The sequence below is a fragment of the Clarias gariepinus genome, chromosome 2 (assembly GCF_024256425.1).
Source record: "Clarias gariepinus isolate MV-2021 ecotype Netherlands chromosome 2, CGAR_prim_01v2, whole genome shotgun sequence".
In the NCBI taxonomy this organism is placed as follows: Eukaryota; Metazoa; Chordata; class Actinopteri; order Siluriformes; family Clariidae; genus Clarias; species Clarias gariepinus.
The window spans coordinates 30,556,752-30,628,840 of record NC_071101.1 but is presented as its reverse complement, the minus strand read 5'-3'; the positions used below and the strand labels follow the sequence as shown (position 1 = coordinate 30,628,840).

General features: G+C 37.6%; 2 protein-coding genes across 2 annotated transcripts; one reads left to right on the top strand and one right to left on the bottom strand.

The window, feature by feature from the left end:
- Positions 1-1,834: 1,834 nt before the first annotated feature.
- saal1 (serum amyloid A-like 1) lies at positions 1,835-20,408 on the bottom strand. The gene is given in 13 exon segments (XM_053510818.1): positions 1,835-1,948; positions 2,036-2,128; positions 11,119-11,306; positions 11,385-11,555; positions 12,700-12,782; positions 13,237-13,399; positions 13,516-13,631; positions 15,684-15,743; positions 15,880-15,959; positions 17,752-17,835; positions 18,504-18,605; positions 18,715-18,848; positions 20,288-20,408. Coding segments are annotated over 13 exon segments (1,392 nt in total). The 5' UTR covers positions 20,292-20,408.
- Positions 20,409-33,297: 12,889 nt separating this feature from the next.
- Positions 33,298-63,119, top strand: LOC128517098 (mucin-2-like). Its single transcript, XM_053490885.1, has 43 exons — positions 33,298-33,403; positions 34,233-34,494; positions 34,653-34,767; positions 35,476-35,566; positions 37,095-37,219; positions 37,536-37,758; positions 37,936-38,061; positions 38,150-38,264; positions 38,409-38,547; positions 38,714-38,827; positions 39,028-39,094; positions 39,407-39,544; positions 39,790-39,954; positions 40,094-40,188; positions 40,274-40,400; positions 40,983-41,238; positions 41,330-41,382; positions 41,557-41,657; positions 42,639-42,790; positions 42,974-43,112; positions 43,311-43,415; positions 45,220-45,393; positions 45,513-45,752; positions 45,857-46,013; positions 46,410-46,538; positions 46,787-53,094; positions 53,814-53,988; positions 54,253-54,500; positions 54,620-54,803; positions 55,099-55,288; positions 55,583-55,758; positions 56,427-56,496; positions 56,771-56,871; positions 57,356-57,387; positions 57,715-57,892; positions 58,157-58,261; positions 58,363-58,403; positions 58,511-58,633; positions 59,502-59,600; positions 61,168-61,296; positions 61,948-61,987; positions 62,103-62,226; positions 62,708-63,119. The coding sequence occupies exons 1-43, from the start codon at positions 33,328-33,330 to the stop codon at positions 62,922-62,924; spliced, it is 12,024 nt and encodes a 4,007-aa protein (XP_053346860.1). The 5' UTR covers positions 33,298-33,327; the 3' UTR covers positions 62,925-63,119.
- The last annotated feature ends 8,970 nt before the right edge of the window (positions 63,120-72,089 follow it).

Genomic DNA, 72,089 nt, shown 5'->3' with positions numbered 1-72,089 from the left:
GTACGTGCCAGGCAACATACATTTGTACACACAGAGAGCTTTGTATTGTCAACGTTCATGTATTTTTAATCACTGTTTTGTTAGTCTTTTGAAACAGTTCCCTGGTAGCCCTAGATATTCATGTCTGTTCATTTCAGTGAGTTCCAGGTAGCAGCCATAGGTGTGCTGCAAAATATAAGTTCAGTTGTTGCACATTTATATGACCATAGTTTTTGTCCTTAAAAAGAAAAAGTGTAGTAAAAATTTTATTTTGGATCTGATGTCTGTGCCTGTATTATTTTCGGATCAGCTGAAGCTTTAGGGTTATTTTTTTTAATGATGTCTGGACACCAGTCACTTCTCATGCACCTCCAAACCTTAAAGAATCTCCTGCAGACATGAGCAGATTCACACTTAACTGGTAATGCACTCAAGCCAAGTACATAAGCCATGAAGTAATTGCAATTTGACCGCTTAAGCAAATGCTAAAAATAAAAAGTAATGCACACTAGATCAGTTTTAAGTTGATATTAGCAGTTGATAAGGATCATCACTGCAGTTCTGCTAAAATTCACCCTGCACACATCCACCAGGTTTTCCTCCTACACTCTGTATTTCCATGATAATCAAGCCATTTGCTGCTCTGCATATCAATCCCAAGCATTAATTAAAAAGCTGTTATATTCTTGCTGGCGTCACTGTCTAGATCTGGTGTGCAGTGGCTCCCTGTGCAGACGGGGTACATGATGTCAAAATATGCATTACAGGGCATTCAGGGTGGGCTACTTCCTGTAGGTGAGACAACTTTAGAATAAAATGTTTTAAGGATTCGTGAAGTAAAGCTGAATGAAGTGACCAATTCTCAACTACTTTATATTTATCCAAAAGGGAAAAAAAAATACTAAACTGAAAGACTGGTCCAATAATCTGCATATGAAATAAGTCTTATAAAACAATATGAATGGATAATATTTTGCACATAATTGATCAAGCAAACCTATGGATTGCGATTTTCTGCCTTGGTTTAGGCTTTGCTGGTGATAGAAACCCTATTTACAACATAACGTACAACTGATATTAAATAATAAAAAAATATATATTTAGCAACTCCTGTATGCCTTGCTGAAGAGAAAGGTCAGAGGAGATTGATCAGAAATTACAGAAAGTCTATCATACCTCACCAGGGTGCTCAGAAAAGCATCTCGGAATGCGAAACATGTCAAAGCTTGAGGCAGAAAACTAATACAACAGTAAAAAACAAAAAACTAATTCAATTTCTGTCCGCCAGGTGGTGCTGTCCCTCATCAATAAAAATCCAGTTTAGATGAAGCTGTGCACACTAAAAGCCTAGATTCCTCCATGTGAACATTGCCTGATGCACTGGACCTATATCTACATAATATTATGGTGCACAATATTGACTGATTGGATGACTTCATGACAGCTGTTAAAATATAAGAAAAAATAATGAGTTTATCAGGTATATGGTATATAAAGTTCCAAAGTATTGCAGTAAGATATCTATCTTCAACAGGTTTCAAGAAAAAGCAAGTAATTATTTTGTCATACAACAAATCTATAAATCAGTAAATTAAGAAATATTTGTTTATTAAATAGGCCGACTATTACAAAAACACACACACATGAAAGACAGCATATACAACACTTTATACAAATACTTGTTTCAGTCCGTAACAAAATGGGACACATGTTCATCCTGTTCTGTGCTGCATGTTTAAAGGATGTATGTGCAGGATCTTTCCTCACCACAAAGAGCTCCACCAGGCTTACTGGCTCTCCTTATATGCAGTAGAATAGTCAAACTGGCATGCCTTATGCTGTTATGCTTATGTGTTTATGTGGTTCGTGGTTTAGGTTAATTTGATTCTGATGTGATGGAGCACTCCTTCTTTATGACGTCTGCTAGCTTGGGCTCCACCTTGGTCAGTGTGTTAATGAAGCACAGCACCTATCCATAGAGAAAGACAGTATGTGTTTTAAATAACAGACAGAGATAAATCGAAAGATGGCTGGATGAGTGAGATGCAGGACTTACAGATTTGTTGTGCTGTGCCAAAAGTGTCCTGAATGCCGATACCCAGATCTTCTCTGTAAGATGATCTATTTTTAGCAACTCTGGCACAACCTCCTATGAAATTAAACATTTTCTCTGTCAGAATAAAATTGGATTTTGAAATAAATTTATTAATGGCAATCTAATATGCAAGGGTTTTTAGTTGTCTAGCGCAAATGTACATGTACAGTAATTGCAAGCATTCTTTTTTCTAATTAAATATTAACACAAACCTATTTAATAAAAATAAAACTATTTGCACCCCAATAGTTTCTAACAGCTTCCTAGAGCATATAGTGTGCCTAAGTAGACATTATAAAATGTATGTTCAATAATTAGATTTTATATTCTATACAGTCCTCTATTTCATGGATGTTGTGTATTTTAGAAAATGTAAAACATATCCAAGAACAGCATGATCACTGCTGATAATTATAAATAGATTATTGGATATTGTAAGGTTTATTATAAAACTAGAAGACTTTTCGGCGACTCTGTTATCAATGTTCCTTTTGTCTATATTGGGATAAAATTATTTCAGACGTATTAAACAAATTTAAATACCTAAATTAGTTATTCACTGATTTATCAGCCATACATAGTTATTAGTTTTTTTTTTTGATGTGTGGAATCAATACCCAGCTCCAGTCTTGGGAAAGATTCAATCGGTGGTGCTATAATACCCCTGTAATAGAGCTGACACACTCGGGTGGAGTCTGGTTTCAAGGTAATGTCAGTTTATAGGGGTATTTGTATTGTATAGGATTGTTTTTCGGAAAGCTTTTTTTTTTAAAATAAAATTGTATATATACTCAGCAAAAAAAGAAACATCCTCTGACTTTCAACTGTTTTTACTCTTAGTAAACTTAATGTGTAAATATTTGTATGAACACTAAGAGTGTCAACACCATAAACTAAAAATGTATCACAATGTGTCCCTGAATGAAGGGAGGCTCAAAATCAAAAGTACCGCTCAGTATCTGGTGTGGCCACCAGCTGCTTGAAGTACTGCAGTGCATCTCCTCCTCATGGACTGCCTATTGCGGACAGTCTGAGCACTGATGGAGGGATTGTGTGTTTCTGGTGTGACTCGGGCAGTTGTTGTGGCCGACCTGTACCTACCTGTCACGCAGGTGTGATATTCGGATGTACCGATCCTGTGCAGGTGTTGTTACACGTGGTCTTCCACTGCGAGGATGATCAGCTATCCTTTCTGTCTCCCTGCAGCGCTGTATTAGGCGTCTCACAGTGCGGACATGGCAATTTATTGCCCTAGCCACATCAGCAGTCTTTATCACGCAGATGAGCAGGGACCCTGGGCATCTTTCTTTGGGTGTTTTTCACAGTCGGTAGACAAGTCTCTTTAGTGTCCTGCGTTTTTAGAACTGTGACCTTAAATGCCTACTTTCTGTAAGCTGTTAAGGTCTTAACGACCATTGCACAGGTGCATGTTAATTAATTAATTATGGTTAATTAAACATGCATGGAAAACATTGTTTAAACCCTTTACAATGAAGATCTGTAAAGTTATTTGGATTTTTACAACATTATTGTTGAAATACACAGTCCTGAAAAAGGGGCGTTTCTTTTTTTGCTGAGTATATATATTTTGGTGGGCTATTTAAGTACTTACTTCTTCCAATTGTGTATGTAGCTGTTTAAGAAACAAAAAAAGCTTCTGAAAAAGTTAACCTGACTAACAATAACAGGTTAAAGGTCATTTTATAAATTTGTGTGATTAAATCTTTGCTCATTCAGTAATAGTGTAAGGCTTAAACATAAAAGGTTTGGTTGATTACTTTCACAAAAGGGAAATGTATAACAAAAACAAACGATTCAGTATAGCACTGGTATAAGCCACAATATTATTTTAAGCATCTGTTTTGGTTTGCAATTTTGCAATCAGTGCATCTCTAGTGTGAATTCATTCAATATTTAATGTTTTAGTTATCTAAATGTAGGCATTTGGCAGACGCTCTGATCCAGAGCGACTTACATCTGAGCAGTTGAGAGTTAAGGGCCTTGCTCAAGGGCCCAAGAGGGACAACTTAATGGTCGTGGGTTTTGAACCTGGGACCTTTCGGACAACAGGCCAATGCCTTTACCATTAGAGCTACCCCTGACCCAGTTACAGTGTATCCGGAAAGTAGTCACAGCGCATCACTTTTTCCACAATTTATGTCATATCACAGCCTTACTCTAAAATGGATTAAATTCCTTTTTTTCTCAGAATTCTACACACAACACCCCATAATGACAACATAAAAAAGGTTTACCTGAGATTTTTGCAAATGCAAACCCTCATGCGTTGTCTTTATTATGTAAACCCTACATATTAATAATAAAGAATGCCGGCAGCCATTCATTGTCATTATTACGTTAAAACCCTACATATATTATGGTGGAGAATGCGGGCATTGTTTGGCTTAAAAATTCATAAAACCAAGACCGTTCACTGTATCTCTTCTATTGTTCAGAAATAGATTAGAGGCAGAGAAACAGATTTTTGCTATACTGTATACGTACTTGTCTTGCGGCACACCACTGAGCGAATAAAGGAAATGCAACGCGATTTCGTGATTGGATGGTTCAAAACCACCTTTAGTATTGTACTTTAACAGCCGCTATTTGTCTGACATTTAGTCATGGTTAATGGTTAAAGTAAACTTGTAAAGATGAAGAAATCTCTTTACATTTAAATATTATAAAGATGTTGAAACAAAGAAATCTTCCGTCACCGCGATAAAGATTGATTGAAGCGATGTTCCTCCCATCATCTTTTAAAGGCCTTATATTATCAGAGAAACAGCGAAGAAACCCTGTGTTTAATTGTAAGTGTGTAGGCAGCGAAGAAACCCTGCCACGCATCTTTGTGCAGCTAATTTGCACAAACCCTAAAGTCAAATTAGTGGGTAAAAAACAGTGAAGAAACCTTGTTTGTAATTTTTAGTGTGTAGGCAGCGAAGAAACCCTGCCACACACACCTTTGTGCAGCTAATTTGTCTCAATAGTGAATCTGCCTGTGCGATGTTCCACTTGCAAACTCACTCAAGTAAAATGTGCAGTTAAAAGCCACGTTTGTTTTTGTGTTTAATGTTTCCGCCGAGATCTCAGCAATGTTGTTGTGTTAAATGTAGTAACAACTAATTTGTGTGCCCTATTAGTGGAGTTGACGTCGTTCAGCTATAAAGAGCTAACTAGCGTTGTTCGGGTTGTTCATTGTTAAATGCGCTGCCATTTTCACTGACCACCCATAACTGTTGAACTAGCACGCTCGTTTAAGTGTACGTAACCATAGTGACGACTGTGACCCGGAAACTCTAAACAATTTTTTTCCGGGATAACTTTTAAATGTGCAAGCGCAGTCCGCCAGCGCTGTCTAAAATCAGTCGTAAACAAAGCCTAGCATGAACAAAGTTAGTTAGCAAACCTAGCGCGTTTACATTTTAGCCTGTGTGCATGTAGCATCTATGCTAGTAGCATCGAAGGCTAGCGGTTAGCACGTAACATCTTTTAGTTATAAATGCACTGTTCAAAAGTGACCTAACCTCTTTACACCCAACTTTAACTCACACCAATGGGTCCTTTTCCCTTTTCTCTTCTGACCCCCTCTTGATTACTTTACTTATACTTAATGGATTAAGCAAAACTACTTTTATTGATTTTGATGTGGATTTCATTCTGGAATGTTGATCATTGTCTAATTGTTTTAAGCTAAAACTTGAATTCAATTTCATAAATTATTACAGTTTCGGTGTTCATCGTACACTGTAACTACTTGTATAATTTTGATGATAAACATCTTTCAAAATTGATCATCATCTATCAAAATTAGTTTAAAATTCTTTAAAATTCATTAAGCTATAAATTAGAAGTTGGGTCTCTAATTTAATGATAGACGATCAATAGAGTTAATAACAAATTGCTCCTACCAATTTCAGTGCTATTTAATGCTAAATAATTAGCTATAATTCATAATTTAAAATTCAAATTTGAAAGTTTTCTCATTATCCACCAGGTCTTTTCCCACCCAGTTTGAACTAACTTGGTCAACCATGTTAAGTGTCCTAACATTAGGAGAAAACCCATACTTTCTTTTTCTCTCTTTCTCAGCTTCCTCTTCTGGTTTGATTAGCGTACTGTTCTGGGTTTGTACCTGTGAAAGTCACAAGAGCAGAGGACCGTAGAAACGTTACATATTGTTGAAGCATGAATTCTTAGGTTCAAAGGCGCCCGACTCTCACTGTACCTTCCCTTTTCGTGCTGGGATCCTACCTAGCCAAGGTTAAAGCAGGTCAACTAGGAAACCGTCCATAAAATTTTAAAGATGCGTTTAAAAGCGTTTCAATCTGTGTATGGTTGTCAACCCTAATGCTGAGTTAACCAAAACTGTCACTGTTATTGTTTCTTTCACCTAGAGGAAATTTTAAATAACAATCACATACTGAGAAATCCCCATCTTGAAACCCCTTTACTTAGGAGCACCCTTCCAAATCAAACTTAATAAAACAGAAAGGGGGAGGGAAAAACAAAATTTGGTACCGAACTTATTCTGCCACGGAAATGCGGTTTCTGTTTGTTTTTCCTTAGCTTAACATTAGTTCTAACCTTACCTTACACAAAAAAGGGAACCTCCTCTTATAGGTAAGTAGAAAATTACCATTACTACTCTATCCCTTGCTCTGTGTTGTTGTTCTTTTCTGCATCTGTTCTCTAGCCATGCTAACTGTGTGTTTACTAGCTGTTCCCACTCCCAGTTAGTAGCACGCCCACAAAAAGACCACAGTCACAGAGAACCACACATTTACATTTAGGTATTTGGCAGACACTCTTATCCAGAGCGACTTACATTTTTATCTCATTATACATCTGAGCAGTTGAGGGTTAAGGGCCTTGCTCCAGGGCCCAACAGTGGCAACTTGGTGGTTGTGGGGTTTGAACCTGGCATCTTCCGAACCGTAGTCCAATGCCTTAACCACTGAGCTACCCCAAGCCCTTACACTCAGCAGTAGCCCACATTTGCACATCTGTTTGCTGTGTTAGTTTGTTTTTTCTCTTTTGTTTCTTTCTCTCACATCTGTGTCAGTCGTGGTTCTAGAAACCCATCAAAACATGTCTCGCACCACAGACCTGTCAGTCGCTGAAAAGATCTGAAGATATGGCCAAGTGTTGCAACCGACAGCCTTCTACCTAAGGCTGCCGAAACCCTAAAGTACCAGACACTGGACCAGCTGGACGACAACTTAACGAGCCGTATGAGACAAGACCCAAGTCAGTGCTATAGTCCCAATGAACTGTCCAACATCACCGGCTCCTTACGTCACACACTCATTGCCGCCCTCAATCTGAACAACAGGCACGCTGCCTAACTACAGCAGGAGCTGTACTACAGCGTGCGCAACAACGCATCAAGCACCTGGAACTGGAAGCTCAGGAGCGACGGAAAGGGGGTGACCAGGTAGAGCAGGACAAAGTGGAAATCACCGTGCTGCAAGAAATTCTGGCAACTACTACACGTGAAGCAAGGCAAACTACGCTGATCTCTCCGACAGGCTGCAGTATGCAGAAGAGCTACTAGGAAAGGCCCCGTCTGACTCCAGGTAGAAAAATGGCAGGGTTAAAGCTCTCAAAACTCATCTGGACAAGCAAGGAACGAGATCAGCTACCTCATGCGAAAGCTGGACCGTAGCAAAGAAGAGTCCTACAGCGTCACAGAGAAACTCAAGCCCGCCTGTGAATAGTGCCACGATCGTCAAGGTAACGACGTGCACGCATCTTAACCCTGTTGAGCAAGACCAGGTCCCCTGTTCTTGGACCGATACGTAGTGGAAGAAGTGTCGAGCAGGGCGACACATCCCTCTAAAAAACCTACCTCAAGGCAGAACCCCGGGAACCTGCTCCCTCCAGCCACAGAGCATCGCACAGCACAGACCTTGACCAACTCGCCAGGCACCTTGATAAATTTATACCACATCTGCTAGGCAGCCAAGATTTCCAAACCTATGTATGAAAGAGTGATCCCCATCTAGGAATGGGACCCCACATTACTGACCAAGGTAAACTCTACTGGTCCAAACAACATCCAGCCCTAAAGCGTGCAGCTTCCAAGACTGGCCGCCCGCTCACAAAAGACTGACTACCATCTGCTCCGAGAAGCTCTCATCAGAGAATTTGCTGACCCTAAATCAGAACAAGGATTCGACGAAGAAACTCATCAAGAGTTTAAGCTAACCCAGCTCAAGCCAAAGACACAGATGAGTGGAAGACATCACCAACGTCAAGACTTTCAAGAACTGACGAGAAGGATGATTAAAAACTTGTTCCAAACTGATACTGATAGAACAGACCACGGACACAGATCAACTGTCCTATACCTTTCACCACACCAACATAGTTCGGTCCTTCTAGGAAGGTATACACAGTCTTTAATTTATTTTTGTGAACACAAACCCCTAATCACCCTCCTCTGTCTGCACTGCTAAACCCAACCTCTAGTAGAGAGGAGTTGCTCCACACATGCAACACTAGTTTAGTTGCCTTAACCTATTTGTGTCCTTGGGGCCCTTTCTCTTTGTGTTTGTCTTTCTTTTTTTCCCTGCGTTTTCCCTTTCTTTGATCAGGGAATTATCTTAACCAAGCTTGAGTACAGCTCCCAAAAATTAGGTTGACTCTTTCCACCCAAAGTGGAAGTAAATCGTTGTCAGTCAATCGAAACAACCCGATTCGAGATAAAGCCTAGCCAAAAAGCACCCCTATGTCGTTTTAAGTGTTCTTAACCAGACCATACGATGTAACTAGGTTATGCACCTTGATTCAGTTGGTTATGGAGGTGTTGTTTGTGTTTTGTGGGTGCCTGTTCTCTCTCTCTCTCTGTTTCTACTTCCAGTGCCCGCTGACATTCGCAACCGGAACCTCACCAAGGGAGATATGTAGTAAACAACAGGGCTCCCATAGAAAGAACAGTCAACGGATCACATTCCTGAACCCCCTCTCCCAGCATGCATGGCGCCATCCTGATAACATTATCTGGTTTGCTATCTTAAGGGGGATGTCTGTAAAACTAAGAAACTCCACAAGGCCAGATGCTTTGAAGTAGACCTTAAAACCGAGGGTGTAAATCGGCAATCCGGTAAACAAAGAAGACAGTTTAACAGCTTCACCCCGAGCTGGGGGGGGGGGGGGGGGGACTCATCATACCTGGACACTCTCTCGACCTCCGGAAGACATGCCTTATTTCAAGAATGTTGGTAAACATGGGAAATTGGTAGCATGAACAGAGCTCATGCAAAATTACTTTTTATAAAGTATTAAAAACAGCCGAAACACCAAGCTAATTTATGCACGAAAGGAGGAACTACGTGAGGCGTGGCCAAGCCCCGCAACCACATCCGATTGAACCAATCACCCATGGGATGGACTGACCCCGAAGGGACAAAAACCCAAAGGAAGTCTACGGTAGTAGTAGAGGAGAAGAGAAGTTTACATCACAACTGCAACCTACAACATCTTTCAAGCAGCTCGGGCTTTGCCCTTGCGGGCGCTGCGCTGCTGGCGTCATCCGCTCTTCAAGAACTCTCAACGAGACTTTGTGCCAGAACTCCAAAGTCCAGCTACGAAGGAAACCTCAGGAGAAGTTCCAGAGCGCAGCCATCGGTAACCAACGCCTCACCGAAGGGCTTGCCCGACAGACGTCATCTCTACAACAGCGTAGCAACCAATCAGCAACGCCGTGATTCCCTTCGCTGGAGGCGAACCAACAGATGAGAACGAAACGTAACGCAAGTAAACAAACAAAGCTGCATACCTTGCTGAAGTTGGTGCTCGTTTTATAACTAACCGTAAGATTAAGCCCAAGACTCTGCTCTTGTGACTTTCGTTGATCTAGTAAACATGCTGTGTGTGTGCGTGCGTTTAAGTACCGTAGTTTCATGTATCGTAGATTAGTCAAATAAATTCTCGTTTCTTTATAAAGAACTGTTGTCTTGGTCATGTATTTTAAAGTCTAAACATTTGCCCAGATCTTGTTACCTTGCTCATAATTGCTAAATACCAGATTTTGTGTTGTAGCCGTTGACCATGTGATAACCAGAACTGGTAAGATACACTAAATTGTGCTAAACGCTGGACGTGTTAGAAAGTGTACAATATAATTTTTATTTAGTTAATTAAATTAACCCGAATCGTTAAAGATTCGATACAACTCTGACCCAGAGCTAATCATTACTTATTAATGGTGAAAGATGCGTTGGCATTGTGTCCATATTAAATTGTCCACATTTATTGGTGGGCAATGCAACCGTCATGCGTTGTCTTTATTATGTAAACCCTACATATTAATGATAAAGAATGCCGGCAGCCATTCATTGTCATTATTACGTTAAAACCCTACATGTACATAAGTATTCACAGCATTTGCAAAATTGAGCTCAGGCGCATACTGTTTCCCCTGATCATCTCTGAGATGTTTCTGCAGATTTATTGGAGTCCACTTGTGGTAAATTCAGTTGATTGGACATGATTTGGAAAGGCACACACCTGTCTATATAAGGTCCCACAGTTGACAGTCTAAGTCAAAGGAATTGTCTGTTGACCTCCGAGACAGGATTGTCTCGAGGCACAAATCTGGGGAAGGTAACAGAAAAGTTTCTGCTGCTTTGGGCTAAGGTCCCAATGAGCACAGTGGCCTCCATTATCCGTAAGTGAAAAAAGTTCGAAACCACCAGGACTCAAGGAAGATCAGGGGAAACAGGATGCGCCTGACCTCAATTTTGCGCTTCATGGCAAAGGCTATGAAAACTTATGTACATGTGCTTTGTCAATTTTTTTATTTTTAATAAATTTGCAAAAGTCTCAAGTAAACTTTTTCAAGTTGGCATTATTTTTGTTTGTAGAATACTCAGGAAAAAAAAATAATTAAATCCATTTTAGAATAAGGCTGTGACATAACAAATAGTGATGCGCTGTGAATACTTTCCGGATGGACTGTATTATTTGTTTATAGTACCTTGGCAAGTATCCAGGTGTTTTGGAATCTGTAACCTAACCATACAATCTGTACATCTCACCATAGGCAGATCGCTGAGCAGAGTAGAAAGCAACTCCACTACTATCTCAACCAACACCTGCAGCTGTGCATCTTTTCCATCGTCAGTCGTTTCACCTGCTGGTCCTTCACCTGACTCCTTATACCTCTCTTGCTGGTTTTCACTGTGAAAGGACAGGATACGAAGAAGACTAGCCACCAACGCTGAACCTGTAGAGAAACCGCAATAATATAAACAGGCCAAGAATGTGACATATCTAATTAAAAAGTGAATGTATGTGTCCTCACTGATGTCTGTCCGAAGGTTGGTGTATAAGGCAAACAGCAAAGCGAGAGCAGGGGCCAGGAGTGCCTTCTGCTCCTGCAGGATAAGAGGAGGGTCGTCGGGCTGACACAGATCCTCACACACCACTTCACACACCACCTTCCATACAGAGACACCACACCCTCCATCTGAAACTACACACACAGCTTAGTGAGTAATTATTCAGCTCCATATTTAAATGGTTGTCAGAGCTAATGATCTAAAAACAAGCAGTAAAATGGAAAATAATATGTATATATATGTCTGAAACAACAAAACTTCAGTTTGCAAGATTCCCTTTGGCAAACCGCATGTTCCTGTATTATTGGTGTGTGTCAATTCTCTGGGTAGAAAAAAAAACTATTTGTTTTGCCTAAAAACAGAGAATACCTATAGAGAGAGATACTTCTATATAAACTTATGATATATAAAAGGTCATCTAATAGCATTGTTTTATCCTATTGTATACACCAGATATCAGTTTTCACTATCCTTGGTAATGTATAATGATGATGTCGAAATATTTTCTGAAAAATATTCTGGTTCTGTAATTACACCACAAGCAACCAGAGTGTTTTATTTTCAGGTGAAAGAAAACAAAAATTATACAAAAATACAAGTTCAAATATTATAGTGTTAATTGCTACAGTTTGTTGCTTTGGTTTACATAGGTTGGGATTCTTAATACTGAACATACCTACTGTACAAATACACACAGCAACATCCCATTTGTTAAGCACTGTACACCATCCAGACAATTTGGCCTGAATTACATTAGTCACACCCAAAGATGTTGTGTGTTATACTGGCTTGCTCAGCTGTTTAATTTTTGCTTTGATTTATATAATTTGCTCAAATGGCCCAACAAAACGTGCATTCAACATACACAATAACACCATATTCAGGAGCACCTAAATATTTTAAATATTGTCTTGGCCCTGACTGTTCTATGGAAATAAAACAAAGTCTACAGATGAGCTATATAATGTCCACAAGTAACCGCGTGTATAAGAGAAGTAGAGATTCTTATGCAGAATTCTTCCTGCTGAAAAGATGACAAGTTTTCCGAGTCTTTCTACACTTTAAATGCTCTATTGAAACTTCAATTGCTGCTCTTTATTTAGCAGCCTAAGCCACTGATATACAAACTGGGAGAATCGAACCAACAAAACTTTTCCTGTAAAGCCTTTAGATAGGATACCATAAACATAATAAAGATAATAAATTATAAGTTACATATGCTGAAACTTGATTATCTGTACATATAATGTTTAAATCAAGAAGTTAAATAAATCTCACTGAGATTCTGCAGGCCTTCATCCACTGTGGTTAAGAGCTGAAGAGCATGTAGATATGCTTCAAGTGCCTTTGGACTCTCCTTCCTGTAACACAAACATGTGCATAAGTAATAGCATTCATCTTTAACAAGTTTTAATTTGGCACTTGTCAAATTTTAAATTACTTGAACTTAAAATAAACTAAAATTGTTAAAAAAGTTTTAAAATACCCTAAAAAGTTTTAATTACTTAAACGTTAGTAATTGATGCTCATTCTGTTTATCATACTGTATGTCCTGAGCTGCATTGTAATATTCTCCTTACTGGAACTATAGCCAAAATTTCTGTATGTAGAAGCTTTGGGGTCTGTTTATTGAAAAGGTAACATTTTATTTTTTTTCTGATCAAAATGAACTAGATGACTTAAAAAAAGATGAACAAGATTCAAAGAACCGAGTCACTAAAATGATCCAAACTTCCCATCACTACTAAGCACAGAAAAGCTAAAAAATGTAGAAAAATCTATGATCATGATCTCTTATGAATTATCGTGTCCAACCTAAGCTGTACAGCAGCCTCCAGTAACGCAGAAGCGACATCATGGTGCAAGTCCTTGTCCTGGTCACCCTCACTAGGTGTCGTAGACAGCCAGCTCTTCATCAGCTCCTCATCCTCATCAAACAGCTTATCAACCAGTTCTCCTACCTTTATTAATAATTCCACTAAAAAAGAGAGAGAATGGAATCACACACACGTACAACAAGACAAGAATCTATTTAAACTTGTTAAAACAGAAACATAATAGTAGTTAGAGTTGGTTTAGAAACTAGAAGTTTACCATTAGTCGAGCTGCTCATTATAAAGCAAAGGTTGGCGCATGTGGCTGTCTGCTGCTGTATCCTCTGTAGCCACAAGGGAGCAACATTTGGTTGAGAAACACATGTCAGAAGAAGCCTGAAAAAATATGAGCAATACTATGAAAGACAGTGGCAACATGTGCACTAGAAACATGTCATGATTTTTTTTTTTTTTTATGAAATGGATGGAAAATCTTCATTTTAAAAAATGAAGCCATGACGCAAGTAACAAAACGTGCAGTTCCTTGAATGTCTCCTGGGAGCTGACAAAAGCACATCAATCTCCACAAGCATTATTTTAGCTGAGTGCTAATTTTATTTTATTTTAATCAATTAATCTATTATTTTTTTTCCATTTACTTAATAATTGTTTTTTAAGTATTTTTGTAGAGATGGCTAAAATGGCCAAAATATTTACTGTATTTGTGGCATTTCACTAAACTAATATCACTATAGACATTACTACACTGACTAGGGTTAATTATACAGTACTGACATCACTGCAGCAGTATGAAAATATTAGCTTTATTAATTTAACATGTTGTGTGTGCGATCTGGTGAATAGTATTTGGGGTGTAGAACTGATTCCAAAGCTTTGAAACTGACTCTTAGATTTCAGTAAACTGACTTTTTTTCATCATGGTGACATACAAGATGTAAGGTAGCACACAGTGGTAAAAACACATGATTTAATCAGGTACATCAGGCTTTCACTATTCTTTAAATTCGTACAATGGCACAATCACAAATAGAAATATAGTTGCAAGCACAACTATATTTGTTTGTATTTGGATTTATTGCCATATCAGCTTCTCAGACTATTTCATGGCAAGATTCACATCAAATATTAAGCTGATTTATTATGTTATAATATAAGTGATTAAGAGAGTAGAGGAAAAGTAAAAAAGAATATAATAATAATAGATCACATTATAGCATGGTCTTGGTCAGAAGAACAAGATTTCGTTCTTTAGGTGTCCTTTAGACAGAAATTGTAAGAGTTTTTCTGATTTTTATATTTTTTAAATCTTGTTCCGGTAGAAATTGTTTTCTTATAGTGTTCCGCACAACTTGCACACACTATACAGGGCAGATGTCAGTTTGGGCCCTAATGTGTGTGTGTGTGTGTGTGTGTTAAAGGGGTTAGTGTGTGTCAGAGTGAGAGACAGAGGTGTGTGTGTGTGTGACGTGTGGATGTGTCAGTCTGCGTGTGACGAGTAAATGTGTTTGTGTGTGGTATCTGAGTGTGTGTGTTAACACTTGTGTGTGTGAGACATGTGACTCGTTAGAGTGTGTGTGTGATGTATGTGTGTGCATGTAGGCGTGAGACAAAGATGTGAGTGTGTGAGTGTTAACATTTGTGATGTGTGTGTATGCGTGTGAGTGTGAGACATTTGTAATTCACAAATGTTAACAATGTAATTTGTGTGTGATGTGTGTTTGTGCGTGTTAACATTTGTGAGGCTGCAGATGCTGAAAAATGAGCATCACGCTATAAAGTTACTTAATGTGATGTCACTGAATATAATGTCACTCAATATAAGGCCACACAGAAAATTATTAATCACTTTTCAGCGTAAATTTAAGACATTATCACGGCTGACCTGTTTGAGATATCAAAAATCTTTCCGCAATTTTGACTCCTCAATGTTTTTAGATCACATGGGCCCGGTTTGGTGGCGATTGTATAAATTCTCTAGTAAAAATCTATTGGGTGCGTTTTTGGCGACCGACCTAAAATAACCGGCCTCCTGTTGAGTTGAGCCCAGGTCACGCGTGCAAAATTTGTTTGGCTCAATGAGCTCTATATGTGTACCGAGTTTCGTGTGCCTACGTAAAAGTGTGTATGAGCTATTCAGCAAAATCTCATGTGGCCACGAGACACTCAGGCATCCTAATGGCAGCAGATTCCAACCTGCCTGCTGAGTTTTTAAGCATGTTAAGACCCCCCAAAAGCCCAAAAGGGTGCGAAAAAAAAAATCCTTAGGAAAACAAGAGGGTCCTGCACACCCTATAGTGCTTTATTATTTCTAATACAAAGCACGTCATGGGGTGAACAGGCTGTAGATGACGGTGTGTTGTGATGCGCTCTGACATTTCTATCAAAAGCATCTGTGGTCTAAATGAAGACTCTGAATGAGTTTCTTACCTGCATGTCTCTAACAGTGTGGGAGGATCACTGTCACCCAGCAGTAACAGTAGCACATCACTGAAAAGAAAAAAAAGGATACAATTATTAAATTATTAAAGCACCACATCTCTAAATGTATGCATCTAAACACTTAGGAATTGAAATGGACTGAATTAAGTACTTATACAAACAGAGAACAAGGAGGATTACATACCCTAGTCCATCATTCTGGCTGATCAGCAAACATGTATCAGTGAAACAGGCCATATTTCCCAGAATTCCTACACAGATTTCCTGTAATAGAGTTTTTTTTCTTTTAAATATATTTTGCCAAACTTGACTTTCTCATATACAGAAGACACGCAACATTAGACCAAAGTAACAAAATTCAAGGTAGGCTCAAGGCAAACCAGGACTTTGATTGTGCAGTATAACAGAACAGTGTTGTTTTTTTGTACAATTCCTAGCTAGTTTTGTTAATTTATTTTGTATGTAGCATCTTGGTCCTTTCATTGTGTACTGAACTGTACGAAAAAAAAAACTTACTTGACTTGTCATTACAGGAAAATCTATTTATTTCTCTATGTAATTCTCCCTGTACACTAGTGCACTTATCCCAGCATTTTACTAGTGCTTGGATACCATAAAGGTAGGACGTTTTCTCTGTATGATCCACCATTCTTGTGTCTTTAGAGCCTGGTATCAAGAAAAGGCTGGTAATTTGTTCAAGATTCAAGATTCAAATAACTTTATTAATCCCAGAGGGAAATTGCTTAAGAACATGATCCAGGAAACCAAGCGGGTGTCGATGTTTATGTTCATTAATTTCTCCCCCAGTACTGCCGGTTGGATGGTGTTGAAGGCGCTGGAGAAGTCAAAGAACATCATCCTTACTGTGGTCCTAGGCTGGTCAAGGTGAGAGTAGGTACGATGTAGCAGGTGTATTATGGCGTCATCGACTCCCATGAACGGCTGATAGGCAAACTGAAGAGGGTCCAGAGAGGACTTCACCAGGGGACGTAGTGTATCCAGGATCAGTCTCTCGAACACCTTCATAATGTGCGATGTCAAAGCAACAGGCCTGAAATCGTTCTGGGCACAAGGACGTGGTGTTTTGGGTACCGGCACAATGCATGATGTTTTCCACAGTGCAGGGACTTTTTGCAGAGACAGGCTCAGGCTAAAGAGGTACTGGAGGACACCACATAGTTGGGGAGCACAAGATTTCAGGACTCTCGGATTGATCTTATCCGGACCCACAGCTTTTGTAGGATTAGTAGTATTTGTATTTGTATTTGTAGTATTTGTAGGATTTGTAGGATGTAGTTGATTAGTTAAATCAGGTACTGTATGGTGGGAGAGCAGTTGGTCCTCCATTAGCGGAGTTGAGAACCTACACTATTCGCACATAGTCAGGTAGCACAGAATCCTGTGTGTTAGATGGAGATAGAATGGCAAAATAGATCGAAGCCAAACATAGGTATTGCAATATTGTAGATATCTGATAAGAGATCAGCTGATCTCTTTTGCAAATTGTTATTTGACGGTTGTAGCGATAGACATCTAGCCAGTGAGCCCCACAAGAGAATAATTCACGGATGCAGCATCAACGAATTAGCTGTCGTCTACCTGTCGTTCGCGCCCTACAAAAGCCAGCGACGTACACCGGTGAATAGGATGTTAAAAGCATCATAAATATCATTTATGCCGTTTTTCTCTCCACTTCTAAGACTGAGAGTGTCACTGCTCGCACCCCACCTAAAATAAGCTTTGTGGTTTGCCCAATCCTGGAACACTGCAAGAAGGCTGTATCTTCTGTACGCAACCCTCACCAAGCACTTTTCCCAAGCACCAAGTCCCGATTTGGCTTGAACGCCCCTTTTAGATATTGCGCTATGTGATGATATAGGAGAAGAAACCTTAAATAAAGTATTAAGTGGAATATGTGCACTAAAATAGCCGGCGTTTAGATGCCTGGCATGTTAGTTTAGTATAAAATATGACTTACAGCATTATCATTATGTTGTTTACTCTTAACAACTCTCATATATTCTATAATGTGTACAGACTGCTCTGTTCTACTTACAGTAAGGCGTGGATTATGTGACTTGGCAATTACCCCCAACAGGATATCTGGAGTTTTAAACTCCTGTAGAAAACCAGCTACATCCTGAAGACAAGGACAGTGAATATTGTTTGCAAGGACACAGTTGAAATCTTAAGTAATATCAAAGGATTAGTGAGAAGAGAGCAAATTTGCTTGTTCAAAAAACCATCATGTGTTCAAATTAAAATAAACTGCTGTTTACGTTATTACAGCAGAGTAAAGAACTCGGTGACGTCAAGTGTGATTTATCATCCTGCCTCCATGTATTTCATATAAATCGTTACGAAAGGTTTCTTCAGAACCATGGTGTGACAAAAGTATGACTAGTGTAAGATGAGGGCTAATTACACAATACATACACAGGAATGTGAATGCTCCGATGATCAAGTCAACAGTACTAGATTATGAAGATTATTATACCAGTGTAAACAATTATCCGTAAACTGTTGACTTGACACGCCTCTACAAAACGTGAAAAATTGTTTTGACAGCAGCAGAATGGGAAAAAAATGTTTCTTATATCTTTAATGAATCGTTATGGGTTGAACACAAGGAAATGGTGACCGATAATAACTCTGCACATACTGTACCATCTTGCCTTTGGTCAATACCATCCTCTTTCCTGCTGACTGGCTGTCTTCAGACAACGTGGCTAGATTACTCATAAACATCTTTCACAGTTCAAATAATGATATAAATATACACACTACGTCAATTGTGATAAGGTGTACCTCATCCATGGCCATATCCCAGACTTTACACAGCTCCTCCTCAAGCTCATCAGACAGGTCTGTCAGACTTTCGGTCTGGTCAAGATCCTGTTTTGTCACCATCTATGGGGAAAATAAATTATATATATATATATATATATTATTTATAGACCATTTTGCTATAACATCTCTTTTTTTTTTTTTAAACACTCCCCAGAATCTTAGTAAATACCTGTATAAGGCGAGTTAATGTGCTAAACAGCCAATGCTTGCTATACACGGTCCCTCCAATGGCATCATCGTCTTCCCCAGTCTCTCCATCTCTATGTGGAGGAGGTGACGGGTTACGATCCATCTGTGGTGAGGCTTGAGGAGAAGATGGTTATTTTATTATTTGCCACGTTTACAGCAGAGTTTGTATTAATATCTGGGAACATAATAAATACAATAGTTCTTCTAAAACTGGTACTCCATAGTTACAGGTTTTAGTGTGTGTGTGTGTGTTTTTTGTACTGGCATGGCTTTGGACAGAATTCTGTACTTTCTATGAACAGGCTCATGAATGAATGATTATTTCATCCAATAGACGAGTTGTTCTTAACTCATAAAACTTGTGCATTATACGATTTGTTGGACAGCAAGTAGGCTATCTGAAAATAAAAGTGGACATGTCAAACTTGCACTTTTATGTAGAAAAACACAACACACTTATCAGAGTAAACACTTTCACTATATAATCCCCTGCTACACTAATGCTTGGATACCATCAAGGTAGTAAGTGTTCTCACATCTAAAACACTGGCCTCCCAGGAATCCTTTTAATGGCCTAAACATGTGTAAACAGTCAGGCCTGTACAGGGGATGTGGCGATAACTACCAGCCGCGTGCCAGTAGTGTAGGTGAATGGATGATTGTGTGCACAGTTCCACAGACAGATGCGTCTCTTCCACAAGTTGCCTGTTGATTTTTAAGGGTCAGGCATTCCACTAGCACCGGAACAACTGCAGTGAGCTCCAAGCCACCTCGGCCAGGGTTGTCATTTACGGTCCTACGGCCTTTTTTAAAATGTTTGCACTGTTCAAATGCTTTACTGTGACTAAGAATCTTATCACTGCACCGCGCTTGAAGTCTTCTATAAATGTTATCCAGTTTTATGGCATCAGTCATGAGTAATTTTATCCTGTCCCAGTTTGACTTGAACATCCCTCTCAATGTCATAGAAGCTAAGTATGAAAACTTTTGTCAGACGTATTGTTCTTCTGTGCATGAAGATGATTTGGACATCCTGAGTGAACAGTCGTCTTCACACTTTATGCATTATCAACATGGTTTTGCAGTTTCCCCTCAATGTATACTCCACAATTAACATTTTGCTCACCACATTCCCATAGGTTCCTGACATTATGAGCTACCACCTGAGAGACCAGATAATACTAACTAAAATGCTCCTTTCTAGGCAAATACCCCACCATGGTCCCTTGAGGACCCCTGCATAGTTTTATTTCCCTTCTCTAACACGCCACATACAGGCAGAGCTGGTGTGAGTGACGTAACATCTACAGTATAACAGGCAGCTGTCGATATATAAAACTCTGACGACATGGGCTTTTTTTTCTTGTTCATTTGTAGTTTCTGAAACCTTCTGCCCTACATTACTTGAAATATCAATATTCCAGTCCACACAAATAAATAATATTCTTCCAACCAAATCGAAAAACATTAGCCAAGTTAACAGACACTAGTTTGTTGTTTAAAGACTTGTTTCAATACACAACGTTGTGTATTTGTTTTAGAAAGCGCCTCACCCATCAACACCGGGATAATAAAGATTCCAAGCTTTCCAAAAACAACCAACGGGTTTAATTCAGACTTCAGTATTCTCCCACATGCATTTCCGCGCCTCACTTTCTTCTTCGTGGCTGCTCTTCTTCCTTCTTCCGGTTCCTTATTGTACTAAATATACATCGCCATCTAGCGGTTCAGTGTTTCCTCAGCTCCCGGTTTTTTGACATTTTTTCCCTCTACCCTGACAGAATTTTCTACTGGCAGGAGAAATGTACGGTTATATCAATATCCCTAGCTGTTGTTTTGGTTGGTGGTAGCACTGCAGGAAATACAATACCGATTTATCAGACGTTAATTTTCAGACATACTTGTACTTTGTGACACATCCATACAGTTTATTTATGAGACTGGTAGTATTTTTTTTTGACACATTCATTTAACGTTATTTTAAATTACTCACAATCAAACTGTACGATCAATCCACCTATTAAAAACACCTTCAGTACCCCGGCGAAACTTGGCATGGTTGTTTTTGCATGAACAAGAGCAGTGAGCTTGGTTAAGATAACCAGTTCTCTTGCTTTAACTACTTGATTAACAGTTAAGACAACTGACAATTACCAGTCTTCTCTTTATTGTAGTTGGTATGACTATATGGGTACAGCAGGGTCCTTCTAGGACCAGGGTTAAGAACAGGGTTGCCAAGTCCCTGAAACAGAAATCATACCAAGACCCTGGAGGTGCAAGGCGACGGTGCTAACCACTACACCACCGTGCTACCAGTAATGCCACAATGAAATGTGATAAAGTTTATGTTTCATGCCCTAAAATAATAATGTGTTGCATTTCATCCCAATATATAGCTCCAGGATAGAGAGTATCTGTCGCCTGATGAGCTGGATAGCATGTGGAAGGACCCTATGGGCAGGGCTGCCACTGTTGGATATTGAACACTGTCCTCCAACTTTTAGAAATGACAATCTGTCAACAAGCTTCCATATTATCTCATAAAAAACATTTTAAGCTCATCTGCCAGTCATGAATGCACCGCTGTCTTCACTTTATCAGACGATAATCATCATCCTTGTACGGCTGCTTTCAGGGTACTAAATAGGTGAAAGTTAGATGGAGCAAGATCAGGACTAAATTGGCTGTTTTTGCTCTTCTTTAAATTGTTTTAGCACCCATCTTGCTCAAATGGCAGCAGGTACACCCTTAGATCACAAAAAGACACTCCATGCTGCTATTCTTTTTCTGAAATCACAAGCGGAACATCCATTTATGCTTACACCACAGTTACAAATGAACTGAGATGATGTCCATTACACCCCTCCCTTCCTATCTCATTCATCTGAGTGAGAGGTTTTCCCAGTCAGTCCCCTGCCTGTCTCACAAACTAGAATCAGGGCATTCACTCCCACTGTGGCATGAAAAACGCAACAAGCAAGTGAGTGACAGAAGACCTTATCTTAGCAGTCTGACTTGAAATATTTCTCTACCACTGTACTGTACTGATTCTTAAAAATAATAACCAAATCGTGTTCTGTATCAGTACAGAACAGTTAATTTAGTTTTCAAATACGGGACAATTCCGTATTTTTCAGTATAGTTGGCAACCCTAGTTGACTTGGTGAAAGAACAATGGAGTCTATATCCAGTACAGGGTAGGTCAAAAAGTCTGGAACTATATACGTGTTAAGTTATGTGAAATCTGTTTAAAAAAATTTTTTGCCCAAGGAGCATGGTGGTGTAGTGGTTAGTACTGTGAGGTATCTGAGTTATCCGGTTTCCTCTCACAGTTCAGAAACATGCACATAGGCTAATCAGCAATCCCAAATTGCCTGTAGCATGTGTGTGTGTGTGTGCCCCATGATAGATTGGCTCCATGTCCAGTGGGTACCCTACTTAGTGCTTATGGTCTTCTGGGACTTAGGCTTTAGGTTTCCCGTGACTCTGTAAAAGATAAAGTGGTATAGACAATAAATGTATGAATTATATGGTGACTTGACTATCACATACAGTACATATAGACCTGACACCAATTGACTTTGTTATTTGGGGTATCTGAAGTCAGCAGTCTATTGGGATCGGCCCAGACTAATCATTGTTTAACAATATTAATTTTAACAAATTTTAAAAATATAAATTTTTAAAAAGTAAAACATAATCCTGGTGATGTTTTATGTTACAGGAAGAATTACGGTTGCAAGTGCCTTAAACAGTCACTGTGCTATTAGTACAGAACAATCTTCATACTTTCTGGTTTCTTTGTAAAATGACAGTGTTTTTTTTTTTGAGAGAGAGAGAGAGAGAAAGAGGGCTAGAGAGAGAAAATCTAAATGCAAACCTAATCCACGATAAATCAATCAATTAAACATTTTCATAATTAGCATAAAAATACTAAATGTACAAATTTTGATGGTTTATAAAAATACTGCACTCCAGTTATGCATTGTGCTGCATCTTATACCCCCAAGCACAGACTGTCACATTTTTTTCTTTGCACAACAGCACTCTGATAATATTGCTGGTTGCAAGGCAAATCCTGTTAGACTTGTTTGTTTTAATACTTTAAATACTGACAGGTAATCAACACCATGTTTATGTTTGCTGATATTGTATGGACTTCTGCAAGACTGTATCTTTTGCATCTCTTTGTCTTCTGTCCTATGTTCATAAAAAAACTCCTTTGGCTGAAATCTAAAATCCTCTGTCCCTTCTGTGAATAAACTAGGGATTGCATTCAGACATGCATGCAGTGTGTGTGTGTGTGTGTGTGTGTGTGTGTGTGTGCATGTGGGTGTGCATGTAGCTCTCCCATAGTTGTGTGTTGAGCATATCAAGGCAAAAGCAAACACATCAAGCAATAATGCTTCTTGCTTTAATTAGTTTTAAATGTAATAGAATATATCATTTACTGTAAGCTTCTATGTTTTAGGATGCACAAATGCATTTCCTGCAGTCTATCTGATGTCTCCTACAATTTTAGCCAATCATTCAACCCCTTACTATACAGCGTTGCAGGGGGCCTGGAGTCTTTTCTGGGAGACGGGATGAAGTGCCAATCCATTGCAGGCCACAGACACTCACATGCTCATTTACACACTAGCGGCTATTTGAGAACGCCAGTCTGCATGATCTGCATGTCACGGGTCTGTACACAGACCTGGGGCAGGAATCAAACCTGCCTCAGTGGTTGAGAACCATTGGCTTATCAGATTTTACACATAACTTACTTGTGGAGTGCAGCAACCTGAGGCCATATTAACGTTTCGAAATCTGTCCATTTCAGTTAAACTGGCATACTGTACGGATGCAATGTAGTCACATACAATCATACCTGCATTGATTAGCTTACATTGTAGGGGACATCTGATAGGCTGCAGAGAATAATGTTTAAAAACAAAAAAGCATTACAGTAAACCACAGTAACCACGTCGAAGAAGTCTCAAAAATCCAAGCACAAATGTAGAGATGCTGTTTGTAAATGCAGGATCGTCAGTCAGTAAATAAACGTAAAAAAAAAAAAAGATACATTTCTGTGTGCATTGAAAAATATATTGTGGTTTGTGGTTCCGTGTGCTTTTGAAAGGAGGAGACAGTGGCTGATAATTCGGCTGCCAATAAAATCTTTGTAAACTATGTACCTTACACCGTTGGCATCCTGAGCTAATTGGTGGTGACTGTTTAACAGACGATGTGGAGAACGGGTCATCGCCGTCTTTTACTCTTGTGGGTTGCAAGCGTGGAGATCAGTACAGAAATAAATTTCTTGGAGAGGATGTAGTGAAAGATTGAGGATGGTGGAGAGACCTCAATGCCTACCAGGCATTTGGCTGTTAAAGCAGCAGGACACAGACACACCAGTGCACAAATATAAATGCTCACAACAGAATAGGATATGCGTATTGACACAAAAGGGTGAATCAGCCTGCCTGAACAGATAGATGTGATAGAGCTTGTGTGTTCTGACTTACTGCTCACCATGAATGCATAAAGTGTTTATTTAAATTAGCATAAACCTCCTGTCAGCTAAAACTAGTCTAGCCATAATTCTCTGCCCTCTAACCAACAAGATGTTAAAAATGAGGTGTTCAGGCATGAGTGAAAGTAAGCTGGTAAGGTTTAAACTTACACAACACTTTGTCTCTGTAGTACTTGCTCCTAAGTCGTACAAAATTGCCTCTGAACCGTCCATATTCTGTTTTGATCTTTCATTACTAGTTAACGTGAGTGCGGAATTACAGCAAAATGCTGAGAAGATCATGACTGACCTCACTGTTTTGTTCACAGCTAAGGTGAAGTATACAGCTCCCTAGCTTCTAACACAAGGCTAAATCTGTATGTGAAGATTCTGAGTCTTCCTAGTGAGGTTTTCGTACAGTCAATTCAGGTTTTTTACTTATCTAAGTAGTTTCTTAAGTCTAAGGGAGGTTGGTAAGGTTCATCTCCACTTATGTTGAGAGAAGGATTTTCCACTTGCACATAGATGACTTCCCCGGTGAAAAAAAAAACCTAAACACTTTAGTGTATTAAAAATTTATAGAAATCCTCGATAGTAGTGATGGGTCGTTCATGAAGGATTTGTTCTTTTTGAATCTTTAACCTTGACATGAATTAGTAGTCTCGGAGAGTGATTTGTTAATCTTCTACATCAAATTTATCGCAAAACCTCTATAAGTTATGTACAGGAAACTGAATTGAGCGACTTTTCTACTCCAAAATTTGTGTATGTAGATGTACTGTAATACTGTATTGCAAATGTGTTACCAGTACACTGATGGTGTTAAGGATAATTTACAAATACTGAATGCATTTTCTACACTATAACATGTTTTTGAAACACATTACATCAGTAATTATGAGGCAGATTTTATTCATGAGTTCAACAGATTTAATTTGCACAGAAGTAAGGTATTAAAAGATTAAAAAACAGTAGTTTTTGTTCAACAATACGTCAGGTTGTCTTGAACAAAGACAGACATTAGTATTAGAATATACAGGTACAGTATTAGTTTAAACCTGGTGTGTGAACACAGACAGACATGAGTATTAGAGTATACAAGTACAGTATTAGTTTAAACCTGGTGTGTTGATTCTAGCTGTTACACAGAGACTGAAAACAGGCAGAGAGCTACAAAGCATTATACAAGAAGCAAAGTACATAAGATTTAGCAATAACACATTAGACAAATCATTCTATAGTTTAAACTAAGTTACAAACTACCTAACAAAAACCATAAAATTTACCCTATGCCAATGAAAAAAAAAAATAACGATACAAACTAATGCACGCAATGATGCAGCTTCAAGCCGTGAATTCAAACTAGAAGTGGAGGACTGGAGAGCCAATTAGAAAACAAAGAGTCCGAATCTGCTTGCTTCCAGTTTCTGATTGGCTGGTATTGCCCCTACTCTAGTCTCTAGTTGGCTAAAATGGTTGCAGAGTTACAATGCTGATAGTGGGCGCACAGAAGAGACAGAGTTCAAACGCAGATAAATTACTGTATCTTGAACGTGCAAAATAGTGATGGGAAGTTTGAATCATTTTAGTGACTCGGTTCTTTGAATCTTGTTCAAAATAAATGAATCTTTTTTTTTGAGTCATTTAGTTCGTTTAGTTCTTTTGATAAAAAAAAAAAAATAAAATGTAAAATTTTTAAGAAAGACCCCCAATGTCTACATACACAAAGTTTGGCCATAGTTCCAGTAATGAAAATATTACAATGCAGTTAAGGACATATTATAATAAACAGAATAAGTAGCTAATCTTACTGTATATCTTCCAGTCCGAGTTGTTCGTTCTTTTAAATCTATTGCACCGCATAGCGTCTATGGGAGTCACATTAAAAAAAGAACGAACGACTGGACTGGAAGATATACAGTTTACTGTTTACTGCACTGCATAGCGTCTATGGGAGTCATGTGACAAAAGAATGAACGACTTGGAGTAGAAGAGTCATTGAGAAAGAATCGCTCAATTCTGTTTCCTGTACATAACCTACAGGGGTTTAGAGATGATTTGCGCATGCGCGCCCAGTAGAAAATGAACGAATCACTTTACTCGTTCTTCTGAGTCACGTTAAAGATTAGTTAAAAAAGAATGAATCGTTCATGAAGTGCAGGCAGTGCGCATATTGAACATTTGCAAGGCTTTGTAAAAATCGGTTTTAAAATCTGTCTTTTTGAATATGTTGTAAATAATTATTTTATTTTTTAACATAAAGACTTTTTTTTTTTGCCTAGGACATGTAGTTACTACAGATATTCATATTTTAAATGAGGTCAAATTTTTTGGGACACCCTTTATATGCCATAGAGTTCCAATAATACAGTTCAAATAGCATAACAATATTCTATTTATATATTCTGTTATTTGTTTTTAAGAAATGAACCACACAAACATATGCAGGAAGATTTAGCAGTGTAAATAGACTTACGGTTCATCCCTCATAATATTAATATTATTTGTTTATCTAGTTATTTGCTCTTGTGGGCATCCTCCCTTGGAAAATAGAACTCTAGCGAGCATTGATGTGCTGTGGGTGGATGTTCTTCCTGTGTAAATATAAAACTATGGTCGAGGTCAACCAGGTATAGGTGATACCTGTGTTTAGGTAGTCTGATATGCAATGTTTGTCCTTGGAGGGGCATATGAACAGCAGGGAAGCATGAAACTTGAAACGGCATGGTGGTATACAAGTTCTTAGATCTTGTAAGAGATAAACTGTAAGGGCAAAAAGTGTATGAATAACAGACCAATCACTTGATGCTTTTAAATATACCATTCAAGATTGTGTGCTTTTATTTATTATAGCCCCAACTCTTGTAAGAAGACTTTCCACAAGGTTATAGATTTGGATTTATTCATCCCCTCAAGAGTGAGGAAGGGTCATGCACAGATAACAATTCAGTTCAATGCAATTGAGGTTTGGAGCTCTGATCAGGAACCTTGATCTTGATCTCTGTCTCCGGAAAACTATTACTTTATGGAGTTTGCTTTGTACACAGATACATTATCATGTTGGTACAGATTTGGGCTTCTTACTTTTCATAAAGAGGAATTCTTAGTGCCATAGACCTCAAGACATTACACATGATTGTGGCAACAGTTTGCTGAAGGAACACCTTTTGTTTGTTGGCCTTTTGTTTATCATCATACACTTTTTGTATTGTACCAGAGAAAGTCACTTATACAAATGATACTTATAAATGAAGATGCAAATACAGTGCTGGCCAAACGTATTGAGAGAAAAGTAAAATTCATTTTTTAATGAAATACCTTAATTTATTAATAAATATTATAAGAATAATTAGATATTTTCTGTAATGAAATTGCTAAACAAAAATCATCATTTACTATGATGTCATTTGTTCTTTAAAGCCTGCTGGATCCAGCTAGGCAGAGAGCCAGAAAGACCCCTGCAGCACTCTCCTGGTGTCACTCGCTCAATCCATGTCTGCTTCATTTATTCCTGAAGTGAATTTGCCACACAAGTTTACTTAAGGATTTCATTTTTAGCCATTTTTTGCAGACATGAACAACCCAAATTCAGAAAGTAAAAGTCACACATTTCATCAGGTGTTTTGTGTACAAAGAGAACTATAATACATGGCATACATTTTATGTAATTTTGGAATATTGTGCTCTCTGACATGTATTAAGCTTTTTTTTTTTTGAACTAGAGACACATTAAGAGCATTAAGGTTAGGTCTTAGACATAATAATAATAATAATAATAATAATAATGATGATTATTATTATTATTATTATTGTTGTTGTTGTTATTATTATTATTATTATATTTTAGTGTTTTTGTTGATGTTCTGGTTTATTATAACTCTTATATAAGTCTAAATAAACTTTACCATTTTGGAGGAAGTAAGAATGATGAATGGATGAAAAGTTTTTGGGTGCTAGAATACCTAGATGTCCTACAGTATATATAATTGCACCCCATATTATTTTTTAGTAATAGACTCAAAAATTAAAGACTCTGACATTTTTATGTCTTAAAAAAACATATTTACATAATGATATTATGATTGACTTATATAGTTTTACTAAAATTAATTAAGCTTGTAATGTACTTCCTATGTTAATAGTTTAATCTAATCATGCAGTGCCTTGCAATATCCATAACCCTTGAACTTTTCCACATTTTGTAATGTTACAACCACAAACATAAATGTAGACTAACACAAAGTGGCACATAACTAACACAAACTGTGAAATGAATTCAAAATATATTTTTTACAAATAAAAATTAGAAAAGGGTGGTGTGCATTTGTATTCAGTGCCCCTGGCCATGATACCCCAAACTAAAATCCAATAAAGCCAAATGCCTTCAGAAGTCACCTAATTACTGAATAGGCTCCACCAGTGTGTAATCCAGTGGTTCTCAAACAGTTTCTGTCATTCCCCACTTAAAGGGGTGGGCGAATTTTCAAGCCCCACTTGTCAACAAAATGATAATGAAATCAGCCAAGTTTACTATTTATTGAAATATCAATTTCTAAACCAATAAGGATTTTTGAAGGATCAAAAAAGAAACTTTGTTGCCACACTGGAAACTAGAAATGCCAGACTAGTACTGCCTGATAAAATAGTCATTTTTAACAAAAATACATAAACATCAGCATACACATTGGAATAAATGAAATTACATATATATATAATACCGAATGTTTCCTTATATACAATATTGTTCCTCTACAATTAACATGCCGACGTTAAACCGTTATTGTTGCACAATGGTTCCACTTTTTTTCTGATGTTATTTTAATTTACCTGTGTTAATGATCCATTTCTTTGCATGTGATTGTTTAGTTTCAAGTGTCCGATCTTTATTGTCAATAAAGAAAAGCAAGAATTTTAATAGGTACTTTTCTACCCACCTGTCATGTCTGTATTCCCCACTAGTGGGGCGCCACTAGTTTGAGAACCATGGGTGTAATCTGTGAAGAACTGTATACAGCTGTTACAGGGCCAGGCGTAGCTCAGTGGTTAAGGCATTGGACTACGGTTCAGAAGATCCCAGGTTTAAACCCCACAACCACCAAGTTGCCACTGTTGGGCCCTTGAGCAAGGCCCTTAACCCTCAACTGCTCAGATGTGTAATAAGATAAAAAAAAAAATGTAAGTCGCTCTGGATAAGAGCGTCTGCCAAATGCCCAAATGTAAATGTTCTGTGAAGCCCTAAGAAGTTTGTTATAGAACAAACAGAATCGTGAATCCCAAGAAAAAAATCAGACGGGTCATGGATAACCTTGTGGAGAAGTTTAAAGCAGGGTTAGGTTATTAGTTTTAAACATCTCACAGAGCACTGTTAAATTCACCTAAACTGACAGGCTGGGCAAGGAGAGCATTAATCAGAGAAGCATCCAAGAGGCCCATGGTAACTCTGGAGGAGATGCAGAGATCCACAGCTCAGGTGGGAGAACCTGTCCACAGGACAACGATTAGTCATGCACTCCAAGAATCTGGCCTTTATGGAAGAATGGAAAGAAGTAAGACATTGTTGAAAGAAATCCATAAGAAGCGCCCCTTGCAGTTTGTGACAAGCCATGTGGGACATGGCAAACATTTGCAAGGTGTTCTGGTTAGATGAGATCAAAATTGAACTAAATGCAAAACTCTATGTGGCAGAAAACAAACACTGTGTATGATGGTAGCAGCATCATGTTGTGGGGAAGCTTTTCTTCAGCACGAACAGGAACGCTGGTCGGAGTTGATGGGAAAATGGATGGAGGCAAATACAGGGCAATCTTAGAAGAAAACCTGTTAGAGTCTGCAAAAGGTTTGGGACTGGGGCAGTGGATCACCTTGCAGCAGGACAACAACCCTAAACAACATACATTAGTTTAAAGCATATTCATGTGTTAGAATGGTCCAGTCAAAGTCCAGATCTAAATCCAATCCAATTGAGAATCTGTGGCAAGAACTGAAAATTGCTGTTTTCAGACACTCTCCATCCAATATGACTGTGAAGAATTTCACTCTCTAGAAGTGCACAGCTGTTGGAGAGAGCTGTTGCACAGCCTTATACAGTTACTCCCTACATTTTGGACAAAACTTTGCTTTATTTCATATTTCATGTCATTTACAGTAATTAATTATACTATATCTATTCATGTAAGGGTATGCAAAGAGGACGAAAGACTGTCCAGTATAATTGTGTGTGAAACATATACTGGGTGGTAACTATTACTAAATGTGGTGTGGATGGTTAAATATTTGTCAGCTTAAGGCTTAGTGCCTGAGGCTCTTCTGACACAAAGCTACTACTAAGGCTCTGTTGAATACATAACACTGTTTATTTAACCTAATGGCTGTAACTTCAATTCCAGTAAATTCTTGTATAACACAAAGACTCAGGATAAGTGCGAGTTTCTTTGTAAGGTGATGTCATGACAAGTTGTGTAAAATAATGAAGACAAGGACAGAAGCAGGATGTGATCTCTATTAAGTAAGTTATTGAGCTCCTTGTTTCCTGGACTGACAGATGGCATCCAGAGCAGTGACACACCTGCACAATTATCAACATGTTGATGTCATCTGTAATCTATCACAAACATGAAATGGAGTTTGCTAGAACTTAAGTCAAGTTGAGAAAACAGAATTTACTGTTCATTTTTGTAAAGTCCTTATCCTGAACTATGAATATCTAGAAAAGGGGTCTAGTTTAGTTTCAGTCTAGTTTAAAATTTGTTCAATAATCCATTAATACAGTAAAAATAATATTGAAACCTGTATACACCTGTGTATATATATATATATATATATATATATATATATATATATATATATATATATATAGTTACATTTAAAACATTTAAAAATCCAAGAAAAAGAAGAATAACTTGTAGACAGGCAGGTGTGTATGTGTATGTGTGTGTGTGTGTGTGTGTGTGTGTGTGTACATCCTTTACACACTTTTTAATATGGTCAGATTAGTTAGAATCATGAATCGTAAAATTTAGTATAAATGGATAATACTTCATAACTACTGTAGACTCAAACATATTCAGTTCATAACACTGTGTGTGTTTATTTTACTTAAATATTTTCATGGTTAGTGTTGACTTAGTTTTATTGTTTCACAATTGTGTTCTTTATACTCACTGCCGGGGACGGTTAAAAAAAATTATTCTTACATTCTTACATTCTTACATAGTATTCTTGTTTGGTAATGAATTTATATCAACCAGACAGGGTCAACAACCTCTACATATGTAAATAAAAAAAAAAGCGTACCCTGTTATCATTTGGCCAAAGATTAAATTTTTAATTTTTCTTATTTTACTCTGTGTCTTTAAATTTTGGAAACTAAATGCTACCAGTTTACCATTGTGCAAGTTATTGGGCTGAATAATCACATACTAGATCCAAAGTAAATTGCTTGTGATAGTTATAATAATCAATCAAATATATCCTGTTTTAACCTGAATCTGTTTCTGGACAAATGGGTATACTATGGAACCTAGGATTAAGAGAATAATTCGTTCTGGAAGTGGGCGTATTTCAAAACACTTGTAAACCAATTAGAATTTTCACATAATAAATAATGGAAACACAAATTATTCGTTCCACAGCCCCCAAAAATAAATACATCAAAATAATTAACAAAACAAAAAGTAAAAAAAAATTAACCTGCACTTTACCTTAAAAAAAAAGAAAAAATGAATCCAGACAGATAAGTGTTTCTGTTTGTGCTCGCAGGCGCTCTGTGTGTGTGTGTGTGTGTGTGTGTGAATCTAAAGTAAGGAGCCCCTCCCCTCTCCCCCTTCTCCTCTTACACAGTTACCCTTCCTCCACTCTTTTCACACACACGCGTGCACACAACGGAAACACTTTTTTTTTTGGAAAAATAAAAAATAAATCTCTCTAATGACACTCGATTGAGCGACACACTAATAAAATCACTGCTGTCAAGTAAAAATAAAACAAATTAACCTGCACTTTACCTTTAAAAATAACGGCGACAGAGCAGTGTTTCTGTGTAGAGCGCGCGCACACAGACACAAAAAGCAGGCTAATACCGAGACAGAAAATGGATTTTTAACCTTTCTAATGAGACTTACTTTTGCCTTACATGCGCGCTGTGCACACACGCATACAGACACAAAATATGTTTTACACGCACACACGTGGTCACAGTATTATAGTAAACAGCACACGCGTGCACAGATATTGATTATACCAGTGAGAGATGTGCACTAAGACCCAGCAGGGGAGACGATTACCCACAATTCCACAGTGCAAGAGAGAGAAAAAACAGTTGTGCTCAGTTGTAATCACGCGACGCTCTGCATCAAAACAAGAAGCGCATACGTGATACTCGTTACTCACAATCCAAGGTTTTACTGTATTTGATTTCTATCCATCCACCCATCAGCTAAGGCATTTATCAAGTGCAGGATCATGGGATGCCTGCAATATCCTTATGGAACTTAGAGCACAAAGTGGTGTATACTCTGGATGGGGTGCTACCCCACCGCCGGGCACACATACACTTACAAAAATCACACACTATGGGCAAATCTGGTATATCAATCAGCCTACAATGTACAGTATGTATATTTGGACTGATGGTGTATCCAGAGGAAACCCAGGCATGGAGAGAACCTGTAAACTCCACATATGGAGAGAACCTGTAAACTCCACACATGCAGACCGGAGCTGCGATTCTACCCCAGCCCTTAAGGCGACAGTGCTAATCACTGCTTTCAAGGTTAGAAGGCGTAACCTGATCAACAAAGCATCAATAAAGCATAAATAAATAAATTGAATTCTCTTATCACTGCCCTATAGTGTAAATCCAGGATGACGAACACACATGCACACACACACACACACACAATGGATCATCAAGATACCATACCGGTCTTTTATTTGTCACATCGCAATAAAAGTGGTGTAAAATGAGAGTTCCTCCCAATGAGGGAGGGTGGCATTTAGGACTAAGTTAAAGCAATATAAGGGGTCTAAGAGCTAGCAGAGGTAGCACTGTGTGCGTTTGACCTGAGAAGTGTGGACAGATCCACGCTCAAGCCCACCATGGCGTGGAACATATCTTTACTCTGTGTTCTGGCCCTGGCTTTGACCTGTGGGCTCCATGTGAACGCAGTGAGGGGTAAGAGACTAATGCTTCAAACTGTTTTGTAGGATCAGATAAGTCAGAAGTCAACCTTTAATAAATGCAATACCTATTTATACTCATAACAACTCCAGATGGCTATTTAAACTGAGGAATGGCACCGGGAAGTAGCTTTTGAACCTGTAATATGGAGAAGCAGAACAAAGGTGTAAGAGCATATTTAGGATATCTAGCTTATAATAGTTAACACTCCATGGATGCATTGTAGATTTTACTGTTTTGCTTATTTTTTACTTGACTTACTTATAAAAAAAATATGCAAAAGCTCTCAATTCATGCCCTAACTGCATTATGCATTATGTAAAACTTTAAACCTAAGTATGTTAGTAGGACACAATGATACAAAACAATACAATTTAGAAAACAGACCAACAACTTGCTTTTTTTTGTTTGTTGTTGTAAGAATGTAAGAATTTTGTTTGTTTGTTTATTATACACACTCACTATGGTCATTTAGAGGTTAAAACTAAGAACAAGAATAAATAATGAGAAAAATATGTATATGATTAGCAGATGTACAGAATTGTGTAAGAATGATTTTTAATGATTTGCCTGACCTTTGAACTAAAAATTCCTCTTCTGAGAGGAAATTGGCATTATTTGACAGAGTCATTCTTGTGCTATCTGTTTAAAGTTGAGTAAGTTCAGGTCTAACTGATAACTGTGCTGTGACACTCATATGTGGGTGACTAGGGAAAATCTTGGAGGAGTCAGTATATAACAAAACTAAAGTTTAAACACTTGAAATATACAATTAAAATAAGACCTGTTTGTGCTTAATATTTTGTCCTGCTTCTCCCCACAGTGCGCCGAAGCAACCATGTCAGCAACATTTGTAGCATGTGGGGAAATTTCCACTTTAAGACGTTTGATGGAGATGTCTACCAGTTCCAAGGCACTTGTGAATATAACCTTGTCTCTGACTGCCACGGGCCTGTGCAGGGTTTCTCTGTACATGTGAAAAGAGCACAGACTCCTGGAAACCCAGAAATCACCAGAGTGATGGTCACTATAGGTGCCATTAGCATTGAGCTCACCAAGAAACTGGTTATGGTTAACAGTGATGTGTAAGATACCTAATTCTTAACTGTAATAAATTTAGTATCATTCATCATTTATTTGTTTGCTTTATTACAGTTTAAAAATTTACCTTTAAGAACTCATAATCTGATGAATAATCAATGATTTTTGTCCAATATTTCTTTCTTTCCATCTCCTTCATTAGTGTAAAACTACCACACTATGTAGCGGGGGTGATGCTTGAAGAGAACCCTATCTACATGAAACTTTATGCCAAACTGGGCCTCAGTGTCACATGGAATAGAGATGATGCTGTCACGGTAATATCACCATTTAACATGTACACTTTTTCTACAAAGATCTTTATTCTCAAAGTAAAACATATTTTACTTTAGGTTTAGAAAATGTTTTATGGGCTGTACATGGCTACTAATAAAATCTTACTGGTAGGACAAGTGCCGAAATGTATTTAGTGCAAGTCACTAGAAATGTTAGCACAACACATAAAATGGTTGTTGATGATTTAGCATATTGCAGTGACCTGTGTGTGTCTGTGTGTGACCATACAAAACCTAAGGGCGTGTCCCTTTCTGACCATCGCTTTTCAGAGTAACAAAGTCAGTTTAGTACAACATTCATTTTTGCTGATGTTGCATTTCAGGACCTTATTAATTCATACAAAATACATAGGAACAAAACAATTCATTCGAATTTAGATATAAATTTCAACATTTCAGATGCTCACATGTCCTCCATTTCAACCATATAAAAGTAGAATGAAAAACTAATGCGAGGAAAAAATTAATGAAGATGATTTAATACAGAGAATTCAAAGCAAAATTACATTTACAATTTACATTTTACTTTAAGTGAATTTTTATTTAGTGAATTTAATCTCGTATATTTGAGTGTGTGTGTGTGTGTGTGTGTGTGTGTGTGTGTGTGTGTGCGCAAAGACGGCCTGTGAAATGTTTTAAAGTTGTAAACTATTATATAAACCAAGTACCCTTCTATAATTTCTAAACTAGGTGGAAGTGGACAGTAAATATTCTAATCGTACCTGTGGACTTTGTGGAGATTTCAATGGGATTCCTGTTTATAATGAATTTCTAAGTGACGGTGAGTTGCACCAAGAGGCATTTTTATTCTGTTAAAACAAATATTTACATTTACAGCATTTGGCAGACACAATTATCCAGAGTGACCTACATTTTTATTTTCTTTCATAAAATAATTATCCCTTACTCAAGGGCACACCAGTGGTAGCTTGGACAATGTATAAAAACAGTAAATATTTCAAAAAAAACTTAAGCGTGATCATCATACTGTAAAGACATTTGTGGCTGATTCAGAGCACAGTGGGGTTTGTGCAGATAAAGGCAGAATGAGAAAGGTTTCTGCTAGACAAGTTAATTGGATTAAGAGAGCAGCTGCTAAAATGCCATTACAAAGCAGCAAACAGGTATTTGAAGCTGCTGGTGCCTCTGGAGTCCCGCGAACCTCAAGGTGTGGGATCCTTCAGAGGATTGCAGTTGTGCATAAATCTACTATTCGGCCACCCCAATCTATGCTCATAAGCAGAAACGGTTGCAGTGGGCCTAGACATATATGAAGCCTAGTCTTGTTTACTGATGAGTGTCGTGCAACCCTGGATGGTCCAGATGGATGGAGTAGTGGATGATTGGTGGATGGCCAACATGTCCCAACAAGGCTGCGACGTCAATAAGGAGGTGCCGGAGTCATGTTTTGGGCTGGAATCATGGGGAGAGAGCTGGTAGCACCCGTTAGGGTCCCTGAAGGCGGAAAATGACCTCGGCAAAAGTATATAGAGTTTTTGACTAACCACATTCTTCCATGGTACAAAAAGAAGAACCGTGCCTTCCGTAGCAAAATTATTTTTATGCATGACAATGCACCATCTCATGCTGCAAAGAAAACTCAATTTCTGTGTCATTGGCTGCTATGGGCATAAAAGATGAGAAACTCATGGTGTGGCCACCATCCTCCTTAACCCCATTGGAAACCTTTGGAGTATAGATCTTTTGCTTGAGGAACCTTTGAACCTCAAGCAAAAGATCTATGAGGGTGGGAGGCAGTTCACATCAAAACAGCAGCTTTGGGAGGCTATTCTGACATTCTGCAAAGAAATTCAAGCAGAAATTGTCCAAAAACTTACAAGTTCAATGGATGCAAGAATTGTGAAGGTGATATTAAAGAAGGGTTCCTATGTTAAGATGTAACATGCCCTGTTTGGATGTTTTTGATTTAAATAGTTTTTGATTTCAGTAAATATTACCTCATAATGCTGCAAATTTTACTAAAGCCCGTTTTCTTTACAACCTATAAAATGTTCTAACTCTGTTGTACATAATAATTTGAAACAGTGTGTTTTCAGTTTTTTTTTAAATAAATATTGTGATCTTTAGGAGATTTGTTTAATAAAATTTGAATTATATGCTAATGGTTGATGACTTGAAAATTATACTGACTGTCATTTGCATTGACTAATTATGAAAATCAGAGAAACATATCATTTGCATAATAATTTGGAACGCGGTGTATATATTGTGAGCAAAGGAGGAAGAAATATTCTCCCAAGTATATTTGAACGAATGACTGAATAGATATCATATTGTCTCCCATAAAGATCGTGTGACTGGTTTCATTGAATTTGGCAACAAACACAGGATTCACAACCCCAATGACAATTGTGAGGATCCTTATGAAGAATTTGAGAGTGAAGCAAACCCACTTGACAAGTGCCAACCATTTGTAAGATTTAATTTTTTTTCAAGTATCATTTATTATCTTTTAATTAATGAATCTATCTGTTGTCAAATTAAATAGTGTAAATTGTCATGTTAAGTATTTAATTGTATTTACTTAGTTTTTAATGCGTTGTACTGCTGTACTATTTTAGCCTATACATTGTAAAAGTATGGATGAGTATTTGAAAAACAAGTGCTCATAATTTAAGCTTTTTTGTTTACTAAATACTGGCTCAATTTACACAACCCACTTGAGGAAAGAGAGTTTACAGTGATGTTTATGAAGAATTAATGCATGCTTGTGCTTGCTATGTGTGCAGCGAGATGAGTGTTCTGAGCTGCTTTTGGATGAACCCTGGTCCTCCTGTAGAAGTGTTTTAAGTCCAGAGGCTTATGTCCAAGCCTGCATGATGGACAAGTGCATGAGTCGCCCAGGGGACACTGAGGACACTGTGTCTCTCTGCAGCACCCTGTCTGAGTACTCCCGCCAGTGCTCCCATTCAGGGGGAAGACCACCCAACTGGAGAAAATCAACCTTCTGTGGTAAAGACTTTAAAACTACTATTATTATGAGTTTTAAATTCTCTGAAACTAATATGGTAATAAAGTACCTGCTGCAAAATGATAACCCAAGAGAATCCAGTTCTTTAAATGATCAGAATCTGCTAACCCAAGTGCTAACTAGACATGTAAGTGATGCTTTTTTATTTACTCATTTAGCTGTAACGTGCCCTTTTAACATGGAGTACTCTGAGAGTGGTTCCCCCTGTGTGGACACGTGCACACACGCCGACACCAGCTCATTGTGTGAGGAGCACAAGATGGATGGCTGCTTCTGCCCACCTGGTCAGTCACATACAGTGTAGTCACCTGATACAATATTGAGTCAGTATTTATTTTAGACTGAAATGTGTTTTTAATTCGGCTGCTGTAGGTACTGTGTTTGATGATATCTCTGAGAGAGGCTGTATCCCTCAGGAACAGTGCCAGTGTAAGCACGACAAAGTGTACAACCCTGGAGAGGTTCTGCTCAAGAACGATCAAGAATGGTAACTGCAATTTCTGATACAAAATAATTTAAATTATTTTCTGATGCCGCCAATATTGTGTTTCTATTTCTTTTTATAAAGAAGTTATTTTAAGTGTATTGGCTTGTCGAGTTGCTGCAAAACTAAGGGCACTGTGTGTCTTAGTCTGTGTGAACAGGGAAGATGGATCTGCCAGAGTCTGTCCATCCCAGGTGTGTGCGCAATGGAGGAGGGTTCTCACTTCACCACATTTGATGGAAAAGAATTTACCTTCCATGGGAACTGCTATTATGTTCTTTCAAGGGTAAACAAAGAAATATTAATACTTTAAGTTTATGGAGTTGTTGAAGTCATACTATACATGCTACATACAACTATCTAATACTATAAGCTGATCCATAATAATATTTTATGCTACTTTTACCTAATTTGACAGTAACTTTTAATTGCGATGCTTTTTTTTTCTGTAGGACTGTGTGGACTCTAAGTTCATTCTATTGGGACAGCTTATTCCCTGTGTTGCCAATCCTTCAGACACGTGCTTAAAATCAATTGCATTACTACTCAACAATGACAAGAGTAATGTGAGCATCTATTTTCCCATATTTCAAGCACTCATGCATTTCAATACATTACTCATGAGATTATAACATTAATGCAACAATCTTCTAAACATTTAAGCCATGCTGTTCCAGAACAAAGGTTTGGGATATGCCATTTAACAATTCCTGTTAAATGTTTTATAAAATGTTGACTAATTTAATGATGAATCTGTCTTTTACAGGCTTTAATCATCAAAGACGATGGCATAGTAAGGCACAATGGAGATCTAACACTCCCATACACCACTGGTAAGAATGATTTATAGCAGCATTTGTAATACTTGTAGAGGAATAAAATGTTGACAATAGTTGCTATAGTAACTGCTGCATTTACTGCTGGTCTTAACAGGTACCCTATTAATAATAATTTACCTCATACTTAAAAAAAACTGTATTTTTGGAACCATATTTCTGTGCTGAATATTTATTGGTGTGTAATTAAGCCAGAACCTTGACATTTGATATAGCCTCAATATAAAGCTTTTTGATGTGTTGGAAGTTATTAAAAACGATACACAAACTCCATCTCACTTTAAGACTATTGATTCTTTTCTGTTCCAGCTGAATTCACCGTATTCAGACCATCGTCCTTCCACATAATGTTGCAGACCAGTTTTGGGCTTCAGGTCCAGGTGCAGCTTGTTCCCCTCATGCAGCTTTACATCACCCTGGATCAGAGCTTCCACACCAAGACCTGTGGTGAGTGCTTATCATTATTTAATTATTGGATGAGTAAATCGAGGAATTGGCAAACAAGAGTATTACACAACATGACAGAATGACTGAATTGGATTACTTTGCTCTGCCCTGTGTATATACATACATAATTAAAGCCAATTCCAGTTTAGGCTTGAACACTCTATCACTGTAATTGAAAAGAAATGGTTTTGTCTTGAATAGTGATATGTTTCCTTTGTCTTAATGTGTTAATGTGTTTGGTGCAGGTCTGTGTGGAAACTTTAACTTGGTGCTGTCTGATGAACTGATGACTCCACAAGGTGTAGTTGAAGGGACAGCCACATCATTTGCGAATTCCTGGAAGGCTCAGTCCAATTGTCCTGACCAAACTGAGAGGCTTGATGACCCTTGCAGCTACAGCATAGACAGCGGTGAGAAGAACCTCATTCCAATTCGACATTCAGCCTTTCCCCCGACGGATTAAAAAATAATATGCTAATATAGTCATAGAAAAAAAACTATTTACACGCATAATTGTGGTATTGCTAATGAGAACTGATTGATCTTCAGAGAGCTATGCAGAGCACTGGTGCTCTAACCTGAAGGACAAGGAAGGTGTTTTTGCCAAATGCCATTCTGCTGTTAACCCAGAAAAGTACTACAAGGTAACCTCAACATTTTGAGACACTTTACATTAATCTGATGCACAAAAAGATTTAACATTTAAAGCTTGTCTTTAACCATACACAGAGGTGTAAATATTCAAGTTGCACATGTGAGAAGAGCGAGGACTGTTTGTGTGCTGTCTTCTCCTCCTACGTTCGGGCGTGTGCAGCAAAGGGGGTGTTTCTGCAAGGCTGGAGAGAAACTGTGTGCGGTAGGAACAAACCTCTTTTATCAGTGTGTGCTTGCATGACAGATAATGCTTAAAAACACTGTTCAATGAGAGGTGAAGCAAGAACAAAAAGTTTCTACTATTGCAAATTATCACTTTTATCACTGAATACGATGTGTTGACCTCTGCTTCCATCAGACAACTTTTCATGTCAGTGTTTATACAGTACTGTATACATAAGTACATACATTGACATGTACCTACAGTATTTACACTGATTTTTTTATGTATTAATGTACTTCATACATCTAAATTATAATGGTAAATAATTACAGGATAATTTAAATTTTATTGAACAGAATTATGTTTAAACACCTAATTGTTTATAATAAAATAGACATTATATTATTAGTAAGTAACCCAAGGCCATAATAATTGTATTGAGTATATAATCAGTATAAATAAGTAGTTGACAGTAGTGACTAAGATTTTAACAGAATACTATTCATTCACCCTTGGTCCTTGCAGCTATATGAGTTCAGATCAGTACTGTGTTAAGTTTTTGAAAGGTGTTTTTTCCCCTTTTTTACACGTTATTTTTCCTTGTGTATTTTACAAATACAGACAAATACACTAAAAGTTGCCCAGCTTCCCAGACTTTCACATACAAGCTTCAGCAATGTCAGCGCACGTGTGACTCCCTTAGCCTTGATCGTCAGGGCTGTAGCACTGACTACGTGCCTGTGGATGGATGTGCCTGTCCAGAAGGGCTTTATGAGGGTGAAAATGGTGTTTGTGTGCCCATGGACAAATGCCCCTGCTATTACAATGGAGAGCACATTAAACCTGGCAAATCAATCAACATTAAAAATGAGCACTGGTAAGCAGTTAACAATTACAGTGGAGTACAGTGTGTGGAATACAGTGCAGTTAAAAAAGTGCTTAACATTGTAATGTTTCTGCTTTCTTAGTATTTGTACAAATGGAAAGCTTCAGTGCCAATCCTGGAGGTCTCGTATTGAAGGTTGGTCAGTTTACCTTTGCACAAGTTGACAGAATTGAAACGAATGGAACACAATCCTACTGAGTTCTTTATTTATTTCAATTACCTTTAAATACAGATAATAAAATGCGAAATGCAAATTTATTTATGAGTAAATAAATTTGCACAGTTCATAAATCTCTCTGTACCCCACAGACTGTCCTGCTCCAAAGGTCTTCTTTAACTGCAGTACAGCAGGGCTGAATGAGCATGGGTTAGAGTGTGCACAAACATGTGCACAAAAAGATATTGATTGTGTGAGTATCATACACAAGCATTTTCTTTTAATCTGTAGGCGAGTCCAGACGCCAGAATTCGGCACAAAAATTTGGGCTAATTTGTAGAAACAAAACTAATTCATAAAATATATGAATCTAGCTTGATATACATAATTCTACAATGCAGTAAATAGGTATAGTGCCACGCATTTCAATTCTTAAATCCAATTTGTATAACAATTTGTATCCATTTTTTTGTATAACAGCACATCTCAGACCGTAAATATTAAAATATTAATGTGCGCCTTGTAATTCATTATTGTTTGCATAGTAACAGCTTAAAGACATGGACTTGTATGGTCCAAAAACACAGATGAATGTAAAAAAAAAACAACAAAAAAAAACATTTTTCATATAATCATTGATGTATCCGTGTGGGTGTATGGATGTGTGCGTGTGCGTGTGTGTATGTGTGTGTGTGGTTAGCTGACTGCATGAATGTAGTGAAAGACCATATTATCCCATCAATGCATTTATTGCATTTATATGACACAGGCATATTCTGGGACTCAAATTGTAAATGGATCTGGGAGCATCAGGAATAATTTTTACACATAAACTGACCAGCTGACCACCAAAGCTAAAGGGTTAGAATTAAATATTAAAAATAAAGTATGTAAAAATAGCTAAATTAACTTTTAATATCGAGCAAAATATTAAATTGTGTACTTGTATAGAATGTCATGTACTTGTCCAGTTAATACTTTTTAAGACCATATTTAAATAAACTTTTCTTTAAAAAGGGCAATACTCAAATATATACACAGTCGCAAGAAATAGTATGTTATCCCTTTGGAATTTCATGGTTTTCTGCATTAATTTGCCATAAAATGTGATCTGATCTTCATCTAAGTCAAGGGTATTGACAAATATAATGTACCTAAAATAATAACACAAAAAATCACATTACACAAATAGATAACTATTGTTTTATTTTTTGTTTCTCGTTTCTCTTTTCAGTATCTTGCAGACTGTGAGTCAGGGTGTCAGTGTCCCACAGGTCTGCTTGATGATGGTCGTGGTTTCTGTGTTAAGGAGCATGATTGCCCTTGCAAACATAACAATGAGTTTTATGCTCCAGGTTCTCAAATTCCAGAAGAGTGTAACACATGGTATGCTTGTAATGCTTTATTCTTCAGGTGTTAAAATTGTGGGTATATTTAAAGACCCAAATAAGTAGTTATTAATCTACTTTGTTGTACTTCACTCTTTTCTTTCAGTAATAGTAATATTAAAACAGCTTAAAAAGTTGATAATAAACAGAGGTTTAAACAGTCTGTTTTATTATTTTCCAGCATCTGTAAACATGGCAAGTGGCATTGCACTCAGAAAAAATGCCCTGGCACCTGCACAATCTATGGCAGTGGACATTACAAGACTTTCGATAAGCAACGATTTGGTTTTAGTGGAGACTGTAGTTACATAGCTTTACAGGTATCTAATCTTGCACTTTGTTTAAATTTATTTTAATACTTTCAGTAATTTGTATACAGTCTGATAATGTGACAAGAAATGCTGACCACAGGTGCATATTCCTACTGTTATGTAACCAAATAATCTACTCGAAATGTCTGAATAACCTGATGTCATACTGTATGTTTTCTAATAATACTTGTTTCCATTGTTTTTAAGGACAAGTGTGGAAATAAGACAGGAACATTTCATGTGATCACAGAGAATGTACCATGTGGGACAACAGGGACTACGTGTTCCAAAGCTGTGCGGATTGTATTGGGAGTATGTACACTTTTTATTAATCAATAATAGTCAATTACTTTTAATTAATTATAGTTTATAAAGTCTTAGGTACATATTTTTGTACAAATTATTTTATGAATGTGTATTTTATGATTTTGGCATTTCTAAATTAGTACGAAAAAGTGTCCAAAACGGTTCCAAACTTTATTTTACAAAACAAAGTTTTGCTGCACAAAAGTAAGTGTGATACAACAGTAAGTGTCACATCAAACATCAGGATAGGGGAAAATGTCATCTTTGTGACTTTGACTGTGAAATGGTTGTTGGTGCTTGTTTAGTATTTTTTTTTAACTATTGATCTTCTGAGATTTTACCACTCTACTTTGTAAAATGTACAAAAAAGTGCAAAAAAAAAAAAACCCCTAAATATCCTCTTAGTAGAACAGAAGTAAATGACCAGACCAGACTGACCAGACTGGTATGATCTAATGCATGTCAGTGTGATAGCAAATCCATGAGGTCAATAAAATTACTTGTAGACCCACGAGAAATTGGCTGTACACCAACCCTGTATCGTTTAACCTTGTTGAGCTTGCACAATTCTGCCAAGAAAAATGGAAGAAACTTTTAAAAGAAAGGTGTGCCATAGTATCATTCACAAGAAGGCTTAAGGCTGTCATTCCTGCCAAACATGCTTTGACCAAGTGCTAAGTAATGGGTCTGGATATTTTTTTATAAAAATGTGCAAACATCACATTTTTTAACTCAAGTTTTGGAATATTTAAACCAGCCCATCTCGTACCAACATCCATGCTATGGTTAAAGTCACAAAGATCATGTTTCTCCATTCGGTTATCTGATGTAAAAACTAACTGACTCTCTTGACCTGTAACTTTATGATTTTGTTTATTGTGCAGCTGCCTCATGACTAAATGATTAGATAGCTACTTGCTATTAATTTAGGTTAACCCCTTGTAGTTACACTTATGACTTGTTGACAATTGTATCCTACCTGCTTGAGATTAATTTTAACGGCCTTTTGTTGTTTCTGAGGTCATCATTGCATTTCTTTTTGAATAATATACCAAATCTTCATTTTGCTCCTAAATTTTCCTAAAATTTCAGCTTTCCTCTTATAAATATATTTCTTCTCTGAACAGTTTTTGTTGGTCTCCTTTACTTGCATTGGCAAATATGGACTGCATACTTCCTGTGCAGTGCATCACTGTATCATTTTTATGACCAGCAATCAACTGCAAATACAAGACCAATTATCTCTTTAATTTGTCATGATGTAAACAGAGTAAACAGATTTGATAGCCATTTTTACACAATCCCTCCATTGTCACAGGGACAAACAAACATAATCATCTATATTGGGATTATTTGTAATACTTGTATGCAAACACATTGCTGTCGATGACTGCCTAAAGTCTAAAACCCATGAACATAACCAGATGCAGCCTCCTTTGAGATTCTTGCCAGGCCTTTACTGCAGGGCCTTACAGTGCTGCTATGTAGTGGGTCTTTGTGCACTCAGTTTTGACTTTATTAAGCAAAAAGAGTTTTCTATGTGCTTGTGCTTTTTGAGGGTTGGTAACCCATCCAGGGTATACTGCATCTTGTGCCTTGCTTTCTGGCATAGGCTGCAGGCCCATTTTCTAATTTCTTTCCATATCTTTTAATTCTGTAAAGCTACTAATATCAAAAGCGCTCTACAAATAATCTGAATAGAATTGAATTGAATATAATGGCCCAGATACTGGATGGATGGAAATGCATTTGTGTGTATGCATGCTTCCTATTCTTCCCCTATGTTTTGATTTTTTGTCAATCTTAATAGAGAACAGAGCTGGTGCTGAGTGATGGAAAAGTAACAGAAATTAAGGCTGAATACTGTTCATCTGTAAAATTGAGAAATGTGGGTCTTTACCTGGTCATAGAGACTGATATTGGCTTAACAGTTTTGTGGGACCGCAAGACAACAGTCCAAATCATTCTTCAACCCCAGCATATGGTGAGTAAAAAGTACTAAACCAAACTGAAATGTCTGTTTTTAATTTACATATCTCAATAGCAAGAATATTTTTTATCAATGTAATACTGTGAAGGTTAACACACCTAATTATTTTCTAGGGAGAGATTTGCGGATTATGTGGAAACTACAATGGAAATGGCAAAGATGACTTCACCACTCAAGGCCTGCTGCATGTGTCTGATGTTCTGGAGTTTGTAAACAGTTGGAAAGTACAAAGCCATTGCCCTGATGCTAAGCCAGATTTTGATCCCTGTTTTGAAACACCTAACCGCCACACTTGGGCAAAACTTCAGTGTAGCATTATTAAATCTGACACTTTTAAAGACTGCCACAATAAGGTACAGTCAAGCGAATCTTTCTTTTTTAATGCATTATTTAAATCATATTATTTTAAATAGCGGAGCCATTATGTAGATATTTAGTTAAATATATTTATTTGCAGGTGGAATGGACCCCATATTTTGAAAACTGTGTAAAAGATTCATGTTCATGTGACACTGGTGGCGACTGTGAATGTTTTTGCACTGCTGTGGCAGCTTATGCACAAGCCTGTAATGAAGCAGGCGTCTGTGTGGCCTGGAGAACCCCAGAGATCTGTCGTAAGCCTTCTTTCACCTATAACACTTAATACCTAGGTGTGCACTAATGGCTGTCATAATTGTAAAGGAGCACTATTAGTGACTTAATATTACTGTTGGTGACTGTCAAGTTGTTTATGTCCAACTGTTTTACAGTACTTTACACTTTTTATACATATACCTTTGCACATTATCATTAAAAAACAATATTTTGCACTGTTCAGAAAAATACTTCCAAACCTAAATCTGACAGTGTCTTTAAAACAGTTACACTTTATAAATGTGTCAAAAGGAAATAAAAGAGTATGCAATAATTATGTGGCAATATACCACCTAATTAAGTTGTAAGACAGACTTCACAAAATCCTTACTGGAATACTAAATTTTGTTGTATGTTTGGAATTTTCCACTCCAAAGCTGTGTTCTGTGACTACTACAATTATGAATTTAACTGCACATGGCACTACAGTCCCTGTCACACACCATGCTACAAAACCTGTCTCAACCCTAATGGCATCTGCACCAACCCTTTACCTAATGTGGAAGGTACGTCTACATCCAATCAGGATTGTTTAGCAGTTTAGTTTCTTGTTTTATAATTTACTTTTTAAACAGTTATGCTAAAGATCAAGGCCACAGTACAAATGTCATTATTGTTATCCAAACAGTTAAGATAAACCTAAGATAAGATAAAATAAACCTTTATCAGTCCAACAAGTGGAAAATTTGTTAAGTTTGGGTTTAAGCAAGTAAAAAGGAGTATATACTATGCTAAAAATCTTTCTTTTATTCAGGATGTTATCCCAACTGTCCAGATGATATGCCTTTTTTTGATGAGAAGAATCAAATTTGCACTGATACGTGTGAGTCCAACATCTGTCCACCAACTACAACAACTACAACAACTGAAAGTACTGCAACTCCTCCAACTCCAATACCACCATCTACAACTCCTGTACCAACTACAACAACTGAGCGTACTTCAACTCCTGTACCAACTACAACAACTGAAAGTACTTCAACTCCTCCAACACCCCCAGCAACTACAACAACTGAAAGTACTTCAACTTCCCCAACACCACCAACAACAACTACAACAACTGAAAGTACTTCAACTTCTCCAACACCGATACCACCAACTACAACTCCTGTACCAACTCCAACGACTGAGTCAACATCCACTGGAACAACTGCAGAAGTTGTGACAACAACTCCAACGACTGTGTCAAGTGCAACGACAACAACACAAACACCACCAACACCTACAACTTCTGTACAATTAAGTACAACCACACCATGCATGAAAACTTGTGAATGGTCTAACTGGATCAATGAGTATAACCCAGGAGATGGAGGAGGAAATGATTTGGAAACATATGAAAATATAAAAAAAAATAAAACTGACATATGTGAATATCCAGAAGACATCAAATGTAGAGCAGTTATAAGTCCTGATATGACTCTTGAAGAATTTGTACAAATTACAGGTCAGGTTGTACAGTGCAATGTTTCATTTGGATTAGTGTGTGAAAAGAAAAAACAGACGCTAAGACCATACAAATGTTTTGATTATGAAATTAAAGTACTCTGTTGTGATTGTTTAAAAACACCTACAACTCCTGTACCAACTACAACAACCTCAAGTCCTTCATCACCACCATCAACAACTAAAACAACTGAAAGTACTTCAACTCCTCCAACACCACCACCAACTACAACTTCTGTACCAACTACAACAACTGAGAGTACTTCAACTCCCCCAACACCACCATCAACAACTACAACAACTGAAAGTACTTCTACTCCTCTGACACCAACAACTCCTCCAATACCACCAACTACAACAACTGAAAGTCCTCCAACTCATCCAACACCAACACCACCAACTACAACTCCTCTACCAACTACAACAACTGAGAGTACTACAACTCCTCCAACACCAACACCACCAACCACAACTTCTGTACCAACCACAATAACTACAACTCCTGTACCAACTACAACAACTGAAAGTACTTCAACTTCTTCAACACCAACTACAACTCCTCTACCAACTACAACAACTAAGAGTTCTTCAACTCCTGTACCAACTACAACAACTGAAAGTACTTTAACTCCTCCAACACCAGCACCAACAACTACAACTCCTGCACCAACTACAACAACAACTACAACTCCTCTACCAACTACAACAACCAAGAGTACTACAACTCCTCTACCAACTACAACAACCAAGAGTACTTCAACTCCTCCAACACCAACTACAACTCCTCTACCAACTACAACAACTGAGAGTACTTCAACTCCTCCAACACCAACTACAACTTCTCTACCAACTACAACAACTGAGAGTACTTCAACTCCTCCACCACCAACAACAACTACAAAAACTGAGAGTACTACAACTTCTCCGACACCAACTACAACTCCTTTACCAACTACAACAACTCAGAGTACTTCAACTCCCCCAATGCCAACTACAACTCCTGTACCAACTACAACAACTGAGAGTACTTCAACTCATATACCAACTACAACAACTGAAAGAACTTCAACTCCTCCAACACCAGCACCAACAACTACAACTTCTGCACCAACTACAACAACTGAGAGTACTACAACTCATGTACCAACTACAACTCCTCTACCAACTACAACAACCAAGAGTACTACAACTCCTCTACCAACTACAACAACCAAGAGTACTTCAACTCCTCCAACACCAACTACAACTCCTCTACCAACTACAACAACTGAGAGTACTTCAACTCCTCCAACACCAACTACAACTTCTTTACCAACTACAACAACTGAGAGTACTTCAACTTCTCCACCACCAACAACAACTACAAAAACTGAGAGTACTACAACTTCTCCGACACCAACTACAACTCCTTTACCAACTACAACAACTCAGAGTACTTCAACTCTCCCAACGCCAACTACAACTCCTGTACCAACTACAACAACTGAGAGTACTTCAACTCCTGTACCAACTACAACAACTGAAAGTACTTCAACTCATATACCAACTACAACAACTGAAAGTACCTCAACTCCTCCAACACCAGCACCAACAACTACAACTCCTGCACCAACTACAACAACAACTACAACTCCTCTACCAACTACAACAACCAAGAGTACTTCAACTCCTCCAACACCAACTACAACTCCTCTACCAACTACAACAACTGAGAGTACTTCAACTCCTCCAACACCAACTACAACTCCTTTACCAACTACAACAACTGAGAGTACTTCAACTCCTCCACCACCAACAACAACTACAAAAACTGAGAGTACTACAACTTCTCCGACACCAACTACAACTCCTTTACCAACTACAACAACTCAGAGTACTTCAACTCATATACCAACTACAACAACTGAAAGTACTTCAACTCCTCCAACACCAGCACCAACAACTACAACTTCTGCACCAACTACAACAACTGAGAGTACTACAACTCATGTACCAACTACAACTCCTCTACCAACTACAACAACTGAGAGTACTTCAACTCCTCCAACACCAGCACCAACAACTACAACTCCTGCACCAACTACAACAACTACAACTCCTCTACCAACTACAACAACCAAGAGTACTACAACTCCTCTACCAACTACAACAACCAAGAGTACTTCAACTCCTCCAACACCAACTACAACTCCTCTACCAACTACAACAACTGAGAGTACTTCAACTCCTCCAACACCAACTACAACTTCTTTACCAACTACAACAACTGAGAGTACTTCAACTCCTCCACCACCAACAACAACTACAACAACTGAGAGTACTTCAACTCCTCCAACACCAACTACAACTCCTTTTCCAACTACAACAACTCAGAGTACTTCAACTCCCCCAACACCAACTACAACTCCTGTACCAACTACAACAACTGAGAGTACTTCAACTCATATACCAACTACAACAACTGAAAGTACTTCAACTCCTCCAACACCAGCACCAACAACTACAACTTCTGCACCAACTACAACAACTGAGAGTACTACAACTCATGTACCAACTACAACTCCTCTACCAACTACAACAACTGAGAGTACTTCAACTCCTCCAACACCAGCACCAACAACTACAACTCCTGCACCAACTACAACAACTACAACTCCTCTACCAACTACAACAACCAAGAGTACTACAACTCCTCTACCAACTACAACAACCAAGAGTACTTCAACTCCTTCAACACCAACTACAACTCCTCTACCAACTACAACAACTGAGAGTAATTCAACTCCTCCAACACCAACTACAACTTCTTTACCAACTACAACAACTGAGAGTACTTCAACTCCTCCACCACCAACAACAACTACAAAAACTGAGAGTACTACAACTTCTCCGACACCAACTACAACTCCTTTACCAACTACAACAACTCAGAGTACTTCAACTCTCCCAACGCCAACTACAACTCCTGTACCAACTACAACAACTGAGAGTACTTCAACTCCTGTACCAACTACAACAACTGAAAGTACCTCAACTCCTCCAACACCAGCACCAACAACTACAACTCCTGCACCAACTACAACAACAACTACAACTCCTCTACCAACTACAACAACCAAGAGTACTTCAACTCCTCCAACACCAACTACAACTCCTCCAACACCAACTACAACTCCTCTACCAACTACAACAACTGAGAGTACTTCAACTCCTCCAACACCAACTACAACTCCTTTACCAACTACAACAACTGAGAGTACTTCAACTCCTCCACCACCAACAACAACTACAAAAACTGAGAGTACTACAACTTCTCCGACACCAACTACAACTCCTTTACCAACTACAACAACTCAGAGTACTTCAACTCATATACCAACTACAACAACTGAAAGTACTTCAACTCCTCCAACACCAGCACCAACAACTACAACTTCTGCACCAACTACAACAACTGAGAGTACTACAACTCATGTACCAACTACAACTCCTCTACCAACTACAACAACTCAGAGTACTTCAACTCTCCCAACGCCAACTACAACTCCTGTACCAACTACAACAACTGAAAGTACTTCAACTCATATACCAACTACAACAACTGAAAGTACCTCAACTCCTCCAACACCAGCACCAACAACTACAACTCCTGCACCAACTACAACAACAACTACAACTCCTCTACCAACTACAACAACCAAGAGTACTTCAACTCCTCCAACACCAACTACAACTCCTCCAACACCAACTACAACTCCTCTACCAACTACAACAACTGAGAGTACTTCAACTCCTCCAACACCAACTACAACTCCTTTACCAACTACAACAACTGAGAGTACTTCAACTCCTCCACCACCAACAACAACTACAAAAACTGAGAGTACTACAACTTCTCCGACACCAACTACAACTCCTTTACCAACTACAACAACTCAGAGTACTTCAACTCATATACCAACTACAACAACTGAAAGTACTTCAACTCCTCCAACACCAGCACCAACAACTACAACTTCTGCACCAACTACAACAACTGAGAGTACTACAACTCATGTACCAACTACAACTCCTCTACCAACTACAACAACTGAGAGTACTTCAACTCCTCCAACACCAGCACCAACAACTACAACTCCTGCACCAACTACAACAACTACAACTCCTCGACCAACTACAACAACCAAGAGTACTACAACTCCTCTACCAACTACAACAACCAAGAGTACTTCAACTCCTCCAACACCAACTACAACTCCTCTACCAACTACAACAACTGAGAGTACTTCAACTCCTCCAACACCAACTACAACTTCTTTACCAACTACAACAACTGAGAGTACTTCAACTCCTCCACCACCAACAACAACTACAAAAACTGAGAGTACTACAACTTCTCCGACACCAACTACAACTCCTTTACCAACTACAACAACTCAGAGTACTTCAACTCCCCCAACACCAACTACAACTCCTGTACCAACTACAACAACTGAGAGTACTTCAACTCATATACCAACTACAACAACTGAAAGTACTTTAACTCCTCCAACACCAGCACCAACAACTACAACTTCTGCACCAACTACAACAACTGAGAGTACTACAACTCATGTACCAACTACAACTCCTCTACCAACTACAACAACTGAGAGTACTTCAACTCCTCCAACACCAGCACCAACAACTACAACTCCTGCACCAACTACAACAACTACAACTCCTCTACCAACTACAACAACCAAGAGTACTACAACTCCTCTACCAACTACAACAACCAAGAGTACTTCAACTCCTCCAACACCAACTACAACTCCTCTACCAACTACAACAACTGAGAGTACTTCAACTCCTCCAACACCAACTACAACTCCTTTACCAACTACAACAACTCAGAGTACTTCAACTCTCCCAACGCCAACTACAACTCCTGTACCAACTACAACAACTGAGAGTACTTCAACTCCTGTACCAACTACAACAACTGAAAGTACTTCAACTCATGTATCAACTACAACAACTCTAAGTACTTCAACTCCTCCAACACCAGCACCAACAACTACAACTCCTGCACCAACTACAACAACAACTACAACTCCTCTACCAACTACAACAACCAAGAGTTCTTCAACTCCTCCAACACCAACTACAACTCCTTTACCAACTACAACAACTGAGAGTACTTCAACTCCCCCACCACCAACAACAACTACAAAAACTGAGAGTACTACAACTTCTCCGACACCAACTACAACTCCTTTACCAACTACAACAACTGAGAGTACTTCAACTCCTGCACCAACTACAACAACTGAGAGTACTACAACTCATGTACCAACTACAACTCCTCTACCAACTACAACAACTGAGAGTACTTCAACTCCTCCAACACCAACTACAACCCCAGTACCAACTACAACAACTGAACGTACTTCAACTTCTTCAATACCAGCACCAACAACAACAACAACAACTGTAACAACTGCAACCAGTACACATATATCAGTTATAACAGGGACAATCACCACGCCCTCTTCACAAACTGAACCTCAAATTATTATTACGTCAACCATTTCTCCACCGCCTCTGAAAAATTGCACAGAATGGGGAGTAACTGTAGGTATCTCACAGTGGCACATATTGCAATACAGAATGAATCTTTTTTAAGTCACAGTGATGACACATCTCTTACATATTTTTTAAACTGACCTAACCTATTTGGTTGAAGTTTTTAATGTTATTTAATCTTTAATTTTTACATGTGCCAGACATTTCATTTATAGATAAATGTTACACTTGGTTTAAATCTTTAACCATAATGATCTGCCATATACGTTAGGGGGGAAAACCTACATTAACGTTTTGTGTGTGTGTATATATATTACGACTCAAAAGTTTGGTATCACTTTCTAACTTCAAGGTCATTCCTTTTTTATTTCTTTCTACGTTGTAAAGTAATGCTGAAGGCTTCCAAAATATGCAATAATCTTCTTTAAACAATTAATGTTAAGATGTACATTTGCTATTCATGATCTATAAAGCCTTTTTAATGGGTCTAATCTAAGGTGCTGTTAATTGGTGATTTTTGCAAAGTGATCTCAAATTTTTGAGCGACAGTAAACAGTATATACAAAACCTTAACTAAGTCAGAGCAATTGTTGGAATGCAGTTTTTACTGTTAAAGTTTTAGCTTGTTCAGATAATAAAAGTTTTATTTCTTTTTCATGAAATTTAATAAAACAGCTATCAAACTTGACTTAAATACATTTGTAACATTCTGTGCTGTATAGTGATGCATAGACAAGTGTCAAAATGGCTGTTTTTTCTTGTGATAGGAAAATGAGACATTTGTGATCTGTAACTGCACAAAGGCCAGGTGCATCGAAAACTATACTATTGAGATCATTCCATATGAGTGTCCACCTCTTGAAAACATCACTTGTTCAAATGGCAAACCACCTGTGCAGGTTCCTGACAAATATTACTGCTGTAAAGAAAATAAATGTGATTGTAAGTAAAAATCTTGCTCCCATCTAAAGTCCAAACCAGTGAATAGCATACATAATCAAACTTTTAGAACTTTTTTTTAACACTTTGACTTCAGATTTAGATCATTATGTGAATGTTGACCAAAAAAGGTCAGTGCCAAAAATATGTTATGCAATACGTAAATAAATGCAACAAAATTATTAATAAATAAACATGTAATAGGTTAACTTATACTTTAGGAAATGAAGGCATTAAAATATTTTCACCATTTGTTCTCCATTCCAGGTTTTTGTGAAGGCTGGGGTGATCCTCACTATAAAACATTTGATGGACTGTTCTATAGTTATCAAGGAGAATGTACATATGTTTTAATGGAGGAAATCAGTCCTAAACACAATTTGAAAATCTACATTGATAATGTTAATTGTGATCCCCGAGAATCTGTGTCCTGCCCAAGAGCTATCATTGTGTCCTACAACAATCTAGTGATCACATTAAAAAACCACAACCTTATAGGAGCTGCCAAACTGGAGGTATGATTTCATAAAACATCTCTACAAAAGTTTATTATGGATTCATGTTACAATCAGTAATAGATTATGTTGTTTCTTTAGATTTGAGATTGAATAAGATTCTACTTTTATTAATTTAGGCTTTAATGGGGCATTCTGCTCTGAACTTACCGTTTCGTCAAAGTGGTGTGAGGGTGGTGAGCTCACAGTTGAACTTAATCCTAGAAATTCCAGAGCTCATGGTTGTGGTGATGTTTGGAGTTACTGGCTTTAGTGTCAACTTGCCATTCCAGCATTTTGGGAACAACACACAAGGACACTGTGGTATGTCAATATAAATGCAACTATGTAATAATAAAACAACCATTTTTTTTTTTTTTTGGTTAAAAAATTTATTGAGCCCATAGTTATAGTGAGACTATTACAGATAAATAAAGTATTCACACAAATTAAACAACCATAAAAAGTTAATAAATGTATGTTTGTCTAATTATATTTATGTCTGGCATCAATAGGTATTCATGATTATTTTATTTTACCTTATTAAACTTCATATCAGATTGTTAGATTACTGCATAATGGCAACGTTCAACTGTGTTTGTAATTACATTTTTTTCAGGTACCTGCAACAACAACCAGGCTGATGACTGCATGCTGCCAGGGGGTAAAATTGTAGATGACTGTGCAGAAATGGCAAATCACTGGCAAGCTAAAGACTTGTACAACCCTGAATGCAAACCGCCCCCAACACCTGAACCCACTAAACCTCCTTGTCCAATCAACCCAGTGTGCGAGCTCCTGAAGAGCGAGTGCGTATTACCTCAAATATCCGCATTGCTAGGTTTCACTTTTATACTTTAACAGACATTTTTATTTGCATTACGATTGTATGTATAATTTAATTATTAAGTTAAAAGTAAAAATGTGATGATGTGAATAATTTCTGATATACAGTATTCTGTTTGCATAAATACCTGCATATCACAAAAGTCTGATACCCGTGGGCTGATTATCGACTTTATACACATTATAACTTTAAAATATTGCATTACGCTAGTCTTTTACATAAGATACAAATAGACACCTTGTTCACTTTTTTCCAGTTTGTTTAAGGAGTGCCATCCTCATCTCCCCCCTGACAACTACATCACTGGCTGCCAGTTTGACAGTTGTCATATGAGCAACCCGGCTGTGGTCTGCACCAGTCTTCAGACCTATGCAGTAGCTTGCTCTCAGCTTGGTCTTTGTATAAACTGGAGGGAACACACTGATCGTTGTCGTAAGCCCACTCACATGAAAACATATAGAAAAAAACAAACAAAAAATGTAAAAAAAATATCAAGCATAAGTTACTATTATATGAGGCGCCGTATAGGGCTTAAATTAAACTTCACTCATGCACACACATATGAAACACTTGCATACACATACTGTATATGAAACACCTACACATACATATATACTACTAACTGATCAAACAACTACGTATGAAATGCGCGCGCACACACACATACTTTCCACACACACACATACATACTTTCCGCCATATTTGCCACAGATTCCGTGCTTCAAGTTTTCTTTTACTTCCGGTTACATTGAAATTCCGGTTACACTGAGAAGTTTGTATGTGTGTGTGTGAAAAGTATGTATGTGTGTGCGCGGAAAGTATGTACAGTATGTGTGTGCGTGTGTGAAAAGTATGTATGTGTGTGTGCGCGCATTTTATATGTAGTTGTTTGAGCAGTTATTAGTATATATGTATGTGTGAGTGTTTAATATGTGTGTATGCAAGTGTTTTATATGTGTGTGCATGAGTGAAGTTAAATTTAAGCCCTATACGGCACCTCATACTATTATGTCTGTAAAGATAATATATTGATTTTCTCAGAGTAGTTTAGGATGTTGGTAAATGTAAAATATACTCTATGTTGCATATTTCTTCCACAGCTGTTGAATGTCCAGCAAACAAACTGTACCAAGCCTGTGGACCTGTTGATCCTCCAAGCTGCAAAGACAGGTGTGCATTTAGTACATCTATTTAAACCCTCATTCCTAATTATATATCCGTATCATATTTTACCACATTATACTATATGCTTTATAATAATGCATGTTTTTGTTTAGAAAATATTTAAAGGCTAGTAATAAAGGTGGCTGAAATGTAAAATTGGTTTACAATAGTTAAATATTGCATTTTTGTTCCTAATGTCAACTGTTAAGACAACTGTTAAGATGCAATAATGTAAAAATGTAATTTCTGATGTTGAAATGTCTTATTTTTTTATTATAAGCCCTGAAGACCATTTTATGAACACAACCACTGAAGGATGTTTCTGTCCTGATGGCACACAGCTCTTTAGTAAGGAGTCAGGAGTGTGCGTTGACAAATGTGGTAAGTAATAAGTCTTTTCCTTTCCAGGGCACAGGTTTCAATAGGGTTAATTATATTGTTAGAAAGTCTATTTACAACCAAGTCTAAACTTCCTGGTAGAGGCTGCAAAGGTTTGGGCTGAATCATCATAATATATTTTTCTTGATTAATTCTTTTAACAAGAATTATTAATTTGTGATTAAATCATCCTTTACAAGAGCCAATGGACCACCAGCCACAAAACACAAACCATCCCAAAACATCAACTGATTATTACTAATCACCAGTCAATCTGGACTCAATCAGACCATATGACCTTTTTACGACTACTGCAAAATCTAATCTTTCTGCTTCGTGGAGAACTGAAGCCCTTTTTCCTCATTAGTTTCACTAATAAGTGAACTTCTTATGCCCACGCAAATGCTCTTACTTTCACTATTAAATGTAATAATAATAATAATAATAATACAGGATTATAATAGCTGCACCAATGTGTTTTTTGTAGGATGCTTGGACCCCTCTGGCCAAGGACGAGAGGTAAGGACAGGTCTTTCTCGCATTTTAAAGTAAAGCCACCCACCTATATACTACGAACATGAGAAGTATTCTGTATCTCACTGAATAATACTTTAGCATGCATTTTAAATAATTGTGTTTATCATTGAAATCAGTTCTCCTTGTTAGCCTTGGTCATTAACCCACCAGGATATGAAGGTCATGACAACCACTAGTAATAACATACAGCCCTAATTCTGCCTGGGAAGTGGGTGACTGCATAATGAAATGGACATTTAAGATGAAAGATTCAGACTGTATAATATTTAGAGAGAAACATTGCCCTAACATTCTTATTTTAATTGTCAGCTTGGAGAACAATTCCAGTATGGTTGCCAGGACTGTGTCTGTGATAAAACATCTGCAACAATCACCTGTAAACCAAAGCAGTGTTCAAACAACAACCAAGTGACCTGCAGCGATCCAGGATTTATTGTTGTCAATGTGACGGATCCATCAGATGCCTGTTGCACTATCCTTACCTGCCGTAAGATTGCTCAGTGTTGCTTGTAATTTTTTTGTTTTGCACTATGAAATTTTGGCAAATACAGAAATCTTAAATCTGTTTGGAGAATACAAATCATTATGTAGTGTTTGTACAGTAGATGTACATAAATAATAATGTAAATGTGATTTTTTTTTATTCTATTATGTTCTGAAGTTTACTACTGTCATTTACTAAAACCAGTTACATAATTTGGTGTGAATCTGTGTTTTACATGACTCCATGACTTTTTTGCACTTATTTCAGGCTGTGAGAGCAGCACCTGCCCAAGTATAAATGACAAGTGTCCAGTCGGCTACACTCCTGTACTTAAAGTGCCCGAAGGAAAATGCTGCCCTGAATTAACATGCGGTATTATTACCAAAGAAAACTATGGATATTATTCTTTGGATTTCATACTATCATTACTCTTTTTTAATATTTTTTTGCCATTATGTGCTTTGTTCTTGCAGAGCCAAAGAAGGTCTGTGTTCATAAAGGACTGGAGTATGAGGTAACTAAAAAATATTTTTTTAAATGTCACACACAAGCAAAGTTTTGCATGTTTTGTAGTTTTCCATGTCCTCTATGAATAATTATATTTCAAACTCTCCATTCCAGCCTGGCACTTTAGTTCCTGTTGTTGATTGCCAAGAGTGTCACTGCACCTGGGATGTGGATTCAAAAACAGAACTGTATAAGATCCAGTGTGGATTTGTGACTTGCAATGAAAAGTGTGATCCAGTAAGTTTTTTCTAAAAGTCTATACAACAATATAAACAAATCTGTTACCTTATTGATTAACTGTATGTATACATATATACATAACTTTAATGAAATGAGAATGACCGTACATTAGAACATGTTGGCCAATGCTAATTTAGGGATTAATGCTCAGAGATAGTGATCTAATTTGAATTTGAATCTTAAATCCTCTAGTTTAATGAGGGGTACTTGAGCAAGTGCCTTAACACTCAGTTGCTAGGATTGTACTGTGCCTCACTTGAACATAACTCTTGCAAAAAATGCACATTTTAATTTTATTGTATACAGTATGGTCCACATTATCATGGCAATGTGCAAAGAAATATCACAGTGATATCACAGTGTCATACATTCTTTGTATTACAATTATAATAGTGTATAATATAATACAAATTAGGACTGGAATTAGGACTGGAATTTATTATAATCACCACAAAGAGTTGCAAATTGCAAATATTATCATACTAAAATATATTACACATTGTGGCATTTTATGTAGTTTATTCCAGGTCATTGTATTATATGGACTTGATGTAATGGCATTAAATTTGCAAATCTAATATTGAATATCTTCTGGTAGACACATAAGGATTTTGTTAGTTTATAATGTTTCATATATTTCTTATTTCTGCACAAACAAAATTACATGACATTTATATTTTACATAAGTTCAACCTTTTAACTGCGGGAATTGCAGAAACAAACAGAGTACTGGCTAGCTGTCTTTATTTATCTATTTATTTTTCCCAATTTTGTGTAACATGACACATTATAGTGCAACATGACACAGTTTAATGAATGTCTCTCTCTCTCTCTGTCTCTCTCTCCCTCTCTCTCCCCCACCCAGGGGTATGTGTATGTGGAATCAAACACTGATGAATGCTGTGGAAAATGTGTACAGAATAAATGTGTCATTAACAACAATGGCACAGTACACACATTGGAGGTAATGCTCAGAAAGACAGTTGAGGTGTAAGAACTAGATTGTTTCCAAATGTTGGGAAAGTCTAAGTGCAGCTGTACAATTTATGGCTGCTTGCTGGGTTGTAAAACCAGTACTATAAAATTACATTCCAAATGGGATTTCTAAGTTTTGCTCTTGTTGTGAGGTATTCTGTGAGATTTTTCTGAAATTAAGACAGACACAGTTTTTGTTTTATCCAGCTGTATTTACTCAGTGTACTTTTTGACATCCAAGTAAAAGATATAACAATATGACAAAAAAAAAAAACCTAGGAAAAAAAACATAAAAACAGAATCACTGAATTGGAAAAGGAACGATTTGTAAACTCAATCAGGTAAGGCTAATCATCTTTTTAAATGGCACACAAATTTTGCATATCTAACTTTGCAGAACTGATCATGTTAAGTTAAATGAGATAGTGACCGTTTGTGGACTCCAGTCTTCAAGTCATTCCACAGTTTTTTAATTAGGTTCAAGTCTGGCCTCTGACTAGGCCATGCAAGGACATTCACCTTTTTCTCCTGTGTGCTTCTGGTCAATGTCATGTTGAAAGGGAAACTTTCCCATAAACAACTTTCTGATAGAGGGCATCAGACTTTCTGGCATAAGCCATCAGACTTTCTGGCAGATGGCAGCAGATTTTCCTTAAGAATCTGAAAGTATTTTGTCTTATCCATTTTCCTTTTAACCATGACAAGTGCTCCAGTCCCTGCTGCAGAGAAACACCCCAATAACAGGACATTACCATCTCCATGGTTCACTGTAGGAATAGTGTTATTTGGATGGTGAGCTGGATTGGATTCCAGACATATTGTTAGGTGTTGTGGCCAGATAATAAAATTTTAGTCTCGTCTGACCACCTGCATTTTTGCAAAGCTCAGCCTTAACTGCATTTGGCCTTTCTTGATGAGTGGCATTTTGACTTGTTACCCTTCCATACAAGCCACATTTGTGGAGAATTTGTGACATTGACACAATGACCACTCTGTTATAAATTCTTGCAACTGCTTCAGAGTTGCTGTAGGCCTCTTGGTAGCCTCTCTGACCAGTTTCGACCTGACTCATCCAGTTTCAACAGCCTGGGTCAGGAATGTGTATGTTGTGAAAAAATTACCTTCCACCTCTTAATAATTGTGTGCCTGTGCACAACTTTATGCAATAAATATTTTGACAATGCCTTACCACCCATAATAATTGTTTGCTTCAGTTGCACTCCCAAGGACTAAAAGGCTCCAGCTTTTCATGCTGAACTAATAAAAATGACCACAGCTGATCAATGTGACATTAAAGGGTAATTACCTTCACCTGATTGAGTTTACAAGTTATTTTTAGAAGGGGGTGACCCTGTTCCAAACCAGTGATTCTGTTTTTTATTTTTCCTATTTTTCTTCTGACATGTTGGTGTTATCTTTTACTTTACTGAGTGAACACAGCTGGATGACACAAACATTTTCTCTGTCGTCATGTCAGACTGCAAAGCAATAAAATTTGATTATTTAAAAAGGGATGATTCTTTTCTGTACCCACTGTTTATCAAATCATTTTGCAGAGTGGAGCAACATGGACCCCTTCACATGATGCCTGTAATAAGTTCATCTGCACCATAATTGATGGACAATATGTTACTACTAACTACAAAGTCCAGTGTCCACCATTCAACATTGACGATTGCCAGCCTGTAAATAACACACACACACAAACACGCACACACACACACACACACACACACACACACACACACACACACACACACACACACAGTACTACTAATTTTAAGCAGTGGATTGTGTAAAAAAATATTTAGTGTAGACTTATCCAGTGTAGGGTTGCTGGTGTCTGGAGCCCATCTAGTAGATGACTGGAAATGCCAGTCATCTTACATTGCATGTCTTTAGACTGTGGGAAGAAACCATATTACCTGGAGGAAACATATCAAACATACATACATACATACATACATACATACATACATACATACATACATACATACATACATCATATGCTTAAATTTTATGCTTGAAAAAATACAGTATGTATATGTATGTCTGTAGGAGAGTTTGTCCTCATAAATTCAACACTAAAAAGAACAAAATTTTTTGAGGTTTTTAAAATTCACAATGTATATTTTGTTTATTGGTTTTATTCTGGGTAATTAAATAATAGGAAATTTTATTATAGAAATATATTACAGAAAATTGGTGTATCAAAATGGTAATCATTGTAATTTATAGTGCAAAGAAGAATAAAAAAAAAGTTAAATATGATTATTGTTTAAGAACTGATAATGATTAATTGGGCACTAATTTTTTGTTGTAATCTTTATCTGCAGGGTACCGTGCAGCTTTCTGCAGATCGCTGCTGCAGAGTCTGTGAGTGGCATTATACAACATAATATAGCTGATAATATGTCTTTAGAAATCAGAAAAAAAACTTTTAACAAAAAATTATTGTATTTTGTGTGTGTGTGTGCGTGTGTGTATTTAGGTGAGGGGAAGGAAACTGGATGTAAAGTACAGACCACCTTGGATTACATCACTTATAACAACTGCAAGTCAAAGACCACAGTGGCACAAACATACTGTCAAGGACACTGTAACTCCTACAGCAAGTAAGTGCATACACACACACACACACACACACACACACACACGTGTAATGTATCTATACTATAAAGAATTAATAATACACATCAATACACAAGTTGGAGCACCTTTACTAAAATTGCAACATTTCTATATGAGTATATCTGATGTATTATTCAATAATTACAATTTGTAATTTTATTTTCAACATCATCTTCAAAGTTGCGTTTAATGTTAACTGACTCACTTTAAAGCCATTTCTTTATCAGAATCTCTTTCCTTGGAAACACTGATGCATTAATTTAAACATTATGTTCCAAGTCACAGATAGAACCATGCCATGCAGTTACACAATATATTGTAAACAACTTTATCCTTAAAAAGGATAAAAGGTATCCATTTCTAAGGTTCAACCTTAAAAATGCACACCTCCTAACCATACAGACTTGATAATTCAGCCCACTGTGATCTTTTATATCTATGAATATGTCTGTGTGTCTGTTCCAGGTACACTGAGATGGGCTCTTCATCTTGTAGCTGTTGCCAAGCAAGCCTCACCAGCAACCGCACAGTGAATCTGGACTGCATTAATGGAGATTCAATAGCTCACACCTACTTCCATGTGGAGGCATGCAACTGTAACCAGGCTAATTGTCTTAAGGACCAGGACACATACACTCACATAGGAGATAGTCGACGGAGACGCAGCATTAAACACCCCTAAAGATGTACTGTGACCACAGTATCATAGAAACATCAGCCACAAAGATCTCTCTAGTTTGCATTTTTCTCTTATCTATTTAGAAAATTTCAAGTGCTCTATCATGATTGTTTTTCAAGTTGTCTTTCAAAGGGCCAGATTGCTTTGCTTTTAATTTAAATATATGTAGCTGTTTAAATAAAGTGCAATTTAAAAGTCTTTGGTTTGTGTTTGTGTTTAGTTTGCTTATCTATGACCAGTAAGGCTAGTTTCAAAAAGGGAATACCAAACACTTACTGTCTGATATGCTGCTGCATTTCACCACACACAAAGCAGACTTAAAATAAACAATATGATGTAAAAATAATGTTCACATTTTTTGTATAACAATTAACCAATATTAGGGTTAATATTATATGTAATTAATTAAATGACTGATATTATGTGGAAATATTATCATTTCAATATAAAGCAAATTAACTGCAATTTCCATGCCACAATTATTTCACAAATATGTGCACAAATTAAACACATGACCATTTATTTTCTCCTGCCTTAGAGTAGATACGTAACATTAAAGTGCATAATTCAAGAAAACCCAAAATTTGACCTTATTTGTCAGAAACAGAAGTAAAGCATGCAAGTGCACCCCATTGGAAAAAAAAAACCACTTTAGTATACTGTATTACAAATATTTTTAAATCTTCGAAAGTACAATGCAAATATACTAACAAAAAGTTGTACCATCATTTAATATATGAAAAATATAGTAACATCATGCTTTTATTAAATTATATATAAATAAATAAATATATACTTGAAATAATCACTGTAGAAATGTACAGAAAGTATACATTAGAATGCAAATTTTAATATACGGTAGTCCCATTATATTTTCAGCTAAATTTAAATTTACTTATTTATATGTACTTATTAATGCTTATGTTCAGTGCACTTCTCTCTTGCACATGCACATGCTTTAAGACTCGTTTTTGCACGAACTGCAGCAGCGTTAAAACGCTGCCACTATTCCAGCCAACCAGAGACTAGAATTGGCGCAACACGCAGCTCCCCAGTCCACCGCTTCTCGTTTAAATTTATGGCTTTAAGCTGCATCATTGCGTGCTTTAGCTTGTATCGTTACACAGTACAGTGGAACCTTATATAAACCAACTAGAATTTTCCCATAAGAAATAATGAAAAATCAAATAATTCATGTCACACACCCCCAAAAAAATACATAAAAATAATTAACACAAATTACACAAATAACACAAAAATCTCGACAGATAAGTGTTTCCGTTTTGTGCGTGCAGATGCTGTGTGTGTGTGACTCTAAAGTAAGCTCCCCCTCTCCCCCTTCTCGTCTTACACCTTTCCTCCAGTCCTTTTACACACGCGCACACAAACACAACTTTTTATCGGACACTGGTTTATCGGAAAAATAAACAAGAAATCTCTCTAATGACACTCAATTGTGAGACACACTAACAGAATCACTGCTGCAAAGTAAAAATAAAACAAATTACCCTGCAATTTATCTTTGAAAAGGATTACGGCAGAGCAGTGTTTCTGTGTAGAGCAGAGAGAAAGAGTGTGTCTGTTTATTTGTGAAGGTAAAATTAGGAGGAGTCTGTATGGCATGGTGTCCAATGACGCGCAGACACATAGAGCAGGCTGAGTCTTGAGCAGAGAAAGAACATGGAATTTTAACATCTCTAATGGGACTTAAAATATGTTTTACGCACACACACGTGGTCACAGTGTTATAGTAAACAGTACACGCGTGCACAGATGTTGATTATACCAGTAAGGGACGAGCACTAAGACCCAGCAGGGGAGACGATTACCCACAATTACGCAGCGCAAGAGAGAGAAAAAACGTTGGCTCAGTTGTCATCGCTTGACGCTCGGCGTCAAAACAAGAAGTGCATGCATAATACATAATACTCGGTACTCGTAAACCAAGACTTGTTCGTTTTCCAAGTCAAAATTTATAATTTCTTTTTGCCTGTCATGCGGAACACTTGCAAACCGCCTTACTCACAATGCGAGGTTTCACTGTACATAGTTTAAACCAGTGTTTCTCAACTGTTGGGTTCAGTGGGTCGCAGAGTGTGTGGTCAAAAAAACAACAAAAGTTTAATTTTTAACTTATTTTGCTTATACCGAGCAAGTAGACTTTAGACTTTTATTTTGAAATGCACACGCAACAACCATACCGTTTGACACGTGAAATTTCGTTTAATTATAGCAACAAATATGTCGAGTACGACCCCGAATATGTAAAGTATGGATTTTCATATATTGAAAACAAAAAAGGCCTAAAACCTCAGTGTGTCATATGTAGTGAGGTGCTCTCACAAGAGAGCATGAAACCTTCTAAATTAAAACAACATTTCGAAACCAACCATCCTGGTTGCAAGGACAAACCTGTGGACTATTTTCAAAGACGACTCCAAGAGCTGAGGGCATCACAAAAGTGCCTAACATCTTCATGTTTAAAACAAGTACGCGCATCTTACTGTGTAGCTCACCATGTAGCAAAGGCCAAGAAAGCCCACACAATAGCAGAAGAGTTTCTCTTACATGCGGCCATGGACATGGTCAGAGAGGTGTTGGATCAGTCTGCAGCAGGTAAGCTGAAGACCATACCACTGTCAAATGATACCATTTGTCAGCGCATTGAGGACATGTCTGATGACGTAAAACAACAAACTACAGCTCATATACAGAAAAGTGCTTATTACGCTTTGCAGATGAATGAATCCACAGACATTGCAAATCACACAACTTTACTTGTTTATGTGAGATATGTATGGAAAGGGGACTTGGAGAATCAATTTCTCTGCAGCAGAGATCAGATCTCTCCACCACTACAACGGCAGAGGATATTTTCAGTATTGTGGATTTGTATTTGGGATCATTGGGCCTGAGCTGGGAAAACTGTATGGGAATCACAACTGACGGCGCTGCCTCTATGACAGGAAAACACTCAGGGGTGGTGAAGAGAATTCTTGAGAGGGCGTCAAATGCGACGTAGAATCACTGCTTTTTGCATTAAGAGGCATTAGCAGAAAAGAATTTGGTTCCAGTGCTTGATGAGACATTAAAAGAAGTCGTCAAAGTAGTGAACTACATAAAAAGAAGTGCTAAAACTTCCCGGTGTTTTAAAAATCTGTGCAAAGACCTGGGCTCTAAACATACAGCTGTTGTATCACTCCGAAGTTCGTTGGCTCTCGAGGGGGAAAGTTTTGTCAAGGTTTTACGAACTTAAAACAGAAATCGCTGCCTTCCTTTCAGCAAATAACTCTCCTCATGCCGATCTATTCAGTGACGGAATCTGGCTCGCCGAGTTGCTTATCTTGCTGATGTGTTCGAGCACCTCAACACATTGAATGTGTCAATGCAACGGAGAGGGCACACTATTGAGTGACAAAGTTGCTGCATTCAAAAAGAAGATTGAACTGTGGAGAAAAAAAAAAACGTTTACAAAGACAGACTAAACCTGTGTTCCAACACTTGCAATAAAACACAACAGTTGGATATCGCGGGAAAATTTGTACTGAAGAAAACTATCACGGAACATCTCCGCAAACTGCAAGTCCGGTTTAATGACTACTTTCCCAAGAAACAGGATGATAATCCGTGGATAAGCGATCCCTTTGAAATCGACGTGGAAAGCGTCATGTTGCAAAGCAATGAAGAGAATCAGCTGGTGGAGCTGTCATGTGATAAGATGCTGAAAAAAATTCAGTGAAGTAAGCCTCTCCCAGTTTTGGTGCCGCGAAGTGCTTTTTGAGTATCCGTCCCTTGCGACTTGTGCGATCAAATCCATCCTACCATTCAGCACTACGTATTTGTGTGAAAGTGGCTTCTCTTCCTTGGTGCAGCTTAAGTCAAAGCAGAGGAACAGGTTGGACATAGAGCACGATCTTTGGGTAGCACTGTCTACCATCACCCCAGACTTTTAAACTCTTATCAGGAGTAAAGCACCTTCTGTTATCTCATTAGCTTCCCAAATTACTGTTAAGTGAAACAGATGTTTATAATTGCTATCATATTAGATGTGACATAAACATAAAAATTGTTTTGATTATTTTAATCATTTTACTGTAATTTGCTGGTTTGTTCTGTTCAACAGGATCAGTGTTAATGTTTTATTAACAGTTCAGTTTAGTTCATGGTAACTGAACCTTTTCTTACCCTAACCACTGTTTACAGTATTTGTCGTTTTTACTTTGTAATATTTCTATAATTTGATAGATTTTGTTGAATGATAGCTAAGTCAAGACAAGTCTTGGTAATTTTCTTATGATTTATCTGTCACTACTTGTGTATGTAAACAAATAAATACAAATTAATTATAATACCTAAAATTATATTATAGTTCCTAAAAATTTGGGTTGTGGCTTAATGACCATGTAAAAATGTGGGTCCCATGGCCAAACCAGTTGAGAACCACTGGTTTAAACTATAAAATATATTGTCCAATGTGTTATTGCTAAATCTTATGTACTTTGCATCTGGTATAATGCTCTGTAGCTCTCGGCCTGTTTTCAGTCTCTGTGTAACATAATCAACACACTAGGTTTGAACTAATACTGTACCTGGTTATTCTAATACTAATATTTGTCTTTGTTCAAACAACTGTTTAAATTGTAGTTTGTGTGTTTGTAAGACAACCTGACATTTTTTTGAACACAAATAAACTATTGTACTGTAACTATTGTATAGTTACAGTACAATAGTACAGTACATTTACCTTGTACAATAGTACAGTACATTTACCTTGGGCGCTTCCGAAATCTGTTGAACTCATGAATAAAATCTCCATCATAGTTACTGATGTAATGTGTTTCAAAAACATGTTATAATGTAGAAAATGCCTTGAGTATTTGTAAATGATCCTAAACACCTTTGGTGGGCTGGTAACACATTTGCAATACAGTATTATAGAAGACTATGTGTACTTTATTATATAATAAGGTATATTTGTATTAACCGCAAAGTGTACTTTTTTAGTATTGTAAAAAGGAGGTGGACTCTGTATGTATGTGAATGAAGGTTGGTGTACAAGCAGTAATTTAGTTAAACGTCACTGCTCCGAGTCAATAGAGTTCATGACAACAAAGTGTCGGCCATTCTATCTGCCGCGGGAGTTTAATGTTGTGTACGTCACTATTGTTTACATCCCGCCGGGTGCTAATGCTAGCGTAGCGTTGCAGGAGCTTCATGATACCATCAGCTCGCTGCAGACTAAACACCCGGAGGCATTTTACGTGGTTGCGGGGGACTTCAATCACGTGAAACTGACGGCCACTCTTCCCAAATTCCACCAGCATGTGGAAAATCCAACACGGGGAGAAAATATTCTGGACTGTGTGTATACAAACATCAGCGGTGCATACAGAGCTCTCCCCCGCCCCCATCTTGGCGCTTCCGATCACATAGCCGTACTGCTGGCGCCAGCCTATCGCACCCTGCTGAGGAGGACAATACACCCAAAGAAAACGATCACTGTATGGCCCAGTGATGCAGACATTGTTCTCCAGGACTGCTTTCAGTGCACTGACTGGCAGATCTTTAAAGAAGCAGCCACTTACGGGGATAAGCTGGACCTAGATGACTTCCGGTTATGGCGGCAAGGTAAGCAGACGCGTTTTCCTCGTGCTTAATTGCTTTTCAATAAATCCTGCATAATATTCCAGAGAGAGGTCATATAAAGAGACAAAATTGTAAGCACGAAAGTAAACTACTTCAAACATGCCAAAAAAAGTGGCTAAGGAGAAGAAAACGATGGAGAGCCTGGAGGATGTAGGTCAGGAGCTAGCTGAAGGGGAGCCATGTTCAGCGGAGCAGGCACACGCTGGCGTGTCCACGGACGCTGAACAAGTCATAAACATGGAAAATCCATCAACAAAGGACCTCATGATTGCCATAACCTCATTCAAACAAGACTTTAACACAAAAATTGACGGTGTACTGACGGAAATAAAGACTGTCCAAAAGGACGTGAAAGACTGTAGTGGGCGTATCATGGAGGCCGAAAGGCGAATATCTACGGCAGAAGACGAGATTCAAAACCTGAAACTAACTATCGAAAAACTCAAAAACAATACAGAAAGCCTCAATAACAAAGTCGAAGACTTAGAAGGGAGGAGTAGACGCAATAACCTGCGTATACTGGGCATACCCGAGAAAGTAGAAGGCAATGATACCTGCTCCTTTATGGAAAAATGGATAGCGGATACTCTGAAGATAACGCCACCGGTTTTGGAGAGAGCGCACCGGATAACAGCGAGCCAAAGTTCCACTACGTACCCGAGAACTATCATCATTAAATGCTTAAACTACAAGGACAGAGAAAATATCTTGAAAGCTGCGCGGATACAGAAAGAGGTGATGTACCAAAACAACAAAATAAGATTTCTTCCTGACCTGCCAACGGAGGTGTATAAGCGACAAAGGAGTTATGACGGAGTGAGGAAGCGGTTACGGGAACTCGGTCTGGATAAGCATCGGGTAATATACCCTGCACGGCTCCTGTTGACCAACGATGACCGTACTGTCGTCTTCAATACACCAACGGACGTGAATAACTACATCCAGAAACTAGAGCCAGTAACTGAGGATGACTAAATTAAGGGTGACTTGATGAGAAATTTTATTGAAATTAAAGTCTTGTCAGATGAGGCTGCTGGAAACTAAGAGGTATGTAGGGCCTAAATTTGGTGGAAATGTGACATCATACTACTTACAGACTTGAGTCTCTTAGAACAATAATATAAAGTGTTAAATAAGTACTGTTTAAAGATATATTTTATTTAGTTTTCTTCTTTGTTTTCTTCTTAAAGTGCAATTAGGTGCTTCATATGTGAGGGCTGAAAAGTACGTGCATGTAGGATAACATATTTTTTATTTTTAGTTGATAAATAAAATATCTTATCTGGATTTTTGTTTTCTTTACATAAACAAGTAATTGAGCTGAGGTTGGGTTTACAGGAGAATAGTTCCTCAGTATAGTGTGGACCTATTCCTGATAATGGAGGGAAGTTATTTAGGGGTTTGGAAAGGCCTGTATGTTCTAGGGAATCAGGCCTGGGTTTTGGGTGGGTTGCTCTCTTCCTTTTCGTTTTGGGTTTTATTTCAAATGGTACCCTTTATAGGTTCTTATTGTTATTCTTGCACTAAGGTAATTTACCTTTATTTACCTTTATTTATGTTAAATATGACATTATAAAAATGACCGACGTTTTGGTTGAATGTGTATCTTGGAATTGTAGAGGCCTACGTAAACTAACTAAAATTAAACAAGTAATGGGTAGAATAAAACAGATAAGAGCCAAAATTGTGTTCCTGCAGGAAACACACATGTTAGATCATGAGATAATCAAAATTAAGCGTAGATGGCCGGGTCAGGTATTGTCTTCAGCTTACTGTTCGAATTCTAGAGGAGTTATAACTATGATACATAAGTCTATCCCTTTGCGCATTGATAAAATAACTAAAGACCCCAAAGGTAGATTTTTGATTGTACAGGGAAACATTCTATCAACTCGGATTAATCTGATTAATGTATATGGACCTAATGATGATAACGCAGATTTTTATAATGATTTATTTTTGAGAATCTCCACAATGCCTGGAAAACACATTATGGCAGGTGATTTCAATTGTGTTTTGCAACCTAATAAGGACCGGTCATCTGGTAAGGATCATACCCATGTACGGTCTAGAAAAGCTTTACATTATTTTATAAAGGAACTTAACTTGGTGGATATTTGGAGGGCTCAAAACCCAATAAAAAGGGAATATTCATGTTGGTCGAGTACTTCTAAAGGATATTCAAGAATAGATTACTTTTTGATTTCAGCTGAACTAATTTCATGTATCAGAAACTGTCAATATAGTAGTATTCTTATTTCAGACCATGCTCTTGTATCTTTGACATACGTTGAACCAAAGTTTTCTTATAATCGTACTAAATGGAGATTTCAAATACACTGGATGCAAGATAAAAGATTTCTTGAATTCTTAGGGGATCAAATTGATTACTATTTTGAACATAACACTACCCAAACATCAGCTATAATCAGATGGGAAGCCTTTAAGGCTTTTATACGAGGACAAATTATAAGCTATACGAGTAGGAAGACAAAAGAGAAACAGGAGAAATATAAAACACTTGAAACAAAAATTCGCTTACTCGAGGAAAAAAGTTTACAAGCAGGCCAAAATACTGATGATGTTTTAAAAGAATTGCTATTGTTAAGAACCCAATATAATGAAAAAACACATGAAAAAGCAGCAGCTAATTTATTAAGATTAAAGCAGCAATTTTATGATCAGGGAGAAAAACCAGGTAGACTTCTTGCTTGGCGTATAAAACAACAGGAATTAGAGAGAGCAATTACCAGTATTGAAGATGAAAATGAAAATATGACAGTAGACCCGTTGGAAATTAATAAAGCATTTAGAAACTTCTACGAAAAACTATATTGCTCTGAATGTAAGGCCACAACTGATGCTCACTCCGCGTTTCTTGATAATCTCAACATTCCTAAAATATCTGAGGAACTTAAAATTAAATTAGATGGTGAGATTACGACAGTTGAAATTTTGGAGGCTATAAAGACATTAAAAGGTGGTAAAACAGCAGGGCCTGATGGCCTGCTCATCGACCTATATAAATATTTCAGTGATAAAATGGTTAAGCCACTCTATGATATGTATATAGAATGTTATAATAATGTTTGTCTTCCTAAGTCTATGAGAGAGGCTTTGATCATTCTTTTACCAAAACCAGGAAAACCGAATACAAAGTGTGGAAATATGCAACCTATTAGTCTGATAAACACAGATACCAAAATAATATGTAAAATCTTGGCAAAAAGGCTAGAGAATGTACTCCCGGGCATTGTGGATGATGATCAGAACGGGTTCATTAAGAATAGACAGGGATTTCACAACGTAAGACGTGTTTTAAATATTTTGCATAGCCAAAAAGAGGCAAAGGATACTGCTCTTCTATCGCTCGACGCGGAGAAGGCTTTTGATAGGATCGAATGGGCTTATCTCTTTGACGTTCTTGTAAAATTCGGATTTGGGAAATCATTTTTACATTGGATCAAATTATTACATTCCAACCCAGCGGCGGAAGTTTTAACCAATGAGATGATTTCTGAG

Coding starts and splice junctions, on each gene's coding strand:
- LOC128517098 (XM_053490885.1), top strand. CDS start 33,328: ATGGCGTGGAACATATCTTTACTCTGTGTTCTGGCCCTGGCTTTGACC. Junction 39,545..39,789: donor CTTCCACACCAAGACCTGTG/GTGAGTGCTTAT, acceptor TGTTTGGTGCAG/GTCTGTGTGGAAACTTTAAC. Junction 61,297..61,947: donor ACATTGACGATTGCCAGCCT/GTAAATAACACA, acceptor CTTTATCTGCAG/GGTACCGTGCAGCTTTCTGC.